Source organism: Helianthus annuus, chromosome 13 (assembly GCF_002127325.2).
Source record: "Helianthus annuus cultivar XRQ/B chromosome 13, HanXRQr2.0-SUNRISE, whole genome shotgun sequence".
NCBI lineage: Eukaryota > Viridiplantae > Streptophyta > Magnoliopsida > Asterales > Asteraceae > Helianthus > Helianthus annuus.
The window spans coordinates 70,891,851-70,963,939 of record NC_035445.2 but is presented as its reverse complement, the minus strand read 5'-3'; the positions used below and the strand labels follow the sequence as shown (position 1 = coordinate 70,963,939).

General features: G+C 38.2%; 5 protein-coding genes across 5 annotated transcripts; 2 read left to right on the top strand and 3 right to left on the bottom strand.

The window, feature by feature from the left end:
- Positions 1–17,558: 17,558 nt before the first annotated feature.
- On the bottom strand, positions 17,559–24,327 carry LOC110898094 (elongation factor Ts, mitochondrial). The gene is made up of 9 exons (XM_022144826.2): positions 24,176–24,327; positions 21,639–21,924; positions 21,384–21,556; positions 21,195–21,281; positions 19,183–19,357; positions 18,910–19,094; positions 18,691–18,816; positions 18,505–18,593; positions 17,559–18,230 (listed from the first exon to the last, which is right to left on the bottom strand). The coding sequence occupies exons 2-9, from the start codon at positions 21,913–21,915 to the stop codon at positions 18,194–18,196; spliced, it is 1,149 nt and encodes a 382-aa protein (XP_022000518.1). The 5' UTR covers positions 21,916–21,924; positions 24,176–24,327; the 3' UTR covers positions 17,559–18,193.
- A 5,880-nt stretch (positions 24,328–30,207) lies between these two features.
- LOC110901022 lies at positions 30,208–30,894 on the top strand. The gene has a single exon (XM_022147877.1). The coding sequence runs from the start codon at positions 30,208–30,210 to the stop codon at positions 30,892–30,894; it is 687 nt and encodes a 228-aa protein (XP_022003569.1).
- A 5,052-nt stretch (positions 30,895–35,946) lies between these two features.
- On the bottom strand, positions 35,947–36,718 carry LOC110901023 (germin-like protein 9-3). The gene has a single exon (XM_022147878.2). The coding sequence runs from the start codon at positions 36,716–36,718 to the stop codon at positions 36,104–36,106; it is 615 nt and encodes a 204-aa protein (XP_022003570.1). The 3' UTR covers positions 35,947–36,103.
- Positions 36,719–38,574: 1,856 nt separating this feature from the next.
- On the bottom strand, positions 38,575–45,919 carry LOC110901024 (peroxidase 60). The gene is made up of 4 exons (XM_022147879.1): positions 45,698–45,919; positions 45,410–45,589; positions 45,167–45,329; positions 38,575–38,987 (listed from the first exon to the last, which is right to left on the bottom strand). The coding sequence occupies exons 1-4, from the start codon at positions 45,917–45,919 to the stop codon at positions 38,575–38,577; spliced, it is 978 nt and encodes a 325-aa protein (XP_022003571.1).
- A 1,819-nt stretch (positions 45,920–47,738) lies between these two features.
- LOC110901025 (keratin, type I cytoskeletal 9-like) lies at positions 47,739–50,701 on the top strand. The gene is made up of 5 exons (XM_022147880.2): positions 47,739–48,332; positions 48,565–48,758; positions 49,412–49,467; positions 49,586–49,753; positions 50,676–50,701. The coding sequence occupies exons 1-5, from the start codon at positions 47,739–47,741 to the stop codon at positions 50,699–50,701; spliced, it is 1,038 nt and encodes a 345-aa protein (XP_022003572.2).
- The last annotated feature ends 21,388 nt before the right edge of the window (positions 50,702–72,089 follow it).

Sequence of the window (72,089 nt, the reverse complement as noted above, 5' to 3'; positions counted from 1 at the left end):
TTTCAAAATCACATGCATTGCCAATTATTTGGAAGCGGTTTGTTGAGGTTGAATCATCAACAGAATGGAAATGGTGGATGGGTTGATCTTTCCATTTTTACACCTGGTTAGAGGTTCCGTTAAAACTTTAGTTTTTAAGTGTGTTATATTATTATTATATATTTTAAATTGTAGCAATACAATTTATTACTACTTGGTAGTTAAATGATTTAACTTAAATCATATAAGGTTGTGACACTTGTTGTTTAATGGTTGATTTTGATGATCAAGAAATGAAATTAGTTATGGTGTTTGGGTTGAGGGATATATCATTTTCATCCGTCTCGTCCAATGTTGTAAGCGTTAGTTGGTCGGTGGGGTATGGGGTACTGACTAACTATTAATCTACATCAACAACTGATTGAGATTTTTATATGTAATTTTTAGTTATATCTAGGGGTGGCAACAAAAACTCAACTATGATATTTTGAGTTATTTTAGGCCTCTTTAATATCAAAATAAAACAGAATGGGCTGGTTTTTGTCATGTCGATAGTTATAACCTTAAAAATCAACAAGTGGTGGTTCATTTCATGTTTCTTTGTTAGTAGACAAAAAAACAAACACAAATTTTATCATGGTTTTGAAAAGTATTTTAATTCTGCCGCAAGTTGTGCAATTCAAAACACACAAGTGTTCACTTTTTGATTTTGACTAAAATTTTACATTAATTTAAAACTAGAAAAATAAAAACATAAACCATAAAACTAAAAACTAGAAAATTGCATGGCAAATTATAATTTTTTTTCGATCTCATGCTTTAGACCTAGAGTGAATGACAACATCTCCGGTGAAAAATTGTCGTGTGGCTAGTAAACGTCTCCATACCCCGATCATACATAAGTTGTCTCATCGGCTCGAGTTGTTCCGCAACTAACGCTATAGTGTCTTCTTCTCGTTTCTTTTTTTATCCACCAACTCCAGTGCTTTTACTTGTTTTGCTTCTTTCATATGGGTGTACTATTCGAGCTTCTCGGACCACTCGAACCGCCTCACCTCGTTTGCGAGACGCGTCTCCTCAGGTTTGAACCCGATCCTCGACTAGCTGAACCTTTTTGTCTAGCATCACCCTTATTTTGTTTATCCATGGTGTGTAAATGTTTTTGAGTTGTGAGAAAATGAAATGTGAAAGTGGTATTTAAATAAAGAAAACAAATTAATTTTTTTAAGTAAACGGCTATATAGTCGCCGGATATTTATAACAGTCGAAAAAAGCATGCATTTTCCATCGATGACTACTTCCCGATTCAACAACTTCACCGTGTGTGTATAGGGGACAGTGTTCTCGAGCGATGAAAGGGTCACCGCACACCATCCCCGACTGCACACGGTTCACCCTTAGCAGGGGGCAAGCGTTGATGTGGTTCCAACAATTTATTTTAATCATTGGCCAAAGAAACAATGAGAAGAAATCATAATAACTCTAGATAGAAAATTTATAAACTCCGGCTATACAGCTAAAAATAGACTTACAAACAAAGAAAATAAAATAAACTAACTATCAAAGGAAATGGAAAGAAGGTAAAAATAATTGTGTTATGGAGTTTCATTAAATGGAAAGAAAAACTAATATAAGGTTTTAGCATTTATCATATTATAAAATCTAACAAAGTATAATTATAAAACTAGGGTGGAGATAAATAGGAAGTTTATTTGGCTAGGAAGGCTAGGAAGTGATCTTGACTATCCATTAAGTTAATCAAGGGCTAAGATTAAATCAGGGAAATTGAAAGGAAGAAAAGAGGCGCGTGAGTTTGTCAAGGGCATTCTAGTCAATCCAAGCCAATAGTTTCTCTCTCCTCCAATTCCCCCCCCCCTAACTCTTTCATACGACATTATTTTTTTATAAAAATTGCACCAAAAAAAACGAGCGTTTTTTTATCTTTAAAACGAGTATACTATTGCTATATTTTTTTAAAAAAAAATTTAAACCCAGTTGCGTAAAACGCAATAGAAAAACCACTAGTTACGTAAAACGCAATGAAAAAAAAAACCTAAAAATGACATTTTTCTAAAACGCAATGCACAAAAAACACAAAGAAATGACTTATTTGTAAAACGCAATGGCCAGAAAACACATAAAAATGTGTTTTACCTAAAACGCAATGCACCAAAAACACATAAAAAGATGTTTTACCTAAAATGCAATGCACCAAAAACACAAAAAAATGTCTTATTTGTAAAACGCAATGGCCAGAAAACACTTAAAAATGACTCATTCTAAAACGCAATGGACTGAAAACACCTAAAAAATGTGTTTTATCTAAAACGCAATGACTAAAAACACTTAAAAATGTGTTTTTTTCTAAAACGCAATAGCCAGAAACCACATAAAACTCTCTTATTTCTATAACGCAATGGACACATAAAACTGTCTGTCACTGTGAACTGTCTGAATTGTCTACAAATTATTGTCTTCGAAATGAGCCAATTTCTGGAAAATTAATTTTTCTAATGCATTTTTAGTACAGCAATTTAATGAACTGTCTGAATTGTCTACGAATTACTGTTTTCAACCTCAGCCAGGGGCTCTGCCCCTTGGACCCCACCAGGGGCTGCCGCCCCTGGGACCCCGCTACCAGGGGCTGCCGCCCTCGGACCCCCGCAAAGATCGTAAAACGCAATGACTAAATCAAAAACCCAGATCGTGAAAATGAAATTAAAGAATTTCTTACATGGATCGAAGCCGATTTCTTCATCAATTGACGAAATTTGAATGATAGAAACACTTATCAACGCTCGAATCGAACGAGTCGAGTGATTATCTTCAAAATCACCGGAAAAGACGAGATTTTTTAATGAAATTAAACTGGGTTTTCTTCAAAAAAAAAAAGCTGAAGAACACGTTGATCAGGTTTTGAATCATTGATTGGTGATGAAAATCGCACTATAATGTAGTGATTATTGAGATAGAAAGTGAAGAAATAGTTGAAGATGGTGGGTTTTGAAAATGGTGGGTTTTGAAGTTACTGGGTTTTGAAAAAGGAAGAAGAAGGAGTTGGATTGACTAAAATACTCTCTCTTTATTTTAAAATTTGCCACATGTCATAATCCTATGGCTTCCTATCATTCCTAGCGAAAATTAACTTCCTATTTGATCTTTTCCCTATAAAACTATACCTTTCTTTTCTCTTTCTTTAACTCAGGAACACATAAAATCTTTACTTTCTTTTTCTTTCTTTCGAACTTGGAAACACGAAATCAAATTATATATTTTCCTTTCACTTCCTTTTATTTCTCTCCTAAATTCCTTTTCTTTTCTTCCCTTTAGTAAACTCGGGAACACAACGCAAAATACAGAGGAAATGCGGAATATGGTAACTACCCATTATCCTCTTCTTTGACCCACCTAAATGCAGTAAACACTTAAAAAATTAAAATCTATTATATATAATAAATGTGTTAATTTTTGCTGATGTGTCAAGCTAGGAGGCCTCTAAATTTTGCTTTTTTTTTTGGGGGGGGGGGGAAATCCCGTCCACTTTTCTTTGGACGCGGGATCCGGATTAATTCGGGTCGGAATATGGGTCAACCATGATGGATAATGGATCATTTATATTTCCTTTTTCCTCATTCTTCTTTCACAACCCTAAAGAAACATTGTTGAAGAAACCCTAGATCGGTCGCACAAGTTGTTCCTCTCCTAATCAAGGCGATTCTCCATCTTCACTTCGTCTGCTCTCTGGCGCTTACAAACCCTAATTCCTTCGCCGTCTTTGATTTGCCTCATTTCACGCTTACAAACCCTAATTCCTTCGTTCTGCTCTCTGGCGCTCCTCTCCTCAGTCGTCATTGATTTGATTGAGTCTCCCAAACCCTAACCATTCAAATGCACCGTTTCATATCTCTGCATCTTCCATCGTTTCATCTCTTTCCACTTGAAAGAACCCTAGATATGTTTACTCTACGATTGAGAAAGAAACCTGGTAAGTTGGTTTTCGTTCTTTAATATAATGTAACGGTGCATAAAACAAGGCTAGGGTTTACATTCAATCCAGTGTTCTTCTATAATCTTCAGATTCTATTCTAATTGTTTTACTATTTGTTTCATTTATCTGAAAATAATTTGCTTCAAATCTTGGAATCTTCAACTTTGGGAAAATAAATCAACTATTGGCCAGACCCAGTTCACCAAGAAGTATTTTGATGATACGTTTGAGGACAGGTGATGGTTTTTCACTTTTTATTTTGCTTAATATTACTTCGATTTTGGTTGTTTTGTCTATAATCGGTTAGCTTAGTTATTAAGATTCTGAATAATTTGTGATAATTGCTTTTGATTTGTGATTCATAGTCATGTTGTTCTTCCTCGTCAAGTTGTGAAGGAATTTCTAAAGAATCAGCTTCTGTCCCAGGTGATCAGCCAACGTTTTTCGGCGAAAGGTGAGATCAGCGTGTTCAAAGTGACTATGGTGATGGTTCCGGGTGATCAGCCAACATTTCAGTCAAAAATGATTTAACTCGGGCCAGCAAACGGTCATCAGGAAGGTATAAATGTACACTCGAGCCATTTAGATAATTGAATATAATTATCATAAACCTCTGATCAACGAGGTGCGTTAAGGTTGTACATTGTTGAAGACGAGAGAAAAGGAAAAAGGGAAAGACTATAGCTGATAATGGGTGTTATTCGGGAACAAGGCTGAAATAAGGGCACAAGGCTAATCAGTGATCTTTGGTTGGTTCATTCCATTTGGTCACATCAAGTACTCATTTCATATGCTAAATATGATGTTATTAGAGTGCACATTAGTTGCTCGATAAAATGCTTGAATGACGTTTGATCCTAACCGTAAACATGTTATGCAGCTTGAATGACATATAGTGATACATAATATATATGCAGTTTTCAGATAAATGGTCAACAATCTATATATATACCTCTGTATTTCTAAAGATGTATTTGGGTTAAAGCTGATGTAATCTCATTAAATAGGTACATGAGATGAGAATATTTCTTGGTGTTATCATCTCTTTGTAATACTGAATTGGTGAGAATATTTCCACAGATTTTGAGGTTTGCTTCTACTTCCACTTTTCTTGTGATTTAAAAATTATATACCAATAGTTTGATTATTTTGAGTCTTATAGGTTGTAAGAAGCAGTCTCATGGCTGGAATACTGAACACAGTCGCCCACAATAAAGATCATCCGAAACCTATCAAGGTAAATTGGGCTTTGTCATTGATTTGCTTAAAATTTAGCTCCAGTGTTATTTTTACTTACTTTTTTCATTCGAACTCCAGATATTTCAAGTAGTAGGTGATGTAACTGTATTTGATGAGTTGAAAGATGTTGGGGCCACAAATCATCGCCAACTGGTAGCTCTTTACTGTGGTGCTACTTCCAGTTTCGAGGTAAAATTATGTTTTCTGAATATAATATTTCCAAACATGAAGATCTGAGCCCAAAAAAAAAACGATTTGTTGTCAAGTTTTATTCTCTTTTTGTGATGATTTTGTCAAGATGTTCTGCATATAATGACAAATGACTGTTTAATAACTGTTTATTAAAACTTATTATGGTTCAATGATAATTCGTGTCTTATCTCATTAACAAGATCCCCTTAAATAGGGATACCATATACAATATACAAGGAAGGAATTAATCACATTAATTTGTACATAATCAACTCCTATAATATGTGCATGATTTCCGGTTATACTAATAGTCCCCCGCAGTTGGAGCGTCGTAGGAACGGACACTCAAACTGGATCTGAAATCTTAAAACAACGTTCTCGGAAGACCTTTAGTAAAAATGTCTGCGTATTGAGATGAGGACGGCACGTGAAGGACTTTTACGTGGCCGATTTGTACTTTTTCTCGGACAAAATGAATGTCTAACTCCACATGTTTTGTTCGTTGATGTTGGACCGGGTTTTCGGATAAGTAGATGGCGGAGACATTGTCACAATACACGACAGTGGCTTTGATGATGGGAACGTGAAGCTCTAAAAGTAGGTTGCGTAGCCAACTTGCTTCAGCAACGGCATTTGCAACCCCATGGTACTCAGCCTCAGCACTTGATCTGGATATAGTGGGTTGTCGTTTGGATGACCATGAGATTAGGTTGTTGCCCAAAAAAACACAATACCCTGAAGTGGAGCGACGAGAGTCAGGGCAGCCGCCCCAGTCGGCATCTGAATAAGTAGTCAATGCCGTAGAGGATGAGGCTAAAAGTCGTAACCCATGAGTAATTGTACCCTGAAGATACCGAAGAATGCGTTTGAGAAACGCCAAATGTGGTTCCCTTGGTGCATGCATAAACGGGCAGACTTGCTGAACAGCATACGTTATGTCTAGTCTGGTAAATGTTAGGTATTGTAGAGCACCGGCGAGGCTTCGGTATAAGGTGGCATCCTCAATTAGATCTCCATCAGTGGCTGAAAGTTTGAAGTTAGTGTCGCATGGGGTAGCACACGGTTTACATCCAGTCATATTTGCACGGTGTAGAATGTCACGCGTGTATTGGGATTGTGATAAAAATAAACCCGATGAGTCCCTTATTGCAGTAATGCCGAGGAAATGATGAAGGTTTCCTAGATCCGTCATGGCAAATTCCCTAGAGAGCATGGAGATGATGGAGCTCAATAGTGTGGAATCTGATGCTGTTAATATAATGTCATCCACGTAGAGAAGAAGGTAGGCAATGCTAGTCCCTCTTCGATAAATAAATAGTGACGAGTCACATGTGATGCTCCGAAAACCACGAGTTAGAAGAAAAGTGGAGAATCTGTTGTACCATGCCCAAGGGGCCTGCTTGAGGCCGAATAAAGATTTACGCAAGCGACAGACAAAATCAGGAAATTGTTTGTCCACAAAACCCGGAGGTTGATGCATGTAGACGGTTTCCTCCAAGTTTCCATGAAGGAATGCATTCTTGACATCCAATTGATGAATAAGCCAGTTTTGAGAAACTGCAAGACTTAAAACCGTGCGTATAGAGGCCGGTTTAACAACCGGACTGAAAGTGTCATGACAATCGATCCCCACTGTCTGAGATTTTCCGTTCACCACTAAACGGGCCTTATATCTTTCCAAAGACCCATCAGACTTGAACTTGTACCTGAACAACCACATGCAACGAATAATAGGTGGCCCGACCGGTTTCGGTACCAATTCCCAAGTCTTGTTTTCCTGCAAAGCACTAAATTCATTGGTCATTGCCTTGTGCCAATTTGGATCCAAATAGGCTTTGGCGTAGGATGTGGGAATGGGTGAGATGTGTGTGGGGGTGGAGGTATTAAGATTAAATTTTGGGTTTGGTTTGGAGATGCCGGACTTAGCACGGGTGACCATGGGGTGTTGGTTATTGGTGGGGGGTGGTGATGAGTCAGGAGAAGGTGTAGGTGTGGTAGCGGCCGAGGACAAGGGTGGTGTCGGGTTGTGGTTTGTTTGGGCCGAAGGGGGTGGGGTGGGAGTGGATTGGATTGGGCCGTGAGAGGTAGTGTCTAGTGGGCCGAAAGGGTAGTTTTTGGTTTCCAGGAAGTCATAAGAGGGCTGTTGGGAGGTGGACGAGTAGGGGAAGTCAACTTCGTCGAAAACTACGTGCCGGGAGATATGGACTCGACCGGTTTGTGGGTCAAGGCATCAGTAACCCCGAAAATTTGAAGGGTGACCTAGAAAGATGCATTTGGTGGAACGGGGAAGAAGTTTGTGTGGTTGAGTGGCGGACGCATTTGGGTAGCAAGTGCACCCAAAAACGCGTAAGTGGTCATAGGTGGGATGACGTTGGTAAAGGGCATAAGCGGGTGTAAGGTGGTTAAGTTTGGTGGTGGGTAGAATGTTGTGGAGGTAAGCGGAAAGATGAAGGGCTTCCACCCAAAAAGTTGGTGGTAAGTGGGCGTGGACAAGGAGAGCCCGAATGATGTTGTTGAGACGACGTAGCATCCTTTCGGCTTTGCCGTTTTGTGGTGACGTTTGAGGGCATGAGAAACGAAGAACCATGCCTGTGTCGGAGGCGAAATTCTTGAACTGATGATTGTCAAACTCTCCACCCAGGTCACATTGAAAAGTTTTAATTAGGCAATTAAATTGTGTGTGGATGTGTTTATGAAATTTGGTAAAGGTAGCAAATTTTTCGTATTTAAACTTGAGAGGGTAAACCCAAACATATTGTGTGAAATTATCTATGAGAACCATGTAATATTTATAACCAGATTTGCTATAGACAGGGGAAGTCCGCAGGTCACAGTGTATTATATCAAATGGAGCAAATGTAACAGAAACAGAATTATTAAAAGGCAAACGTTGACTGTTGGCAATTTGACATGAAGAGCAAACAAAAGAACCATGAGTCTTATTACAAGAAATAAACTTATTGTTTGAAAGAAAATTTAAAATAGTGGCTCCTGGATGGCCTAGCCGATTATGCCAAGGAGCTTGTTGAGAAGCAGCGACAAGAGTAAAGGAAGGTGGTGTAAATGGATAAAGGTCCCCCGTGCTATCATGGCGTGAAAGGGAGGTGCCCGTCTTGAGATCATTCAAAGAAAAGCCAAAAGGATCAAATTCAACGCTAACCTGATTATCACGAGTAAATTTACGAACAGATAAAAGGTCTTTTATGACTGTGGGTGAGTGAAGGACATAATTTAAATGGTAGGTTTTGGTTGAAACGGTATGAGTGGTATTGCCGGATCCGTTAATTGGCAGTTTTTGGCCATTACCGACGAGAATAGTACTAGAGGAATTAGACAAGGGAGTAGATATCTTACCAGCGTGAGCCGTGATGTGAGAAGATGCCCCTGTATCCATGTTCCAAGTCTGATCCGGAAATTCTTGTACCTGCATTAGTGAAAGAGCAGTGCCTAGGTCGGTTGGGCTGAGTGCGTTAAGGGCATTTGGGTCAGGAAAGGTGGCGGGCTGTTGAGCCGAAGGGAAGGGGTTTGGTTGCGGTTGGGCTGAGGCAGGATATTGGGCTTGCTGGTAGGCTAAATGGGCTTGGTTGTATTGTTGCTGTAATGGGTTAGGAGGTTGAGTAGGAGCCCAAGCTTGGGATGGGTAAGGAGTCGGAGGGGGGGTCCAGGTGTTGTAATGGGCCGGGGTAGTGGGCTGGTTGTAGGCAGGCTGATTCGGATAGGGGGAGCCGCAGGGGTTGGGTTGGGTGTTGTACCAGTATTGTTGAGATGGGTTACGGGATGAGCGACCGCGTCCTCGGCCACGATAGCCTCGGCCACGACCACGATAACGGGTGTTGTCATAAGGTTGAGCGGGGTAGCGGTTATTGTCCGTGGGAGGGTTATTGGGTGGATTTGGTTGGTTGGTTACAGTTTGGGCGGATGATGGGTTCTGGGAAACAAGAACGGATTGGCTTTGGTTTAGGTGGGCCTGTTGCCTTTGTTGCTCTTTCTGCAGACTAGTACACGCATCATCCCATGTGGGGTTTGTTTGGTTGATGATGGCCGCGGTGACGTCGTATTCAGTAGGAAGACCACGGACCAACTGCATCACCAACCACGCCTCACTAACTGGGAAACCAACATCACCCAACTGGTCCGCGATTTCTTTCAATTTTTGACAGTATTCTTCCAAGGAAGAACATGACCCGAGGGTCAAAGTAGTGAACTCGTGTTCAAGAGTGGTGGCACGCGACCCCTTGTTATTAAGAAACTGATTTTCAAGCTTCACCCACGCCGAACGAGCAGTACCATCATTGTCGAGAATACGAACAACTAGTTTATTCGAGACAGTCACAAATATCCATTGAAGGACAAGCGCATCAATCTCGAACCAGGTGTCATGGTTATCATCGGTTTTCGCGGGAGGATCCGAACCATCAATATGATCCAGAACTTTGTATGCCTTGGCATGAAGTTTGAATAACTTGACCCACGAGGCATACGAGACCGTCGTGCCATCAAGTATTCGAGCTTTGGTCTGGATATTTGTTAAAGTGTAGGCCGGATGTTGGGGCTGTGGTTTATCGGGGGTAGGGGGTGGAGGAGGAGGTTGGTTGCCGGTCATGGCCGTCGAAACAGAAGGTTAACCGGAAAAAAAAGGAATACGACGGCTAGGGTTTTTCAGAGCTTAGCTCTGATACCATAAAACTTATTATGGTTCAATGATAATTCGTGCCTCATCTCATTAACAAGATCCCCTTAAATAGGGATACCATATACAATATACAAGGAAGGAATTAATCACATTAATTTGTACATAATCAACTCCTATAATATGTGCATGATTTTCGGTTATACTAATATTTATATGACAGAATATTAGGATTTTAACCTTTTGTACATGAATGGCATTTACAGGGAACTCATCATCGTCTTCAAGTGCCTACCCTACTAGGATGACTGTTTACTCTGTTCTAATATGCAGCCTACCCTGCTTCATGGCTTCATGCCACTAAGTTCTGGCCAACCACGTCTGTTCCTCACTCTGTTATCTTTTTGAGAAAAAAGTTCATTTGATTTTTGTATTTTGGCGTTATTAAAAACGGGTTTTGGTTGTTTTTTGTGACAGGCCGTGTAGATAATGTGTATGGCGATAGATTGTCCTTGGTTAATGACAGGGGTAGTGGCGATCGACTGTTGTGACTGTAGTATAAGTGAACCTCTTCAAATCATATCAAAACCCTAAAAAGACTTTACTCCAATTTTTAGATCAATCTCTTCAAAGTGATCAGGTATCTTTGATATTATTCAGCTTGTCCGTATACTTTACTGTATGTGTTTTTATTATAATTTGTCCGTAAGGTTCTTTCATGTCGGGTCTTATGTTGTATGCAGCTATTGAGTGTCTGCTTCATTTGAATTTAAGCAGATGTAACATGACTGGTGATGGGTGCGATAAATTTTCAATTAAATTTTCTATCTTTACTGCACTCTTCATGCTAAATAAGTTAAATTTGATTCCCCTGAAAATGTTTGGTTTTTATTTTTATTTTTGGTGCTTTCAGGGCTAAAGGGTTTAAAAGCTCTCAATTTAGGATTCAATGATATTTCAGATGATGTTTTGGTACATCTGAAAGGTGCCTCTTATCCTTTCATCATATTTTTACTTTTATCAACTAAATATAAAACTAAAGTTTTTCTCTTATAATAATGAAAGGGTCATGCTCATATAGGTGTATATGATGCTTTTGTACTACACACTGCAGGTTTGATAAATTTGGAGAGCTGAAATCTGGATTCATGTATAATTCGTGATAATGGACTGGTTAACTTAGCAGGTGGTCTATATTTCTGTTCTCTTTATAAATTTTGTAAATAATTAATATGTTAAACCGTCAATCGCTTATTGAGTTGTTTAAGTTCTTTATATTAAAATTAAGCTGATGTGCATATTTTTTATTGGTGCATGAACTACAGGCCTTCATCAATTAAAATGTTGGAGTTGTCCGATACAATAGTTGGAAGCAACGGTCTTCATCATCTCTCAGGTTGCACTTTTTTTTGTTTGTAATCGACGCAATTAATCAACTGTAAGAAAAGTTTATTATCATACATATATATTGGATGGTTATTTAACTGTTGCTTCAGGGTTGATGAATCTTGAAAGCTTAAATCTCTCATTCACTGTTATTACTGATGGAGGTTTAAAATATTTGTGTGGATTATCAACTCTTAAATTGCATAATTTGGATGTTTGCCATATTACAGATACTGGACTTGAAGCTCTTACAAGTAAAAGGAAGGGAAATGTCACCAGCAGTGAGGTATCATACAATTTATTTCCAAAGTTTTTTCATCTGAGATCACAATCATATAGTTGCTATTGATTATGAGATTTAGATTGGATCAGGAACTGATTAATTATTTATGGTTGAATGAATTATAGAAACCGAACATATCAGGATTATGAATTTGACTTATGAGTACAATGTGTTTTGTAATGAGTAGATGGATAGATTATTTTTTAGCATGGTATTCATATAGACGATTTCGTTTTCAGATTACTCAACAATAGTTCATAGAGATGGCATAGCAAGCAGTTGTGTCGTCTCCCGAAGTTGCAAGGGAGAACGAGCATCAGATTGTGGAGACCGAGCATTTGATGAAAGCTCTACACGAGCAGAAAAAACGGGTTGGCTCGCCGGATATTCTCCAAGGCTGGTGTGATCTGTTCTATGTACCTTTTGACAGTATCGATGTTGAATCATTGTTGATAATAGTATTTTCTTCATGTTTCTTGTGGGTTTTGAAACCAAATTGTTTTTTTTTTTTTGTTTTTTTTTTAAATTCTGAAGTTGCTCAAAGACTTCAATTGTATATTAGCATTCATCAAAGAAACCTGGAAATTTACATCAGTGACCTTTTTACCTTCTTTTTTCTCTTCTCTAAAGGGAAATTGGATTTTAATACTAGAGGTGTTTGGCCAATATTGATCCCGCTTTAAAATATTGTCATTGGCAGTTTCATCTTTTAAATATTTTTTTTCTCACTAGACCTCCATTACGTTTTTTTTTTAAATTTCAAATAACCTCCGTTACGTTTTTTTTTCAAATTTCAATATTTGAAATTTGAAAAAAAAAACGTAACAGAGGTCCAGTGAGAAAAAAAATATTTAAAAGATGAAACTGCCAATGACAATATTTTAAAGCGGGATCAATATTGGCCAAACACCTCTAGTATTAAAATCCAATTTCCCTTTAGAGAAGAGAAAAAAGAAGGTAAAAAGGTCACTGATGTAAATTTCTAGGTTTCTTTGATGAATGCTAATATACAATTGAAGTCTTTGAGCAACTTCAGAATTTAAAAAAAACAAAAAAAAAAAAAAACAATTTGGTTTCAAAACCCACAAGAAACATGAAGAAAATACTATTATCAACAATGATTCAACATCGATACTGTCAAAGTTTTTTCATCTGAGATCACAATCATATAGTTGCTATTGATTATGAGATTTAGATTGGATCAGGAACTGATTAATTATTTATGGTTGAATGAATTATAGAAACCGAACATATCAGGATTATGAATTTGACTTATGAGTACAATGTGTTTTGTAATGAGTAGATGGATAGATTATTTTTTAGCATGGTATTCATATAGACGATTTCGTTTTCAGATTACTCAACAAGAGTTCATAGAGATGGCATGGCAAGCAATTGTGTCGTCTCCCGAAGTTGCAAGGGAGAACGAGCATCAGATTGTGGAGACCGAGCATTTGATGAAAGCTCTACACGAGCAGAAAAAACGGGTTGGCTCGCCGGATATTCTCCAAGGCTGGTGTGATTTGTTGTATATACCTTTTGACGTTGAATCATTGTTGATAATAGTATTTTCTTCATGTTTCTTGTGGGTTTTGAAACCAAATTGTTTTTTTTTTTTTTTTGTTTTTTTTTATTCTGAAGTTGCTCAAAGACTTCAATTGTATATTAGCATTCATCAAAGAAACCTAGAAATTGACATTAGTGACTTTTTTACCTTCTTTTTTCTCTTCTCTAAAGGGAAATTGGATTTTAATACCAGAGGTGTTTGGCCAATATTGATCCCGCTTTAAAATATTGTCATTGGCAGTTTCATCTTTTAAATATTTTTTTTTCTCACTGGACCTCCGTTACATTTTTTTTTCAAATTTCAAATATTGTCATTGGCAGTCCCATCTTTTAGCTTAGTTGTAGTCAAGGTGTTTGATGAAATTACTATATGACACACAGTTTGCTATATAGTTACGTTTTATGGCACACATGTTGCTTTTAGGTTACGTCAACTTGGTTAATATATGTCACCTCCTAATGTCACACTTGTGGCCTTAACTTTTTGATTAAAAGCAACCTGTGTGCCATAAAACGTAACTATATAGCAAACTGTGTGTCATAGAGTAATTTCACTAAGATACATCACACAAAATACAAACAAAATTAAAAAGTAAAAAAAAAAACATAAAATTAATTTTGTTTGTATTTTGTGTGATGTATCTTAGTGAAATGGCAAAAAGGATCCAGCATAATATTTCAAATACATGAGAGGTGAAGGCATTTGATGAAAGAACTTTTAATAATGCATATTACTTGTATGTAAAATTCTAATTTGTTAGTATCATGGAGTTGGCCTGACCGTGTCTACTCAAATTTGACATGTTTTAAATCGAGCCCTATTTCTCCCTTTACCCAACTCACTATTTTTGCTCACAATACAAATTAAAGATTTGTTTCTATTTTGCTTATGGTTCTTGAAATTCTGTAATTTTTTGGTTTCTAGAAAGTGACAGCTTTGAATTGTCAAGTAGAATTTGCCACTATTCCAACAACAAAGAAGCCCGGTCTCAAGGCAACATTCTCCACCCTTCAGGTAAGATGATGCAATCTGGTGTTATATTAATGATTAGAAAACTCAAATTATTTTAATTATATTAGTAATATAATATTAATTTAACTGGTGATTAGAAAACTCAAATTATTTCATTTGCATTAATAATATAATATTAATCTAACTGGTTATTTCAGCTGTATGGAGAATGGTTGTGGATTGTGGCGTTTGGAGGATGACGAGTCAAGAAAACCGAGTCAACTCAGTCAACTAAGCCGACTTGGTCAACAAAGTCAATGAGTTAAACACTTGGCAAATATACGGATAGAGTTTTGGGAGAGGTATAGTGCCTTTGTAATACAACTTCAGATATACCTGTTTAAAAATCACCGTGATGTTTTTGCTTGAAAAACGACGACAAATCTGAAGGTGAAAGCATACATTCTTGGTAAACAGAGAAGGCGTAGTCAGTTAGTTGAATTTGGAAAAAGGTATACCTTCTTTTCGTTATTTTCATGCTTTTGAGACTAATTTTACGTTGAATTTTTCCTTTTTTAGCCAAGTAGTTATCTTCACTTTCCTATAAATACTTTGAGCTTGACATGAGTTTGTGGTTCAACATGTGACCTTATATGTTTATACAGTTAGTTGCAATTTTCATATCATTAGATGTCTAGATAACTTTGTTCATTTGTGTTAAAGGGATCTTACTCGAAATAAAGAAAATAAAAATTAAATAAGAGGTGCCAATTTTGTATATAGATGAGACAGAATGATGGATAAATTTATTTGTTTATTGATTAAAGATAATTTATAGTTTGGTTCAACTCAATTGAATGAGATGTGGATTATTTGTTTCATCTGGGCATATTGGATCAATTAAAATTGCGGTTACGAGTTGAAACCAACATCATTTACTGGTGTCATGTATGTGGAACATGAAGAAGTAGTTTAGAAGGTTGTGGCTGCTATTAATTCAATTGTTGTTAGGGCTGACTCTTTAAGGTAAAAATGTGAAAAGTGCCTTCATACATTTTAGAAAAAAAAATTGACAGTAGCTTTTCTTGTAACTTATAATACTTTTAAAAACTAATCAAATTAATGATGTTCTATACAGATGTAAGTGAACTTCATAGAATCATGAAGTTCACTTCATTATTAAACTAATATTAGGTGCTATAGTAAAATCATTAATTTCACACTATTATTGACCTTTTATACTAAGAGGAAAACATATACTTCATTGTATTCCGTGAAGGCATCTATTTACATGGGTATCTATTTACAACATGACGAAGATTAGTGATCGTGAAGGGAAACATGGGTATTTAGAAGTTAACCGTGAAGGCATCTATTTACAACATGACGAAGATTAGTGATCGGGAGTCATTTGTGTTCCTTAGTTACTAATTTTTAGTTCGATCATATCTCTTGCTATCTCTTATAACCATCCTATTCATGATATCGTATGACATTGTAGACTGGGAGACCAATGGTGCATGGGTTGGGCCGCAAAAGGGAGAGTATGGAGTTAGAAGAAATGTTGAAGGATGAACTTAAGCTCAAAATAGCTCTTTCTGGCTGCCCCACTCTCAATTATATATGGATGTCACTTTGTTTATGATTTATAAGCGACTTCAAGGATATCGAATTTTAGGTGTCTGTTAAATCAAAGAGGACTTGCATCTATAATGTTGGATGTGGTAGGGCGTGCTACACCAACTGGACTGAGCTCATGATACTTTTAGTAAATTGTAAATGTAACATTATTTGTCTTTTTCTTGATGTTTTTGTACACGGCTTATAAAGAAAACTTCATACCTAATGATACAATCTACTTTGTTACTAATTTATGCAATGTCACTTTATTTGCATTACTTTTATTGATACACGTATGATTAATCTAATTTAAATTTTCCTACCCGGGTTGCCACCCGGGTGATAACCTAATATTATGTTTGCAATTGACTTATTCATATTTAAATAACTCAAAATATAAAAAATCACATGTTTATATTATTGCTAAGATATAGATGGTTCAACATTTTGAAAAAGTGGAATATTTTCAATAGCTTTGAACAAATATTTCAATGGATTAATTGATTCTATTAAATGGTAATCACCATTTCAATCGATGGATATGGGCTAAATTGAATTTATGTTTCAAGCTCATTTTCATTTTACATTTATAAATTAGATTATTAATCTATTTGTTATACTCAGTAATACATTTATATGTTTCATCCGTTCATACAATGCTTTATATTCCTTTTGAAATGCTACTCTTTGAGATTTTAACCAACCTAAATGCTATATCAATTCATCGCTTCAAATGTGTATCCAGAGAATGGCGAGACGGGCTATCATCCTTTCATCTTGGTCTAAATCATTCTACATACGTAGAAAATTATCTGGTAATATTTTGAAAATTATATGGTAATTGTTACCATTGATAAATTGCATTGTTTGCATATATTATTATATACGATTCACATTAAATCATTGGATAAATATCCTCACAAATTTTATAAAAAAAATTCTTGTAATAAAATTAATAAAATATTAATATCCTTAAAATAGAGCGACCCGTGGGTACCACGAGTTATAACCTAGTTCATGAATAAACATGTAGAAAATTAACATGCTGAGATACGTGCATGCTTCTTCCAAGCCAAAACTAGGTACTTATTATCAGTGAAAAAAAAAATTTGTTCGGGGGGTCATAATAGAATTGTGTTACATTCATAATTCGTCATAGTGCATCAAATTTCTTTTTGATTTTCAAAAAGCCGGGTCACCAATAATTTCGTCTTTGGAAAATTCAACTTCTTCTCATCTTCTTTTATTATTTTTGTTGGTATATAACGGACTTCATGAAGTATGACGGTACTTAGTTTGGATTTTTTTACCAAAGTATATTTCAAACTAAGTGTTCTACGTAATATATAATAGAAAAAACAATGATAAGTAACTAACAATAAATCCTAAAATAAATAAAAAAAACATACAAACTCATACGCATTAAAATTAATTCTAAATCAAAGAGCAAATTCTATATGGTGATAAAAATAAAAAAAAAAAAACTAAACTTACTCATCTAGGAGCATATGGCTGTGAAGTATACTAGCCTACAAAGAAGTCAATAACACACGAAAAGCCCGAGCTCATCTCGCTGAAACCACTCTCTCAGCGAGCCACATGTCGACCCATTCACAAAGCACCGAAGAATTTTACTGGCCGGCATACCCAGGTGGGCCCTTCGTTAACCAACTCAGGTTAAGGAAAGACGAGAAGTAAATTTAAGAGTTAAAGCTAAAGGATATAATAAACTGGACACTGGCTATGTTGGCTGTTTTAGGTGTACTTCAAATAGGGTCTGAACACAATGGTTGGACCGTTATTACAGAACCTTTTGGACAATATGGCTGATCCGACCAACAACGTCTTGACCAGCCTCGCGTTCCACTACACTCTTATTCATACAATAAATAAACTTGAAACAAAACTTATGATGAGTGTTCAGGTTTATCAAAACCTTGTTACAATCCATACGCTACAGATCTAGATCAAGGCCAGGCGGGGCGCTCCATTGTTCTCCGTGGTGGTTGAAGCGCGTGGACGGTGGAACACAGCCGCCACTTAATTCCATCATGCGTTGTAGCCATAACGCGTTATAGCCATCACGCTTGAAAAGTTGCAGAATGTTACCATTGAGAAGGGAAATTGTCGGGTGTGGTGAGTGATGGGCACCCCCACTAAAGTCCATCACTAGTGATGGAACCAAGTTCGATGACGTGGCGGAACATGATTGGGTGTGGCGAGTGATGGAAAGTGGAGCACCCCCACCCACCCCCCTAATCATGTTGATTTTTATATCTAGAAACAAAGATCCGTGCTAAATGTACATGCACATTATAATTAACCGACAAACATATGGAAAACGAGATCACCAAATCATCATGCTGCTTGAGCTATATCTTCAGATGCATCGGCCCTGCAAGTACAAGTAGCAAATTAGAAGTCATTAGCATTTTTTAACATGATATGGGGCAGTTAAATGTTCTAATGTGCAAAAAAAAAAAAAATAAAAAAAATAGAAACAATAAGAAGATTGTAGTTGCCAGGAAATAGAGAAAACAGATTATCATTTAATGGTTAATAATAAAAAAGAGTAAATTACAGGGATAGTCCCTATGGACAGCCCAACCGAACTCAATGAGTTTCGACACGTACTATATACAAAAATGTTTAAATCATACTGCTTTTACCTCTGAAATCCTTCTCCAACTTCCATTCTTAAAAAGTTTCCGATTTTCACAGGGGACCCCACTTCCTTTGATAGTTCACTCAAGACCGTCTACAGGATATATTAGTATTAGAAAATCTAGCCATATTAATTACATGTTTTAAACAAATTTAACATATAAATCCCAGATAACAGCCTGTCCACATACCTTCACATTAATAGTGTCGTTGACAACAAATTTTTGCTCCATTAAAACAACTTCTTCAAAATACTTCCTTAATCGCCCTTCAACCATCTTCTCTATTGCTGCCTGCGGCCTCCCCGAACTTTCAGCCTGGTAAAAAGATCACAAGCAAACATTTAGATTTGAATATGATTATATGATTATTTTAATCATTCAAAATCACAACTACAGCAAGTTTTTCACCTGAGATTTGAGAATTTCACGTTCATTCTGAACTGCGTCAGAAGATGCATGTTCTTTTGTTAAAAACAAAGGCTTCGCAGCCACCACATGCATTGCCAATTCTGAACCAACACGTTGGACAGCATCAAGCGGAGCATTTTCGTCATCAACTTCAAGTGTCAGAATTCCAGCGATACGCCCCAACCCTAAAATAATAATAAGTTCAATATTCGCTATTTTTCTTGAAAAACCTTCATTAATAATTAATTCAAAGTTTAAAAATAATAATCTTACCGGGATGAGGACAAGTATGGAGATATGTAGATATTACACCGTGATTAGACATTGGCATTGCAAAACCCCTTCTAAGTTTTACGTTCTCACCCATCATCGCAGCCACTTCTGTAATTGCATTCCGAACAGTTGTTTCTCCGCTTAGTTTAGGATGGTCGAAAGTGATCTTCAAGTCCTGCATGGGTCACGAACCATAAGTTTTAAAGCCCAATTATTTTAAGACTAATTTAATCTAAAACGTTTGAGATCTATATAAGCTTGAGCGTTGGCTCACTTCATATGTGTATAGTCATATACAATAAACAAAAGAGTTAAATACCATTTTAGTCCCTGTGGTTTGGGCCCTTTTGCCAGTTTAGTCCAAAGGTTTCATTTTTCGCCTATAGGTCCAAAAAGGTTTCACCGTTGCCATTTTAGTCCACTGGGTCAACTTCATCCATTTTTTCTGTTAGCGCAAAGGACAAATCAGTCATTTTATATGTAATTTTGTTAACTAGAAGGGCAGTTCGGCCATATAAAATGACCGAAATGCCCTTTTTGTTAACAAAAAAAATGGATGAAGTTAACCCAGTGGACTAAAATGGCAACAATGAAACCTTTTTGGACCCATAGGAGAAAAATGAAACTTTGGACTAAACTGGCAAAATGACCAAAACCACAGGGACTAAAATGACATTTAACTCTAAACAAAATAAAGTTCTCAGATAGAAGCCCTAACCCAATTAGTTGTTTCTGTTAACTCTTTTAACACGTGGCACTCACATGAGGGCACAATAGTCATTTTCACTAAATATCTTGAATAAATTGCATTTTACGTCCTTTAAATTTCAACCAAAGTTCAGGCGTTGTCCTTTACTTAACGAAATTACAAAGCTAATGTTTTTTCCCTTCTTGATCCTATTATCATGTTTTCGACTACCATAAACCCTTCCAAAAGATTACACCATATAATTAAAAATCCAATTTTATATAAAAAGACTAGCCATTCATCAAAATATTCCTAATTAACTTTAATGGAAATTATAAGTGCTAAAATTTCTAATCTAGCATAAACGGAAGCTCCTTATAAACTTGTATGCAAGCCATGAATTTGATAGTCAGAAAAAAATGGAGGTATAACCTTATAGAATTAGCTCTTATACTCTTTATATCGATAAAAGTTGCAACAATTTTCATCTTGGAATGTCACATGAAAATAATATTTCCTTTTTGGACAAATTTCAAACATACAATTACATATATTTCCATTACGATCATTTGATTGTTTTATACTAATGACATCCACTAAATTATTTACGACCATGATTTGAGGGCAACATAAACATTTGACACATATTTTAACACGTCTATAACTCCCAAGAAATAAAGGTCCCCTCAAATGTTTCATTTTCATGAAATAAGAATCATAAGATGTACGCACACAACATTAGTAAATACACTAGTTAGTAGTTACGGTATATTACATTATTAAGGCAAGCTGATATTAATATATAACCATCGTTGTTAATGGCGAATAGCAACAAATAGTGATAAGTTACCAATATGCGACATAGCGAACAGCGATAAATAGCGGGAGCTATTTTATAAATAGCGTTACACTAGAAAAGGTTTTAAATTTTTTTATATCTATATTATATCAAAAATACCCTGGCATATATGCTATTTTACATGTATATTTAACAAAAACCTAAGATCCAGCTATTTTATAGCTATATTTAATCGCTATTTATATTTAAATAAATAACAAATAACTAAAATCTCACTATTTATGGCTACATACCCTGTAGCGACCTTTGACCTGTATGCTATGCTATTCACTATAGCGACCATAGCGATCGCCATTGACAACTATGTACATAACTAATATGTCTTATTGTCTTTGCCTCACACTCACGTCAACTTGGTTTGAACTACGTTCTGGTGGATTTTCATATAAATAAACCGACAAAAGCTCAGAAAAATCCAATCCCATGATAAACATATCCGAATGACAAGACCCTCAGATCTCTTACCTCTAAACCTTGAAGTCCAATAGGGAAGTGACCAGTTGCTTGTTCTGAACTTTCAGCAGATAGCGCCAGTTTCGCCAAAGATGAAGCCTGCAAAGACAATCATTTCAAATCATACCCAAACACATAGTCACTTCCAAAACACGCACCCAAACACGACACTGACTCAAAAACTAATTCAGGAAGACTAACCAGGTATTGAAATATTTCATTTCTTGCAACAAAATCGGTTTCACAGTTAAGCTCAATAACAACAGCCTTTTTATCATTCTGTGACAGCGCAAGTAAACCTTCAGCCGCAGCGCGAGATGCCTTTTTTGACGCAAGAGCAACTCCCCTTTTCCTCAGTTCCTTTTGAGCCTCCTCTGTAACATAATCATCATCTTATTTTAACACAAAAATAACCAACAAAAAACAATGAAAAGATTAAAAACAAATCCTTTTTACCCAAATCCCAATTGCAATCAATAAGAGCAGCCTTGACCTCTTTGATAGGAGCACTAGTTCTTTCTCTTAGTTTCTTTATCAGACTCGTATGATCTGACGGTGAAACCTCGCTTGAATACGTTCTCAAAATCTTGCTTTGTGTTTCATTTCTTTTGGGTTCAGAAATGAAGTTTTCCCCATATGATCGTGTAGAGTAACCATATTTGGAGTGTATAGGAGTGCTTACTCGCCCACAAAGAATCTCAATCGACCGTTTTGCACCTCTAGATAACATCATTTTGGAAAACTACATATCATAATATACAGCTTTCAACAACAAGAAATGGTATATAAACATTGTATTTCATCTACAAACATCATTTCAATTTTCAAGTCATGTGTAACTTAATTAGCACAGTAAGAAGCAGCATCATCGATCCGTTACATAACATTCAGTTTTCTGAAAAAATATCACCAATAAATACCTAAAAGCTAAAGAGTTGATTAATATAATAATTATATAATTGTAAAAAAAAATTATTGTCAGTGGTCAATGATAACTAGATTTGTTGACGTCACGCGTTGCGGCCTGGGTTTTAAAAAGCGCGCCTAGGCGCGAGGCACACTAAGGCGCAGGTGTCAGCGCCTCAGGGTACCTAAGGCGCGCTTTTTCCACAAAGCGCAAGAAAAGCACATTTTTTTGGGTTTTTTGAGGTCTGAGGCACACGCCTTATGTATTTTGGGTGTTTTTATGCATGAAAGTGTTGGACAATAGGTTTTTTGGCTTGTACATGTAGATCAAATCATATATAAACCTTAGCTATAACTATATTTTGAATAAGGGATGCTAAAAACCAATGGGATATATATAAAAATTTATATAATCTTCTAGCGCCTCGGGTACGAAAAGCCCACCGCTTTTGCGCTTTGCGTTCCGCGCCTCATTTTTAGACCTCGTCGCTTTTGTGCGCCTCTCGCTTTTTAAAACCAAGGTTGCGGCGGAACGGAGCAAATGATAAGGTAAAACAAACGTTATTTGAAAAAGAAGCATGTTGCTTAGAAAGCCAAACCGTCAGAATCGGTTTAGTTTATCATCGTACCATTTTATGATACCAAATAAATACTCTATTTTAAATAAATGTTTGTTTTTAACAAAACTTATACGGAAATGTCAAGGGAAAATTATTAACGAACATAAGTTATTATAAAAAAATTCAAATTAACTAAAAAATATATGACTTAAAAAGGAAAAAATAATTATTAAAAATATATAAAAAAATGATAGAGAAAATATGGTTTAAGAAAAGAAAAAAATGAATATATGTTAAAAAGTTAAAAACAAATATAACAATTAAGTATTACAATATTAAAATAATAAATAATTAAAAAGCTATATATTATTATAAATTTAAAATTATTATTCATGGTTGTTCGTCAACAATATATATAATATAATATAATTTGTAATTATTTGATTAGGAAATAGGGTTTACTAAAAATTTCAAGTTTCTTGATCCGACCTAACCCGACCCGACCACAGCGTTCCGACTCGAACCAAACAGAGGAAAATTATTAATTAGCGATAGACGAAGAGCCCTATTAATTTCCGCCCACATAAAAAAAAAAGATTCTGGATTTGGCACCGATCTGGTGGGTATAGGTCCTCAGGTATAAATAGGCCAAAACTCTAATGGGCTTCTTTGGTTTGAATGGACTAAGCCGAAAGTAGGTATATGCTAATTTCTACACCTTCAATTATAGGGAATGAATAAAAAGCATTCGAGTCTAGGCAAAGTTTTATATGGTATCTAAAGCTGATTTACTCCACCGAGTTTGATGCTTATTCTAGTTTTTCCCTATCGTCACTTTGTGGAGCACATATAGCCACCACAAAGAGTGCATATGATATAATCAAACGATCTCAATTTAACGAGGCTAGGCTATGAATAATCAAACGATAGCATTTTAACAGTTTAACGGAATACATATAGACACTTGCAATAGCATTTTAACAGTTTAACGAGGCTAGGCTATGAATAATCAAACGATCTCAATTCTTAAGGTATTATTTTTCTTGTAGTATTTGACGTGGTAAATCATTTAAAGTTTTTAAGGAGTACGTACATTACTTATTTTTACATCAACACAACCCTAAGATTTAGATTTATAAAGACCGTAAACAAAATAATTCATTCATTTTTTCTTTTCTGAAAAGGCCTCCTTTTTAAAGCTCGCTTTGGCCCTGGATATAATCAACATAAAATCACCGTGTACAAACAGTTTATAACGAGATAATCAACATGAATTACCGAACAAACAACTTGGAACGAGAAAATCAAAATTATATCACGGAACAAACAGCTTATAACGAGAAAATCAAGATAAATCACGGAACAAACAGCTTAAAACGAGATAATCACAACAAATCACGGAATTACAACGAAAAATCAAAATAATTCACTGAAGAAACAGCTTAATAGCTTAGAAATTAGAATGATATAAATGACCATACAAACCAGCATGAGATGAGACAATCAATGAACGAAAGAGAAACCTACCTCGATGCTCGACGATCGGGACTCGCCGATGAGTGTTGAATCACAGAACGGATTCGTATCGCGACTGCTGAGAAACAGGGAAATGGAGAAGCTAGGGCAAATGCTAATTAAAGGGTATGTTTGGATAAGTTTTTGAACCAACTTAGGTCATGTGTATAGTCATAAAGCCCTTTTGTGGGCGTTATGCGATACGTGTCGTGCCACATCACACAGGGGCTTTATAAGGCGTTATGTCACTAGAGCCCGTAGTCATAAAGCCCCTACCTCATCATAACCAAAGTGTAAAATGCAGAGACCAAAGTGTAAAATGCAGGGACCAAAGTGTTTTAATGCAGGGACCAAAGTGTAAAATGCAGGGACCAAAGTGGAAAATGCAGAACAATCCTTCCTCCTTCTCGCGCCGCGATATATTTCACGCCATTAATTTTTTTTTGGTCATGGCGCCCCGGGGGGGCGGTGTTCTTGGCGCCATAGCGGCGCTATGTCCCTTTCTCGCGCCCCATTACACATAACCTTATTGAGTTAAGCTTTTTCAAGAAGCTAATAAGGAGGAGATTTTATGTTTGTCAAATATAAAACGACTTTTCAAAATGACTTTTTGTAAAGGAGAAAAAGTCGTTTTTTAGAAGTTAGGATGGTGTGACTTTTTGAGCTTTTTTAGTCATTTTACATCAACAAGCTAAGTCAAACACTTTTTATAAAACAACTTATTGACCTATTGGTTTTTCCCACCCTATAAGCTAATCCAAACATTTTTTTAAAACTTCTTTTCAAAAAATTATAAGTCAATAAGTTCTTTTTACAAAAAGTCATTTTTAAGTTAAATAAGCTTAGCCAAACATGCCCAAAAAGTATATATAGTAATTTTGAATGTTTACAAAACAAATTAAAAAGTAAATATAGTAGTCATATCGTATACGTATTTACTTTTTCGAATTAATCAAAACGATAATAAGATTTCTTTTGTTTGTAATAAAAAAATTTAGTTACGTGGATTATAAAATTACATAATTTGTATACTCATATCCGTGTAATACACATGTCTATAACCTAGTATTATGTATGATTGGAGTCGAACTTAACTAGTTTCGAGTTTTATATTTATAACTTGACTCCAACCTATGAGTAATATTATAAGCTCAACAGCTCATACTCAAATTCGTGTTTTTATCTAAGTATTTTCAATTTTATTTGTAATTGTTTCTTTATACAATTATAACTTTAACTGTATATATTACATATATAATATAATCCTTTAGTTATCGGTAATTATATAATACTAGTTATCTTACGATTGTGTATATTATTATTTATAAATATTAAATTATAATATTTATACAAATAATAGACTGTCATTCGGTAAAAATCAATGTTAAACTCGTTTACTAAACAAGCTCTAATTTAGTAGGCGAACTTGTTTAAATTTTGCTTGATTCAGTGAGCCGATATCAAATGTCACGTAGAACTACGAGTACGAATGCAAATCTGGGCCTTTATGTCGCGTGGCTCTTGGGCCACAGTCATCTGATAATCGGCCCCATCCACTATTTAAAATTTGTTCATCTATAAATAGAGGTGTACAAAACCCAACTTGGGCCTAAACCGGTTCAAGTTGTGAATTGATTTTAGGGTTGAAAACACAATCCATTCAAATTGATTCGGATCTGGTTCAAAACCAGTTTGGAGTATTAAACTGTTTTTTTTTTTTTGAACAAACCCAAATCGGGCAAGACAAAAACTCCAAACCTTGCCAAATTGCCTGGTTCGGTCTTTTTGGGCTATCGTATTGGGCTATGAACTAATTCATCGGACCAGGAGCGGTTGACCGGGAGGTAAGCATATGATGGAGTCTGTTATACTCAACCTAATTGAATGTGTAAGCGCGACCAGTCTTGGTCTTTTCATCTCTTATTGCAATAGACAAATTTAGGAAAGGCAATGGTTTCTTGAAGAGAAATAAGACAACAAATGGTGGTTTTGGAACAGAAAATTGGTGGGTCGTACTGGTCGCAACAACCATACTGGAAGAGTAGGCGGTGACAACAACAGTTTTGGGAGAGAAAACTAGGGGCCTTGGTGGTGCAGGGTCAGGGAACAATGGCGATGATAATTATAGTACATAAACTAGGAGCGCTAGTCTCGAAACATAAGCTGCTTGGTAGGGGTAGTGGTGGAATTATGATGTAGAGCGAAAGCAAATAAAGTACTAAAATACACTAGGTACTTTTTTATAGGGAGCTTTCTAATTTTGGTAGGTTCACTAGATTTTGAAAATTACATATTGATGGACAATTATGAAAATTAAATACTAAAATAGACACATAAACTTATTCAATCAAGGATTCACGAGTTTTAGCCTAGAAAAGGGAAGTATCAAAATTGGGGGAAATCATTATTGATTAAATAAGAGCCTTTAGTCAAGGAATTTGGGTTCTAATTGTTGGGTTAAACCACCTTTGGCTGTTGTCACTTGATCTAGCTTGTTGAGACCATTTCATCCATTGGTCATGAGCATGTAACTCCAATTATAGCCCAAGTTATGCTCGTTTAAAGTGCGAGGCCTTTCTACCCCGTTTTTCCTTGTCCAACTGGTCCAAATTATAAGATTCTGCCAACTCTTGGATCAGCTCCTCATTGAAGTAGGTCTAGAAAGAAACCATGAGATAAGGCTAACTAAAATAGAGTCGATTGGGTGGCTTTATGGCGGAATGGTAACAACTATTCTGGAAGGGTGAATAACAACAATGTGTTTGGGGCAGGAAATATGATTTGCAATTTGAAACTATGATTTGCAATTCTGAAACTATTCACATGTGGCTACGGTCGGAACAATGTATCATGAGATGTTTTTGAGCAGGAACACGAGGGTTTGTGTCATTCTAAGAGACCTAACTCTCATACCATGTAAAGCGAACAAAGACGAACTAACTACGATGGAGAATTTATTTTCTCAAATTGGGAAAAACATGCATGCATGAATGGTTTTTAAGGAGAAAGGTCAAATGGTTTTGGTTTCTGGGTGATCCGTCATTCGAAATGGCCAGATCCTCTAATTGCGTTAGACCATGCTAGTGGTTGCCTGATGATTTAGGTGTTGTTTGTTTTTTCAGAGGTAAAATGTCTTCAGTCTATGGACCACATCTGCAGACATCTGTAGCTGAAGATGTGGACCAAACCTCTTCAGTCTGTAAGAAGAAATTTCTGCAAACTATCAACAAATTTCTGAAATTTAACACCAAAAATCAGCAAACTACTAACAAATTTATGAAAGTTAACACCAAAAATCTCAAAAATAACACCAAAATTCAGCAACAAACCACCAAATTTCTGAAATTTATCACCAAAAAAAAATAAAAAATAACACCATAATTCAATAACAAACCACAAATTTCTTAGATTGAACACCCAAAAAACTGAAAATTAACATAACACATACCTTAGGGAGGGGAGGAGAAGAGAGGAGTGGACTGTAACAGTTGCTGCTGCTTGTTGTTGAGGGAGGAGGGTTAGTCGACGGTTATGTTGAGGGAGGAGGGGTAGTTGACGACAGCGCTTGAGGAGAGGAGTGGGCTGTGGAGATTGGCGGAGGTGACAATGGCTGTGGAGAGTGGGGGAGGTGACGGTGGCTGTGGAGAGTGGGGGAGGTGACGGTGGCTGTGGAGAGTGGCGGAGGTGACAATGGCTGTGGAAAGTGGGGGAGGTGACGACGGTTGTGGAGAGTGGGGGAGGTAGCGACGCTGTGGAGGTAACGGAGCTGTGGAAGTGGCGGAGATGTGGAGCTGGCGGCTGGGAGGAGGAAGGGGTGGAGGAGAAGGTGCTAGGGTTTGTGTGGAAGGAGAAGCATCTGTGTTTTGAAAATAGGGCAGTGGAGGAAAATAGGGCAGTGGAGAAGAGTCCAAATCTGCACCAAAAAGAGGATGCGCAAACCTTTTTTAATGAAAGGTCTTCGAGAAAACAAACAGTCTTTAGACCCAAAGGTCTGCGCGTGGTCTACGCGACGCAGACATAAGAGGCCAGGTAGCTCTTCTTGGAAAAGACAAACAACCCCTTAGAATTGTCATGCATGATATACCACTTGAAATGAAGGATTTGTGATTAAAGACACTAGATTCACCATTCCAAATGACTCAACGAACCAGACTAGTACACTTACGGGGTCTGACACTTTGACTCGCGGATCCAGTATCAAAGTAGCTTACCTTGTCAGGAATTGAAACATTAAAGACGCCATTTCAAATGACGAACCAATTATTTTAGGGTACTACGATGATTTGATGTCTCCGTGGGTAAATGGGGACCCCCCATTTGAAATGGTGGACTGTGAATGACATGGACACAACTACCAGAGGATTCGCAAACCCTCTGCTTAGCCAAATTTTAGACTAAAATATAATGCCAGACGTGTAAGTGTTCCTTACAGGGGTATGCTAGTTTGGTACTTGATTTGTGAGTTAACGTGACAGACCTGTAAGTGTTCAGGTCTGGTTGGTTCCGTCGTTTGGAATGTGGATTGTGTGTCTTCCACAAAAAAATCCTCCATTTCAAGTAGCGGATCATGCATGGTGAGTCCGAGTCACTAGACGGTTTGGGGCGATTAAACGATCTACCATTTCGAATAGTGGATCACCTAGAAAACCCAAAATCGTCTAACCACTCTCCTAAAAACCATTCACGCATGCATGTTTATCTCATTTTGAAAAAAAAAAAATCCTAGGATGAATGAGGCCCCTTAACGTTTACAAGATGTAAGGGGGTGGCATCACTACCATAAGATACCCTAATCCCCTGCAATCATGCAGTGCCATATCATTCACTCATCCACTACCCTAAACTATCCTCTTCTTTTTTGTTTTTTTTAAATAATTTAAGTTTTTAAAAATAAATTAAGTTTTTTTGTTTTATAAAAAACATTTAAAATATATAAAGTGTTATGAATATATAAAAGTTTACCATGAAGATCAAGATTTACCTCTAAGATTTTACCCAAGCAAGTGGATGAACTCTTTGTCAAACTTATGGATAACCCTTGTCTACTAAATAGTTAATCTTGTCTACCAAATAGTTAACCTTGTCCACCAAATAGTTAATCTTTTTGTAGTATAAATACTAGCTCAAGGTAGAAGGAAAAATGCACCTCATGTATACACTTTTATAAGTTATACAACTCTCTTCTTCTTTCTCTTATAACATTTCTAAAGTTTTTAAAGTTTTAGCACTAATCTTGTGTTAATCCTTGTTATATTATAATACGTTATCAGCACGAGGCTCTAGTCAAGGAAACGTTCAAGCAATTATAATCAAAGTAAGCATTTGATTAATATATAAACTATAATTGTTATGATAAACTAATACCAGTGCAGATGTATCTTACGATGGATATACGATCGTTGTTGGACTACAAAAACGTAACATATCTTTTTATGTATCGTGGGATTGTTTTCCTTTAGGAGACCCTGTTATCCAGACACTCATATCATAAAAACAATTAAGTCCCATACTTAAAAAAAATGAAAAATAAAATAAAGAGACTGAAAGACTTGATAGCACTTGTATTTATTTATGCATCTAACTTTTATTTATACGCACATACTAACATTTAATTTAGAGTTTACATTCATGTATACTAACATTTTTTTCTTATTACACATCCTAATTTTATATCTTATAAAATAACATTTCCTTAATACATCATTTGTTATATATACATATACATATATATAACCGTTGTACAACGACTATAAAACGGTTATAATTTACCACTATAAATAACCAATTATCAATCTCATTTTTCCACAGCAAACACTCTTCTTCTTAAAGTTATTCAAGAAAAAATTTCGAAGATGATTCACCCGGTTTTAATATTGGCCGGCATAATATTAATATTGTTGCCGACCTTAATATATGAGCTTCCACCTCATCTTTTCAGTACTTATGTATTCATTTATTTGTTTATAGCTGTAGCTTTATATGTTTTCTCATTTTTAATGAGTATTTAGATTTTAATATTTATCTTATTTATGTTTAGCAACAAAATGGCAAACATCGCAAAAATTGAATTCCCGGCTCTTAATATCACCGGAGAAAATTATATGCCGTGGACGGCACATGTTAAGCGACATCTCAAGTCAATGGGTGTTTTGGAAACGATAACGGAGTGGAACGAATGTAGCGATCAAGACAAGGCAAAAGCCGATGTCTTCTTCCATAAACACATTGATGAGATGTTGCAATTTGAATATTCAAATTTTGAGGATCCATACGTTTTGTGGGAAGATTTAAAAAGCAGATTTGATAATCAAAGGGAAGTTTTACTTCCCACTGCTAGAGATGAATGGAACAATCTCAGGTTCCAAGATTTTAAAAAGGTGAATGAATACACCTCTGCTTTGTACAGGATATGCTCAACGCTCCGATTCTGTGGGCAAACTGTTACGGAGGAAGATATGTTGGAGAAAACTTTCTCCACATTGCATGCATCAAATATAAACTTGCAACAACAATATCGGTTGCAAAAGTTTCAAAGATATTATGATCTAAATTCATTTCTCCTCGTAGCAGAGAAAAACAATGAGCTACTAATGAAAAATCATCAAGCTCGTCCCACTAGATCATTAGCCATTCCAGAAGCAAATGTTGTTATTAATGATGATACTAAAGACTCTGAAAGAAAATGGGGACGAGGCCGTGGCCGTGGCCATTTTGGTAAAGGTAATGGTTGAAATTATTCCTTCAAAAGAAATAATAATTTCCGAGGTAATTCCCATGGTCGTGGACGTGGTCGCGGTCGTGGTCGTGGTCGAAATCAAAGAACCCCCAATTACCACACTCCACAAAATACCAATCCCAACCAGTATAACAAAAGGAATAAAGTTGGTAGGTCCGAAAACAATGGCACTTCTTGTTTCAGATGTGGAAGTGCAAACCATTGGTCAAAGCTTGTCGTACACCTTCACATTTATGTGAACTTTACCAAGCCTCTCTCAAAAGAAAAGAAAAGGAGATGAACCATGTGGATAATTTTAATGATATCAACGTCGAACTGAATGTCGCCGACTTTAACAATAACATGGAACTCTGAAACGAATGTTGCTAAACCATGATAATTGTATGCAACAATTATGTAATTTCCTTTATTATAAGTATCTTTATTATGTTTCAGTAGTCTTTCTTTTCATGTAACGTTTTCAACTAATAAATAAACTTCTTATTATAAAACAATTCACAATGCCTTCGTTATACACTTATTATTATTTCTCTTTATATTTTCAAGATTAAAATGAATACCAATGGAGCACAAGAGCAGACAAATGATGCAGATATATGTATAGCGGATAGTGGAGCCACACACACTATACTTAAATCTAAGAAATATTTTTATGAGTTGAAACCAACAAAAGGAACCGTTGATACAATATCAGGTCCTACAAACTTGATAGAAGGAGTGGGAAAAGCTAATTTAATATTACCAAATGGTACAAAGCTCTTAATAGAGAATGTTTTATTTTCCCCAAAATCAACAAGAAACTTGTTGAGTTTCAAAAACATATATCATAACGGGTATGATACACAGTCAAGGACTATTGATAATAAGAAATATTTACACATCATGAGCAAAGACCATATATTGGAAAAACTGCCAATGATCCACTCTGGTTTGCATTATACACACATTAATGTGCCTCAAGCACATATGGCAGTAAAGGAAAGTTCTTGTGATCCTGAGACATTTAACTTGTGGCATGACAGACTAGGCCATCCAGGATCTACAATGATGAAAAGAATTATTGAAAACACACATGGACATCCATTGAAATATCAAAAGATCCCCCAATCAGATAAAATGCCTCTATGTACCTCTTGTTCACTTGGAAAACTAATTACAAGGCCTTCATCCTTAAATGTTGACAAGGAATCACCAATGTTTCTTGAAAGAATTCAAGGTGATATATGTGGACCAATTCATCCACCATGTGGACCGTTTAGATATTTCATGGTCTTGATAGACGCATCCAGCAGATGGTCTCATGTCTCTTTATTATCAACTCGTAATGCTGCCTTTGCAAAATTTCTTGCTCAAATTATCAAACTACGAGCACATTTCCCTGATTACACTGTTAAAAGGGTGAGACTTGATAATACTGGTGAATTTACATCACATGCTTTTAATGATTATTGTATGTCTGTGGGAATTGTTGTCGAACACCCTGTTGCTCATGTACACACACAAAATGGCTTAGCTGAATCATTGATCAAACGTTTACAGCTAATCGCTAGACCATTAATAATGAGAACAAAACTTCCTGTGTCGATTTGGGGTCATGCAATTTTACATGCTGGATCACTGATTCGTGTGAGACCAAGTGCAAATCATAAGCACTCCCCACTACAAATTGTTTCTGGCCATGAGCCAGACATTTCCCACCTTAAAATTTTTGGGTGTGCAGTGTATGTTTCTATTGCACCATTACAACACACAAAAATGGGACCTCAAAGAAGGTTAGGAATATATGTTGGATATGAAACAGCCTCCATCATACGATATCTTGAACCTCTAACAGGTGATGTATTTAAAGCACGTTTTGATGACTGCCATTTTAACGAGGCAATGTTCCCAGCATTAGGGGGAGAAAATAAAAAAACGAGAAAATGATGTCTCATGGTGTGTGCCTTCATTGTCTCATCTTGATCCAAGAACAAAACAATGTGAGACAGAAGTTCAAAAGATAATACACTTGCAAGACATTGCAAATCAATTGCCTGATGCTTTTACTGATACAAACAGAGTTACAAAATCTCATATACCAGCTGCTAATGCTCCAGCTCGAGTTGAGATCCCAAGTAAGGCAATAGATAATAAGATAGCTCATGAATCTCAAAAACGTTTAAAACGTGGAAGACCAATCGGTTTAAAGGATAAGAATCCACGAAAAAGAAAAGAACTTGTAAAAGAAATTGACAACAAAGAGAATGATCTTGATAAAACAGTAAATACCGAAACCTCTCATGAGAAAGATGTTGATGATACTAACAAAGAGATATCAATCAACTATGGTCATACACATATCATATGGAACCGATATGAAATGGAAAATATTGATGAGATATTTTCTTATTCTATAGCAAGTGACATCATGGGTGGAGATGATGATCCTGAACCAAAATCTGTCAATGATTGTCAAAATAGACATGATTGGGATAAATGGAAAGGCGCTATGCAAGCTGAATTAGATTCACTCAACAAACGAAAGGTTTTTGGGTCTATTGTTGTTACACCTAAGGCTGTAAAGCCTGTAGGATATAAATGGGTTTTTGTACGAAAACGAAATGAGAAAAATGAGGTTACAAGATATAAAGCAAGACTTGTAGCTCAAGGTTTTTCACAAAGGCCAGGGATCGACTATGAAGAAACATATTCTCCCGTTATGGATGCAATAACCTTTAGATACTTAATCAGCTTAACAGTTTCAAAAAAGTTAGAAATGCGTCTTATGGATGTCGTTACAGCTTACTTGTATGGATCACTTGATAGTGAGATCTATATGAAAGTTCCGGAAGGATTTAAACTCCCTGAAGCATTAAGTTCAAAACCCAAAGAAATGTATTCGATCAAATTACAAAGATCGTTATATGGGTTGAAACAATCTGGAAGGATGTGGTACAATCGTTTGAGCGAGTATTTGACAAGTAAAGGTTATACAAATAATCTTATCTGTCCATGTGTCTTTATTAAGAAGACAACATCAGGATATGTGATCATAGCCGTATATGTTGATGACCTAAATATAATTGGGACGCAAAAAGAAATTCATGAAGCAATTATTCTTTTAAGGAAAGAATTTGAAATGAAAGACCTTGGAAAAACCAAATATTGTCTTGGTTTACAAATTGAACATATGAGCAATGGAATACTTGTGCATCAAACGAATTATACCGAAAAGCTGTTAAAACGTTTCAATATGGACAAGGCAAATCCTTTAAGCACTCCAATGGTCGTTAGGTCACTTAATGTCGAAAATGATCCATTTCGTCCTTGTAAGGACAACGAAGAAGTTCTCGGTCCAGAAGTACCATACCTCAGTGCAATTGGAGCACTTATGTATCTTACGAATTATACGAGACCTGACATTTCTTTTGCAGTGAACTTGTTGGCAAGATTTAGTTCAGCTCCTACTAAAAGGCACTGGAATGGGATTAAACATATTTTTCGATATCTTCGAGGCACTGTTGATTTAGGCTTGTTTTATCCTAACGATTCAAAAGAATGGTTAGTTGGTTATGCAGATGCAGGTTATTTATCTGATCCTCATAAAGCAAAATCTCAATCTGGATATGTATTTATGAACGGAGGAACTGCGATTTCATGGCGTTCTCAGAAACAAACACTTGTCGCAACATCCTTAAATCATGCTGAAGTCATTGCACTATATGAAGCTTCAAGAGAATGTGTATGGCTAAGATCTATGTCACAACACATAGTGACTTCTTGTGGGCTAGAGAAAGATCGAAGTCCAACTCCTATCCACGAAGATAATGCCGCTTGTGTCTCTCAAATGAAAGAAGGGTATTTCAAAAGTGACAGAACAAAACATATACCACCAAGATTCTTTGCATATACTCGGGACCTTATTAAAGACAATCAGGTCGAGATGAGATATGTCCAATCCAGCAACAATTCAGCCGATCTTTTCACAAAAGCACTACCTACAGCAACTTTCAGGAAATATGTTCATGACATTGGCATGCGTCATGTGCGGAGAATGTGATTCCTTACAAATTGCAAACTTGAGGGGGAGCTATAGACTGCACTCTTTTTCCCTTAGCTAAGGTTTTTTTTCCCACTGGGTTTTTCTTTAGTAAGGTTTTTAATGAGGCAGTACTTAAGGACCCCGAAGTTTGCAAAGTGTCATCCAAGGGGGAGTGTTATGAATATATAAAAGTTTACCGTGAAGATCAAGATTTACCTCTAAGATTTTACCCAAGCAAGTGGATGAACTCTTTGTCAAACTTATGGGTAACCCTTGTCTACTAAATAGTTAATCTTGTCTACCAAATAGTTAACCTTGTCCACCAAATAGTTAATCTTTTTGTAGTATAAATACTAGCTCAAGATAGAAGGAAAAATGCACCTCATGTATACACTTTTATAAGTTATACAACTCTCTTCTTCTTTCTCTTATAACATTTCTAAAGTTCTTAAAGTTTTAGCACTAATCTTGTGTTAATCCTTGTTATATTATAACATAAAGACTATTTAAAAGAATAAAAAACTAAGTTAAATCTTCAATCTTCATCTTCATCAACACATACACAAAATTAATATCAGGGTTCGTATGTGCATGTGGTTTTGTACATAAGACTTACAAGCAAACCTGCAAATCGTCTTCAAGTTTGAAAATAGAAAACATTTAAAACCCCAAATTAAATAACACCCGCATCAAGTTCAAACAGTAACAATCACCCGCGTCATATACCCCCGTGCTACCTGCTAGACCGGAGTCAGTGTAGCCGCGCAGGTAGCACCTACCCGAACCCAAATCGGGCTGTGGCCTGAGTCCCGTAATAAAACAACATTATTAACTACAATTAATACCATATCAAAGTGGATTGTGTTACAAAGATCAAATGAAGTAGTACACATAATGCAATTCAATTGGCGGATGTGTTTATGTTGATTAACATGAGATTCCACGCAAAAATAAATAAATAAATAAAATCAAATCAAATAAAATAAAATAACAGAAGTGTCTTTTCCCTATATATGGAATAAAAAGTTTAATAAAATAAAATTTGTATTAATATGCAAACAGTCGACTTTTGTTACAACAACAAACTATAACCAATGAATTAAGACAAATGATCATGAAAATATAAATTTCTAGAAGTTGAACAAAGTAAAGAATGCAAGTAGGTCCATGCAAATCTTCCGGCTTAAATTTTGTTTCCAAGACCAGCCTTGAGCTTCCGAATTGTAGTTACATCTGTTTTAAAAGACTTAGCAAGAACCACATCTTCAATATTTGTATCAAACAAAGATCCCGGGATCGAAACCGAAGAGGCACTTGCACTACCGAATGCAGCCACAGCCACCGCGGGTTCCTTGTCATCAGGGTTATACTGGTAATGAACAAGCCCCTTTGGAAAAATAAACATATCTCCGGTTTCTAGGGTTTGAGTGTAAAGCTTGTTAGTCGAGTCCACAAAACCGACCCCAAATCGACCACTCAACACGAAAAACAGGCCCGTTGCGTGGGGTCGTGTGTGGGGTGCACTCACACCACCCGGGCCTAAGCGTAAAAAGGAAAGAGAAACACTTTGACCGTTTAAAGCCGGGAATTCGGCCATGCTGGCTAGCATAGATTTAGGGTCGGTTAAATTTGACCCGACGAAAAACCCTTGAATTTTGGTGTAAGTGAAGAAATTCCTGTCTAATACGGTCACGTTAGGTGGAACAATGTAGTCGAAGAGTATGTCGGGATCGCTAGCGTGAACGAGCCCCGCTATCGCCAAGACGACACAAATAAAAAATATAACTTGTCTTGCCATATAAATTTTTCAAGTCTTTTTTGTTTGGATTGTTTTGGATGATCAATTTGTTGTAATATTTATAGGAAAGTGGGAAGTTGACAACACTAATAAGCAAGCCTCAAAGTTACCGAATACCGAACAAGAACCGAGTGCGGTCATGGGATACAACGACCACTCTGGCTCTAATGGAAACTACAATCTAATCTTTTTATATTGAAACTGATTTAAATTAAAACAATGTAGTGATCAGTTTGCTTAAAATTGAAACTTTTCACTGAAATTTGATAGATGAACATTCTTACTATCAAAGTAAATATTTTTGAGTGAGATTATTTATAGCGTATTGTTAATATATCATAAAAATATATTGTTAAAGACCAAAATGGTAAAGAAAACTGGCTAATTTATAAAAGTGGATTGGTCAATGGCTAGTTTGGTGATTTTCCCTTAAAGAAAATAGCGTTAACTTTTGAGAAAATTACGAATTTGGCCAATAATAGTGTTAACTTACGAAATTGGCCACCTCATGCGTCCTTGGAGAGGCGCATTACGGATTCAAATGCGCGGGATGCGTCTGAAGTCCACGGGATGCGTCTTTGAAAATAATTCACTGACCGATGCGCCTGAAAGTACACGGGATGCGTCTTGAAAACTTGAAGCGTCTGAAAGTGCACGGGATGCGTCCTTGGAGCGAGGCATCATGCACGGGATGCGTCGGGCAAGTTTCCGCCATTTTTTCCTGCGATTTGCAGGTTTCCGCCATTTTTTCCGACGAGTTGCAGGTTTCCGCCATTTTTTCCGGCGAGTTGCAGGTTTCCGCCATTCCTACCCTTGAAAAATGGGGAGTTGACATTCCGACTGTTAAAGAACGAAAGCAGAGTATTGAGATCTGAACAATCTCTAGGTCGTTTTCTAGAAACATGAAGGCTACAAGTGAGGCCGCTTTCAGGCTTGATCGGAGCAGTATTCGCCGGAAAACTAGAGGTTCTTTCAGGTTCTTGAAATGTGCAAACTTTCATGGCGCTTTCAGGCTTGACCGCTTTCAAGCATATGGGGCGCTTTTAGGTTCTTGATCGGAGCAGGTCACCACTTTCATGGCGGTTGAAGCAGGTCACCACACTCTGAATACACCTGCTTCAACCACCTGTGCGTTTTTAGAGAGAGAAAGTAGAGAGAGAAGGAGAGGATGCATATGTTTGGGAGTGACTTTTAGACGCTTTGCAGACAAGAATCTGAAAAGGCTGCAAGCTTCGATTACTGAAATGCCACTTGTCCATTTTCTATTGGGAGACACATCAAATACTTGATGAGTCTGTATATGGACGCTTCAGATGGCTATTTTCGTAATTGGTATGAGTCAATGGCTATTTTCGTAAATAGCTCTTAACTTTTTCTTTTACTAATATATCTTTTTGACTTTTCTTATTTTCGGTAAATAAGTTGTTTCATCGTACCCCATAATGGGCTCGTGTAAAAGATTTTGACCTGGCGCAATAGATCTCTAGTATCTATCATGTGCATTAGATTTCCATTTTCCACAACATATTTCCATTTGGCATAGGAGAATGCATCTCTTCCGGCAGATGGAAAATATGTTGCGACAAAGGACACTTGTCAAGGTTAATTTAAAATTTTCAAAAATGAAGGTCATTTTATTGGTCATTTGGGTGATTTTCCATATAAAAGCTCTCTATGGTAAAGCTCAAACCTTGCAAAAACTGCAAAAATACTTTTTATTGGATACATATTTAAATACATTATTTGAAATATGGCAACAAGCTGAAATGACACTCCATACCTCATACTAAAATGACATAAGAAAATTAAGAAACTTAAATGACTTTTTTTCAAGAAAATAATTAAAGAAATCAAAGTTAGAGGTTGATTGCTCGGCATGATTTCCTTATCTGTCCTTGTTCTCCTGTGAGAACTTGGATCGCACCCATCTTAACCATGGCTTGACCAAATTTGGTGTTAAAATCATCAGAATGAGCAATGGCTGCAACTGTTGACTGGGTCAATGGGTCCAATGCTAATTCTTGATCAAATTGAAGAACTCCCCTATGCAACATAATCTGAGTGTAGAAAGAGTTGTCCACAGTTGAAGAGGTTGAAGAGTTTTGATCCAAGTTTGCCGTGCTATCAACGGTTGCATTTTGAGGACATACAAGTCTCAGCCATGTTAACAGGCCTAAGTCCATGGTCGGGTCTGGTTCCCCGGTGTTATTGAAGTTGTAAAGACGATCTTTAAATAAAGAACAATGAGCGACTCCAATAGTGTGACCACCTATATAAAAAAACAAACGATCAGCATAAAATTATGCGTTGGCTAGAGGTGAGAGCTTTAATTTGGTTTGTTTATTTATGAATGGGTCGATATTTTGTGTCTCGTTCTAACAAGTAAAAAAAAATATAGTGAGTCAAACGTGTTAAAAGTGACTGTAAATTTCTAATTTTAATTTTAAAACCTACTATATCATGATTCTATTTTATTTTTTGGTGTTTTAGCAAGATGATAAATGTTTTAGAAGGTTTTTGGAAGCGTTTTGGTTTTTAGGGAGTTCCCTACAAAGGGTAACAGACCCTAAAAAAATCTAACACCATCAGATGTTCACGTGGCAAGCGAAGTCATCATATCACAAAACTCAAAAAAATGAGTCTGCTCTTTCAGTAGCAGAATCCCTAAAAACCAAAACAAGTTAAAAAAACTTCTAAAAACGCTGTTGGCCCGAACTTGGATCTTGATCTCTAAATGAGCGTGAATAACTTGAATAACAACAACTTGAATAACTTGATAATAACCGAATGTATACAATATCGATTGAGAGTATATACAATTGATTTCGAATGTAATGAACAAGTACAAATGAATCTAACTATCCCTATTTATAGTTTCCTACGGGTACGAGTGAATAGTTGCGTCTCTTCGTGAAAGGACACGTCTCTTGGATATGTGGTTGAGATTGAATCTTGAAGAGGTGTGTTGAATCTTGTCCACTCGTTCCAACCGTCGCGTCTTCTTCTTCTTTTCCTTGTACCGATTCGAAATGGTGTGTGTGTAGAGACACATCCATTCGGTTATTGAGGTAGTTTTCAACTTCCATTTTGTCACTTCTGGTCCTCGTACTTTGTAACCGCTACTTAATAATAATTCTAACTATCTAACTATGTACATGATGTTAAGAGATTAACCGGTTTTCATTCACCCCCTTAATCTCTAACATCCATGAGTTGCTTTAAATCTTGAATTCCGAGCAGTTCCCTCATTGTAGCAAACTTGATCCTTGCTAGTGCCTTTGTTAGTATATCTGCCCGTTGTAGTTCTCCGCTTATGTGTTCCACAGTGATATCTTCGTTTTCCACGCATTCTCTTATGAAGTGATAGCGTGTGTCAATGTGCTTGCTTCTTCCATGAAAGACTGGGTTTCTCATGAGTGCTATTGCTGAAACATTATCTACTCTGAGTGTTATCTTCTCTTCCTTCCAGCCTGTGATTTCACTTAACAATCTTTTAAGCCATAGTGCTTGACATGCTGCTGCAGTGGCTGCCATGAATTCTGATTCGCATGATGATAGTGCCACTGTCTGTTGCTTCTGTGTACACCAGGTTATAGGTGATTCTCCAAAGTAGAATACCAGACCAGTTGTTCCTTTTCCTTTGTCTGTATCAACTCCAAAACTACTGTCACTATAACCTGTGATCTTACATCCTCCTTGTCTTCTGTAGATGATTCCATGCTCTTTAGTTCCTTTGATGTAACGTAGTATTTGCTTTACTGCTTTCAGGTGTTGTTCTTTTGGTTCTTGCATGAATCTACTGAGTAAACTGACTGGGTAACATAGATCTGGTCTTGTATGCAATAAGTACCTGAGAGATCCTATCAGGCTTCTGTAATGTGTTGCATCTACTAGATCTCCTTCTTCAGTCTTTGTTAATTGAGTTCCTGGAGTCATGGGTGTCTTTGTGTCATTGCAGGATAACATATCAGCGTCTTTGAGTATCTTGTTGATATATCCTGTCTGCTTGATGCCTATCTCACCCCCTGCTTGAATCACTTCTATTCCCAGATAGTATGCTAGCAATCCTAGATCGCTCATATCAAATTTGTTCTTCATCTGAGATTTGAAGATGTCTATCTCCTTCTTTGATGTTCCAGTGACTATCAAGTCATCAACATAGACTCCAACTATTAGTGTAGAGGCTTCCCTTGTTCTTGTATAGATTGCATTCTCTAAAGTACATTTCTTGAAGTTAAGTGACTTTAGGGTTTGATCTAACTTCGTATTCCAAGCTCTTGGTGCTTGTCTCAATCCATACAGTGCTTTTGATAGTCTGTAAATCTTTCCTTCATTTCCTGGCTTTATAAATCCTTCTGGTTGTGATACATAGACTTCCTCCTTGAGATCTCCGTGTAAGAATGCAGATTTCACATCTAGATGATGTACCTCCCAACCTTGATATGCTGCTAAAGCCAACATTAGTCGTACTGTTTCCATACGTGCTACTGGTGCAAAGACTTCGTCAAAGTCTATTCCGTGTTGCTGAACATATCCTTTTGCAACTAGCTTGCTTTATGTCTGACAATATTCCCGTTTGCATCTTTCTTAGTCTTGAATACCCACTTTAAACCTATTGCTTTGTGATCTCTTGGCAACTCCGTCAAATTCCAAGTGTTATTCTTGTTTATTGAGTCTAATTCAGCCTTCATTGCTTCAATCCACTTTCTGTCACTAGATGCTTCCTTGTAATTCCTTGGTTCTTCTTTAGCGAGTAATAATTCATGTGGATCTAGTTGAATTTCTTCTGTCTCTTCATACAGGTCTTCGAGACTTCTTAATCTTACTGGAGTGTCACTGATACTCTCCGTTATACTTTCAGAAGTGGATGGACCTCCACTTGATAGATTGCTTGTATTTCCTGCTGAGTTCTGATTGTACGAATGTGCTGGCGGGGTTACATAGGAGTCTGGTTCCTCTGTCTGATCTACTCCTGAATCGTCATGATGTGGCCCGCTACTACCTGGACTACTTGGCTCATTTTCTTCTAATTCTGGTGGTACGTCATCTTCTTGAATGACAAAGTTTGTCCATTCGGGATTCCCTGAATCTACCGTCTCCATATAACTATTCCAGTTCCATGGTTGACCTTCCATGAACTTTACATCTCTACTGACACATATCTTGTTCTTTGCTGGATCATATAATCTGTATGCTTTTGATCCTTCTTCTATTCCAAGGTAAACCATAGGTGCACTTCTATCATCTAACTTCTTTTGTTGAAGTGGTAGTACCTTAGCGTAAGCAGTGCAGCCAAAAATCTTCAAGTGTTCTAAATTTGGCTTCCTTCCTTTTAGTGCTTCATATGGTGTCTTGTTCACCAGGGCTTTTGTCGGAACCCTGTTTAGTACGTATATCGCGTGTCGTATTGCTTCACCCCAAAAGTTCTGTGGCATGTTCATTGCCTTTAGCATACTGCGAGTAGTTGACAACATCGTCCTGTTTCTTCTTTCCACTACTCCATTTTGCTGTGGGGAATATGGTGCTGTAAGCTGTCTTGCTATGCCGTTGGTTTTGCAATACTTGTTGAATTCAGCCGATGTGAATTCACCTCCTCTATCCGTTCTTAGCATTTTTAACTTGGTCTGCGCTTCCTTTTCCACCTTTTCTTTGAACTCCTTAAATGTTTCGAATGCTTGATCCTTGGAAATTAGTAAATATGCCCACATGTAGCGAGTACAGTCGTCTACAAGTAAGAATATATACTTCTTCCCAGCATGTGTTGGTGGAGTTATAGGACCACACAAATCTCCATAGACTAAGTCCAGAGGTTTTAAAGATCTGAACTTTGCCTGATTTGGAAATGGTGCCCTACTATGCTTTCCTAATAAGCATGCGTCACAGACTTGACTAGCATGACTTATTTGGGGAACTCCATGTACCAAGTTCTTACGAGTCATTTCCTTAATAGCGTCGAAGTGTAAGTGGCCTAACCTTGCGTGCCATAACCATGCTGTGTCTTCGGTCTTTGATAGTAAGCAGATTGGTTTTCCCGTTTTCAGTTTGACTTTGTACAGCCTGTTCTTCATTCTCTTGACTCGCATTAGTAGCTTTCTATTTCGATCTCGGATAGTAAGTAAATCTCCGTCCATAACCACTTTGCAACCGATTTCTGTAAGTTGTCCGAGGCTCAATATATTGGTTTTCAGACTTGGAATGTAGTATACTTGTGAAACAATCTTTTGTTCTTGGTTCAGACATTCCAGTACTATTGAACCTTTGCCTTTAATTTCTACGTGTGACCCATCACCGAATCGTACTTGCCCTGTCACAGTTTCATCTAATTCCTTGAAGTGACTTCGCACTCCTGTCATGTGGTTGCTGGCCCCGTTGTCTAAGTACCATAGATTTTCATTGTCTGAGGCATAACTTGTCGGTTTTATATGTTCCTCGTTTAGCAGAGCCCTTTCTTGAACATTTTCTTCTTGTATTGTCATTAATAATACGGGTGCTTCGTCTTCCTCGACGAGGTTTGAATGTTCTTGTACATCGTCTTTCTCTGAACAGTCCTTCTTGTAGTGTCCAAACTTTTGACACTTAAAACATTGGATTTTACTTAGGTCGGTTCTTGCAAACTTCCTCCAATTTCTAGAATTCTCATTTCTAGGTCTTGATGTAGATCCTTCGTTTCTGGGACTTTGCCTATTTCCGTTGTTACGCCAATTGCCACGCGTCTGGTTAAATCTACCACGACCGCGGTTTCCAGATTGCCTTCCTCTGGTGTTATCCTGATGTGTAAACATAAGCCTATCTTGGCTTTCTCCTTGACTTCCTTTCTTTAACTTGAGACGTTCTTCATACGTCTTTAGTCTTCCGACCGCTTCCTGTAGCGTCATGGTTTCTAGATCGGAGTATTGTTCCATAGAGGCAACGATTTGAGTAAACTTATCTGGTACGCCATTTAAGAGTTTGCGTACTAGAGTCGGTTGACTCATTGTCGTTCCTACTTCAGTTGCTCGGGTAACGATACTATTAATCTTTGCGGTAAACGAATCAATAGTGTCGTCATCCCTCATTTGCAACAATTCAAATTCTGACATTAGCGTGTGCATACGCGCTTTTGTACCCGATCAACGCCAACGTGTCTAATCTTTAGATTTTCCCAAATCTCCTTTGCAGTTTTACAACTTGCGACTTGCAATACAACGTCTTCTGGTATTGCTTGAAACAGATATGCAATGGCAGACTTATCTTTCTTAGTGTCTACCGTTGCATTTTCTGCCGGTTCAATCGTTTCCCACAAACCATTCGCTTCAAGAATCGTCTTGATACGAATAGCCCAAACCGTATAGTTTGTTGGTTTCAGAATCGGACACTGAAACTGGGAAAGAGAATTTCCATTTATCGGACTTTGCCCGGATGATCCTGCCATATCTTCCTGCCGAATAATCTTCACTTCTAATAAACTTTCTTTTGGTTTCAATATATCTCAACAACCCCGATTACCCGAATCGTGTAATAACCAAATAACCAAAATCAAACTAATTCGCACTATAACCCCGGAATCAAAAACAAACGAACCCTAGATTCCTAACCGTTCGGTTCGACCGACTTTCCTAGAACCGAAAATAAAATTCTGAAATGAAACTTTTGCGAATTTAAACGAAATTGAAACCTGATCGCGAATTCCCTGCGATGCCTTGCGATTCCCACGCCTAGAGCCTGATGCTCTGATACCAATTTGTTGGCCCGAACTTGGATCTTGATCTCTAAATGAGCGTGAATAACTTGAATAACAACAACTTGAATAACTTGATAATAACCGAATGTATACAATATCGATTGAGAGTATATACAATTGATTTCGAATGTAATGAACAAGTACAAATGAATCTAACTATCCCTATTTATAGTTTCCTACGGGTACGAGTGAATAGTTGCGTCTCTTCGTGAAAGGACACGTCTCTTGGATATGTGGTTGAGATTGAATCTTGAAGAGGTGTGTTGAATCTTGTCCACTCGTTCCAACCGTCGCGTCTTCTTCTTCTTTTCCTTGTACCGATTCGAAATGGTGTGTGTGTGTAGAGACACATCCATTCGGTTATTGAGGTAGTTTTCAACTTCCATTTTGTCACTTCTGGTCCTCGTACTTTGTAACCGCTACTTAATAATAATTCTAACTATCTAACTATGTACATGATGTTAAGAGATTAACCGGTTTTCAAACGCTTATAATTTTTCTAGACTACCTAGAAGTATAAAAAATAGTATACCATATAAAAAAATAAAATTTTAGGTCAACGAATCGGACCCAGCCCATTTTGACACATCCAGTGTATAATATGTTTCGATCTGACCCCATTTTGGCTAACTACTCAACTCATACAACATGCCCATCTTGCCACCTCTAGTGGTAACTATTGATGGAAATTTATAATACATGAGATAAGAACTCAGTAAAACAATTACCAGAAAGATAGACCATGTCGGTGGCGGTGAGTCCTTTGCTCGCAAAAGTATGAATCGCGCTTGACACGGACGCATTAGGAGCAGGGAGTACTATAGTATTTTCGGCAAGAGACACAAGTCCATCCCTTCTTCCTGTTTGGACAGTATATCTACCTCCACCACTCTACATTAACATAATTTTCATAGTTAATATATAATTAAACTGACAAAATTAACTATAATAAGATGCATTGTTATACTTACCAAGGCAACAACGTCTCTTGTAGCTATAGCAATTATATCAGCACAAGAAACCACCCCTGGGCACACCCCCTCAACCGCGGCTTTTGCAGCATCAATCACATCAAAACCTCTAACGCTTAAATTTGGCGGTGCAGTTTTTTCGGCGTTGTGTCCGTCAAGTAGAATCGATGCATCACAACCCTTTTAAATTTAAATTATTTAATCCATACAAATTTAAAATGATTAGTTAGGGTTTTATGAAACTTTTTTGCATGCATGCATGCATGCATGATATTGGAAAATACTTACATTAACAAAGCAATCATGGAAGTGCATGCGAATCAGCGCAGGAGCGATTGTTTGATCCACGAGGAACTCGGAGAAGACCGTGTTTCTAACGATGGCTTCAACATCTGAAGTTTCACACTTGCCATCATAGAACCCATACTGAAGACCACCAAGAACACAAGTAAGGTTCAAGAAGATGAACCCAACTGCTAGTGCAGCTGCTTTAGTGTTTGTCATGGCCATATTGTTAATGAATTGGAGTGAAGAAGAAGAAGAAGAAATGATAGTTTGGTATTTATAAGGATTGGGGAAGAATATTATTATAATTTGAATATGGCTTTCAGAGTTTCAAGGATCGAGACATGTGGACAACCAGACAATCTCATAGAATAATAGAGTTCAACTGAATAACAATATTATTTTTTGTTTCAGTCATATGTTACATCTAATCTTACTGGCTGCGCTCTCTCTTCATGTTAATTATATCTAATCTTACCGGCTGCGCTCTCTCTTCATGTCAAATAAACTTTAGCAATACGAGTTCTGATACACTGGCGGAACTAGAAGAAATATTAAGGGGTATCCCAATTTTTTTTACTGTGCATTTATAGAACGGAATTTTTTTACCTACATTGCGGGGCAGGGCCGATACTGAAAATTCAAGTGCTCTGGACGAGCCAAAAAAGACCCTTAGGCCTTACTGAATTAAATTTTATAAACTAGTTTTTTTTTTTTCATCTTATTAGTATTTAGGTTAACGAATCAATATTGAGCATTTCACATTTGGGCTAAGCTTTATAAATTAATATTGGCAATAAGCTTTTAGGTTTTAGATTGGGCTAGGTTTATTTTTAATTTTTTGATCGGACTTGCATCAATATTATCATTATCAACATTCGGAGTTGTTTCATTCGGATTTGTATCATTCAGACTTGTATCAACCCGATTTTCATCAAGTTCCTCAAATTTTCTTCTGAAAAAGTTCCTAATAAGAGCTAGTTTGTTAGATTGTGGTTTCATCTTCCCTACTCCCTAGTTTAACAACAAAAATAAACTCTTAAAACCTAGTAACAAATGACAAATATACAAATTAAATTACAAACTACCTACTAGTTATTACTGAACGTCTAAACTAGAATTCTATAACATTATCATACAATCCATAATACATTCATACAATCATACAAGAAGTCAAGAAATCAAATTATCAAAATCAAATAGACATATATTGAACATTCAGATATCGAACGTTCAAAAAATCAATCACACAGGTATCAAAAATCAGATATAGAGGATAATAAAACTCACATACTTCGTCTGTGTGCGACGATTGTGCGAAGATCCGTTAGGCTGCTCCAAGCCACTGTAGGTGCATATGTGCGATTGTTTGGCAGTTCAGGTTCAGGCGTTCAGTTTCTGTGCGTGTGACATTTGGGAATCAAGATCCCTTCTTCGACAATCTGCGTCTGCGACCTCCTGGCCTCCTGCGACGTTTGGTTTTCATATCCTTAATCAATGGGTAATTGAATTACACTGTGCTTTATTATAATTTGGGCCTAATGATTATGAAACTTATTATTTGGGCTAACTACTAATTTCAGGTCTTATATTTTTAGGGGTATCCTCATATATCTTTAGGGGTATCCTAATATATAAAATCGAAAAAAATACACTGCGAATATGGGGTTGAGCCGTAGCCCGTGCTCTGGCCGGGTGTCCATTAGTTCCGACCCTGTTGTGACATATATAAAAATATGATTTTGAATGGGTGAGGGTATTGATAAATCCCCCAAAATTAGGTGCACATCCCCCCAGAAGCAGCGTATAGGGCTATTAGGGGAGTATAAGGTTCGAAAGCATTAAATGCGTTAGAAAAAGTGAATATATACGCCTTTCATTGCCCTATGAGTGGCGTATAAGAAGGTGATAGTTGTAGCATTAAACCATGTACGCCTCTCATTGCCCTATGAGCGACGTACAGGTACGATGTGCGAGGAATTTAAGGTGTAAATACTGACATACAGCGAGTTCAGACTGAAAAGTCTGAAAAGGTGACTCCTATATGCGCTCATTGACCTACACGCGAGTTATCGTCCGAGAATATTTTATTAATCCGGGCATACGGGAACTATTTCATTCAAATGTTGAAAACTCACAAAATAATGATGAAAATTCACAAATAAAAACGTCCGATCAAACCGTGAAGCATAAAGATGTCGTCTTGGACATTGGTTATGTTTTTGGGGAAGATTCGAATCAGACATACGTCTCCGAAAGCGTTTGGTTATCCGACGTTGATCGAGGTGAGGAGGAGGTTGTGTTCCTGCTTTGTTGTGATGACGTGGGTGTGCGTCCCGTGTTGCCTGATTTGAACCAGTTGTTAGTAGATGAGGTGGAACCATATTACGTCGCTCAAAGTTATCCGCAACACGAATACGGGACTTACCATTCGTATAAGGAAAACCAACAGAAGTTAGAGTACAAGGAAGGTGCTAAGGACTTTAAGGAAAATGATAACGAAGTCGAGGAAGGCGTAATATACTTCGAGAAATGTGATCACGACAAGGAGGAAGGTGTTGACGACGACAAAGGTGCTAAAGAGGAAGTGCTAATGACCAGAAAACAAAAGAAAAGGCATGACTTAACCGTCACTTACGTTTATTAGGTATGAAAAAACTAGAAAATGTATGACCCGACCCAAACCCGGACCCGACCCGAAATTTCATACATACCCAAAAATTGTGTCATACATATTAACCCGAGCCCGATGTTCAACCCGAGTTTTTTTTTTTATTTTTTTTTTCCACAAATTAATATATCAATTTGATTTATGTGAATTTCTATTTAATTCAACCAACATACATAATTCTAGTGTACCGTTGTTTTAGGTATTTGGGTCTCTTGAAGAGTTGAAGAATTGGGTTTGCAAAAGAGAAGTTGCGAAAGGTTACGTCATTGTGACCCAACGAACGATACAAAAGACGAAGGTTCATCAGCAAGGACAACGAAGATATGGTTGCAATGCGATCGTGGAGGCGAACCCAAAATTAAAGCAACAGTTCGGCGTTCTTGTAGCAAAAAGGTTGGCTGTCCTTTTAGTCTGATAGGGAAATTAGACGCAAGTAGTGGCAATTGGAGCATAGCGGAGAAGAAAAACAATTATAACCATGAGCCTGCAGAATTTTTCAAGGATCACGCGTTTGCGAGAAGGCTGACCCCGGATGAAGAATGACTGGTGCAGAGACTTTATTTACAAAACATGGAGCCTACCAATATACATTTAACCATAAGAAAACAAAACCCACACAGCGTGTGCATTCTACAAGACATAGCCCGAGGTAACGATAATAGCGCTATTGGTTGACACCAGCCAAAAGGTATTTAGGTATCGAAACCAAATTCAATCTAAAACTTAACATGAGTTTTTAGATGATGGCTAAAATTGGTTGGCTAAATTTTAGTTGTCAGCTAAATTTAGCTCACGTTTTACACGTAGATTATCTTTATTGTTTTTTTGTGAACACCATTGTACTTTTCAAGGTCTTTTGTGGGGCCTAATTGTTTTGGATATGTCTATTTCAATATCTTTTGTACCGTCTTAGCCAGCGTGCTTATTTGTTCTCTTGATTAATTTTTTTTTGGATATGTTTGTTTACGTAAAGGCTAAAATTCAATGTTTATTTTGATAACTTTTTCTACCGATATGTTTATTTTGTTGATTTTCTCCTTTTTTAGAAGATCTGGACACAAAAACTTTATAGGTGAAAGTGGAGTGAATCCTGTTGTTAGACGTGGGGGAATAGGACTGTAGGAGGTCATGGTGGCATTGGGTGAGGTGGTGGTCATGGTGGTGGTGGTGGTGGTGGTGGTTATGATGGTGCAATAACGGTGAAGGCCATGGTGGTGAAGGTGGCGGTCATGGTGGCATTGGTGATGGTGAAAGTGGCGGACACGGTGGTGGTCATGGTGGCATTGATGGTGGTGACAGTGGTCGTCATGGTGGCAGTGATGATTATGGTGGTGGCAGTGGCAGTGATGATTATGGTGGTGAAAGTGGTGGTCATGGTGGCGGTGGTGGTAAGATATGTCCAAGAAAGAGATAAAATGGATGTGATATTGATGTTTAAAGTAGTGAATTTGATAAAAACAAAAACTAAAGGAAGAAAATGGATCAAACTTGTACCAGGTGTTGGTAAACAACTCATTGAGTGGTTTATAAGTATATTGCATTTTATAGTGTTAGGCTCCATCTAAAGAATCGGGTTAAGTGTAATAAGGCCTTTGGGTATACTTTAACCTATTTTAACTCCATCTAAGTGCCATATCAACCTTTTTTCCCCGTTTCACTTTGCCTAACTCCAAGGAAATGGTTTAATTCCATTAACTTCATCTAATCCTATCTTTTAGTGGTTTTTGGTCTAAAAAAGAAAAGAATAATTAATTCAATCTCTTAACATTGGGTTAACATGTTAACACACAACCCATTTAATGTCCTTTAACACAAGAAAGGAGTTGTTTGCAATGTTAGTTAACATGCCATGTCATTGTTAACACTCTAGATGTTAAAATACACCCTATGGCCAAATGTCAGATTTTTCCCAACAATATTCAGGTTATATTACTTAAGGGACCGCGTCGTAAAACTGGGCTATGTTAGTTTTTGTTGAACCGCTAGCTCACAAACTCTCTTGACCTGCTTATAAATACACATCGATGTCTACCATGGACTAGAATCCTCAATCGGTTTGAAGGAGTGCTTTGTTGCAAACAGGGCCGGCCCATGGGTCATTTAAGTAAAGCGAGGGCTTTGGGCCTCCATTTAAAAAATATATATATACGAATTCAATATGGATATTAATAATAAATTTGATGAAATACGCAACAAATGCTATTGTAGTGTAGTGTAGTGGTAATGATCCCAACGTGACATTGTTAAGACACAGGTTCGATTCTTGAGTATGGTTTTTTAATTTTGATATTTTTTTTGGGTTTTTTGAAGGGGACAAGCCTCTTGAAGAGATATAACTGTAAGGTCACTTGGGGTGGCATAGTGGAGTTTCGTTTGAAACTATTTTTTCAAAGTTGAAATTCATCTTTCAAACACAACACAATAACTATTAATGTTGGTTTGTTCCGTGATTATTAACAGTGAATCAAAGAGAAGGGAAATCATAGGTACAAACTACAATTATGTTCCTCCTTTTTTATGTTTTGTTAATTGCTTCTTACATTTCTATGTCAAATCAAAATCTAACTTACAAAGTTCTTTGTTTAAAAATGTTTAAATTATTCGAAAAGGGCCTCAAGTTTTATTTCGCTTTGGGCCTCAAAATAGGTTGAGTCGGCCCTGATTGCAAACCTCGATGGCATAACCCTTTGTTGGCTTATATTAGTTAAGCGACCCGATTGTAAAACCCGGTTACATTATATGTGAAATTAATCTCCCTGCAATATATATCAAATGAATTTTGGAGTTATATATTAGGTATTTTATCTGTATTATATAAGTAAGAATTAGAAATTGATCGTTTGATCAAGAGGACAACTGGAACCAATATTGCTAGTTCAAAAGTACCGTTCAAAAGAATAGTTGGACATTTTGGAATTTGTAGCTAGCTTAAGATAATTTGTTAATTGTTATGTTGTAACTATTTTGGTTTTAGATCGTGTTTGGCATTTGTATGTTTTTGGCTCTAGGCAATTGGTTTTAGACCATGATAACAAATTGTGTTGTCTGAACACGTTGCTGATGCCCGAAACATAAAATGAAAACGAGACTAGTTTTTTTCTTTTCTTTTTTGTTAAATTTGGTATTTCGATTGAAAACCCAAGTTTTTAGGCCACAAGGAATGTTTGCATCACATGTCGCACTTGTCACAATATTACCTTTTTCCTCCATTTTAGCGGCACATCATATTTCACCATTGCTTGCCTCTTACTTGCTACAACTTGTCAAATCATAGGAAATGCATATGTTTCTCATACCACAACCAATAAAAAAAAACCTAACTAAATATGTGATTGGCCAATGTTGAAATGAGCCCCACCACCAAAGGCTTCATCTTCTCGGCAATGGAAGCAAACGCTTACCTTTACCTACCGCATTGTCGAGTGGGTTTCCCAAACCCACACCTTGTGGTCGTATAGGCTTTTACACTTATATGAAGAGATGAGGAAATCAAGCAGAGCGCTTGGAGTACAAACTTTGGCCTTTTATTTAAATGTTATAAAGGCTCAGATCATGTATAGTGGTAATGCCCTTGAACGTTTTGCGTCATGTGGCAGCCCAGTCAGCAATGGGGCATTATGGGCGTTTTCTAAAATGAGTGTAGTGGGGGTGTGGGGCATTATGTTAAAAGATGTGTAATAAAATTAAATAAAAAAACATCAAAAACTCTTATTGGATAAACAAAAGGAAGATGAAGGATGATTGGCCAAACCTAATGAACCAAGGTGTGGAATAAAGCACGCTCCAACTGAATTTGGGTACAAAAACGCCCACAGGGGCGTCAACAGGGGCGTGGTGGGGCGTTTTGTTAAAAAAAAGCCCAAAAAGTAACGAATATAGATGGTCTCATGTGTTATATAATTTTTTTTTAAATGGTTAAACTTACACACCATTAGAATTCAACCTATAATCTTCTACTATCGTAAACTCTATCCAACTTATCAACATCACTGGTTTATTTCTGTTTGAAATACATGTGTGCCATGGAAGTGTTTTCTTTTTGAAAATAAGGCAAGTCAAAGTCATTGTCATTTGTCAAGGGTGGCATGACCTCCATAAAAATTTTAATTGTGTTTTTCTTTTTCTTTCTAAACTCTCAAAATTTTAATTGTGTTTTTCTTTTTCTTTCTAAACTCTCAAAATTTTAATTGTGTTTTTCTTTTTCTTTCTAAACTCTCATTTAGCATCTATTTCAGTTCTTTTTTTTTTCTAATTAGATGTAATATCTAATATTTAAAAAAAAGTATAAATACACGGTTTTGTTTTATTTTATTTTACTTTTTTTCTATGTTTGTTATAAATTTTACCAATAATTGAGGTAATTATATATCCAAGGGTAAATTACACTTTTCGTCCTTTATGTTTGTATAAGATTGCAATGGATGACTTTTAACTTCAATAATTACAGTCGCAGTCCTTTATTTAGAAAACCTATTACACCATAGGTCCTTTGACCTTAACCTGGTTAAATTTTTAGTTAAGTCAGGCATGTGTCTTGCACATGTGGGTTTACCATTATATTTTAAATATATTTAAACAAAAAAACACAAACTAGTCTCTCAATCATATTTCTCTCTCAACATACAAAACATTTTTAATTACAAATCCGAAATCACTATCATCACTGTTAGGGCAGGATTTTTAATGACCTATGATCCTTACTTGTTATCCTAACAATGATCCTTACTTCTGTGACAGGTAATGATCCTCAGAAGAGCTTCAGGATCATGGATCAGCTTAAGGATTCTCATACTAACGATTGTTTGTTTAAATTTCGTATTGTTTTGCAGGAGTAACAAGCTTAACCTGGTCTTGGCAACGTTGCTATGGAATATTCCACGGGTATTTCGCACACGTTTGACTGGAAATGGACGTTGTGGAGAACGTGGGAGCATGGCACAAAAGTCGGATAGTTTGTTAGCATAGTTAACTTCTATTTTTAAAAGGGGTAACAAGCTAGTAATTAGAAACTTAGCCATTTTCAGCTACACCCACTCTCGTACAACTACACTCTTGAAGCATTCGACAAACACTTAACAGTTTTCACACACTTTTACACACTTTACCATAGTGATCCTTGTACCTAGCTCGTTACTATCCGAAGTTGTAAACATTTATTGATTAATTTGAGCTTGGTGATCGGTAGTTTCCATCACCCGAGGTTTTTTATGCCGGAGATCATTCATTGATCAAGGGCTTTTTCCTCGTATAAATCCTTGTGTCGTTTGTGCAATTTACATTGAAGTGATCCTTATCATTGTTCCTCATTTCAAGCATCATTCCCCATAACTAAGAGTTTGGTTGCATTATCCTCATCAGATTTTTGACCAAAACAGTTTGGCGCCCACCGTGGGGCAATTGGTGCTTCATTCCTAAGAAGTTTTTCTGTTGGTGATCATTCTGGTTCATTGCATACAAGTACATGGCTTCATCATTGAAGAATACCTCTACTGCAATATCTGCGGTCAATTCATCTCAGGGCATTCCACCTTTGCCTCCACCACCTGCTGGATCTCAGAAAAATGCTGAGAAGAAACCAACTCCCATTTTCTCCAAACCTCCAACTTCTTTTGCTTCTTACACTCCTACTACTAGTGACATGTTTACTTTGATTTTGCAGATGAAGGATCATACACAGCAGCAGGATAAGACCAACGAAAGGATTCTCAAGGAAATCGGAGATCTCAAGAAACAAAAGAGAACGGCAGAGGATCATTCCCCGTTGGTGCCCAGATCCTTGAATTTTGATACTCCGGTGATTACTTCTCAGCCATCAGTGGTTCCAGATGTAAAATATGTGGATGGACCAAAAGGAGTGCACTACGGATCAACAACAGTGACTCAGGCATCAGGCTCATATTTCCAGCCAACAGGATCCTATCCTCAGCATATGGGATCCTTCACGAGTTCGGGAGGACACTCAGGAGCGCAGCAGATTGAGGGGTTCTGGCCGTTTCCAGGATCATCCCAGGTTCAAGGATCCTCCTTTGTTCCAGGATCATCCCAGGTTCAAGGATCTTCCTTTGTTCCAAGATCATCCCAGGTTCAAGGATCCTCCTTTGTTCCAGGATCATCCCAGGTTCAAGGATCCTCCTTCGTTCCAGGATCATCCCAGGTTCAAGGATCCTCCTTTGTCCCAGGATCATCCCAGTTTCAAGGATCCTCCCAGATGCCAGGATCCTTAAGGAGTTTGCAAACAGGAAGTTCAGATGTCCATCAGGGAGATTTTATTCCGATGCAGACCATTGCTTCTACTGGTCCTTCGATCATTCCAGAGTCTCAACAATATGGATTCACATCCGGTGTTCCTAATTTGAACCCGGTGGGAGGTAACACTCTTAATAATTCTCTTACCACTAACCATGGATTCATGCAGGATACAGGTATCAACCATGCCATGGCCAAAGAGTTGCAAAAGTTGAAGGATATGATATCAAGTGTTCCAGGAGTGGTCAAACCCATCCCAGAGATCGCAGATGGAAGCCATAAGATATCTCGTTTTGCACCACCGATCTGTGATGCTGAGATACCCAAAAGGTTCCATGTGCCAACCATGAAGCTGTATGATGGTTCGACGGATCCTGAAGAACACATAGCACAATACAAGGAGAGGATGGAGATCAATCCAATCCCAGAAAGGTTAAAGGAAGCATTCCTATGCAAAGGATTCGGATCCACTCTCACAGGATCGGCTCTTAAATGGCTGCTAAGTCTTCTTCCCTACTCTATTACCTCATTTGCTAATCTAGTTAACCTGTTTAATAATCAGCTTTCTTGTAGTAGAAAATTTGAACGTTTAACTAGTGATTTATACAGGATAACCCAGGGTCATAATGAATCATTAAGGGATTACATTACCAAATTTAGTAAAGAATCCTTAGACATTCCCAACCTGGATATAGCCACGGCTGTTGAGGCCTTCAAAATGGGATTGCTTAGGGATTCATTGTTCTATGATGACCTTGTTATGACACCATGCAGGAACCTAGATGAGGTAAGAACCCAGACACTCAAGTTCATCCGGCTAGAGGATGATAAGAGGATCCAGGAGAGATTAGCAGGATCCTCAAAGCAAGAGAAGCAAGGATCCTTGTTCAGGAACAACAAGTTCAGATCCTATAACAGATCTGATAACCAGAACGTGCATGCTGTTGATCAAGAAGAGGATGATGAGGATTATCCTCCAATTTCTGAATATTGTTTTTCTGTTGATAACAATGAACTAATCCTTGCGATGCAGAACCTAGGTGATAAAGCTAGATGGCCCAGGAAGAATGACAGGCCAGCTGCAACCAAAGATAAATCAAAGTGGTGTGCATACCATGAAGATTTTGGGCATCTCACAGAAGAATGCATTACACTAAGAAAGGAAATTGGATACTTGTTGAGCAAGGGGCATTTGAAAGAATTATTGGGGAGAAAAAAGTCAAGGACTCAGGATCCTGAAAGGATCCCCGAGAAAGCTCCGGCCCCTCCAGCAGATGCACAAGTAGTTAACTTTATTTCTGGAGGATCGGACATTTATGGCACATCCTTCTCAGCAGCTAAAAGGCATGCAAAGGAAACCAAAATGGATAATGGAGAAAGACCCATTCGAACATCAAGTGTCTCCGAAGGAAAAGTCATAACCTTTGATGAGGATGATCGTGTTGATATCCAGGATCCTCATCACGATGGTTTAGTTATTACTCTTTTCATTTCTAACCATTTTGTCCGCGGGATCCTTATTGACGGAGGAAGTTCAGTGAACATTATCCAGCTTGATATTCTAAAGAAGATGGGTATCCCTGAATCAGATACATACCAAGATCCTCCGTGCTCGTGGGATTCAGTGGCGAAACTAAGAATACCCTGGGGGACATTAAACTCCCAATATACATCGAAGGCCTACATTCTTATCAAAAATTTTGTGTTATTGACTGTTTATCTTGTTGTAATGTTATCCTTGGCAGGCCCTAGATACACGATATGAAGGCAGTCCCATCTACCTACCATCAATGTGTGAAGCTCCCTAGTCCTTGGGGAATAGTCAAGATTGATAGTGATCAGCAGGAGGCTAAGAACTGTTACACTTCATCGCTGAAACCAGCCCCGAAGTCAAAGGAGCAATAGCAATCAAAGTATCCTCCAAGGGATGTCTTGGAGGCAAGAGAGCAGGATGTGGTAGAAATCCTCATGGATCCTGATGATCCTGAATCCAAGATCTATATCGGATCAGGGATCCTTGGCAAAATGAAAGAAGACCTCGTATCCTTCCTCAAAAGGTGGAAAACTACCTTTGCATGGAAGCATGAGGATATGACAGGTATATCTAAGGATATTATCACTCATAAACTTGGCATTGACAGGTCATTTAAACCAATCCATCAAAAAAGGAGGAAGTATGCACCGGAAAGAAATGCCATTATCCAGGAAGAGGTAGAGAAATTGCTCCGGGCATGTATGATTAGAGAGGTCAAGTATCCAAGATGGTTGGCCAATGTGACAACCCTCACAAAACCAGGTATCCGTACGACTTAATTAACCCAAAAATGATGCCTAATTACTTAACTGAGATTTATGATAAACTGCTACTTGATTTTTGATACTTGTACATATCTGCATCATACTTTGATTTTTCCGTCACTACATTACTTATTTACTGAACTTTAGTGACAAACATGATGCACAAAAGCACAGTAGCATTTGAACGGATAACCTATTTGACATGCTGATATAGCCAGCATCAGGCAGACACTGCCTCTAAAGGCCTGTATGAGCCAGAAATATTTCACTACACCCAAAGTGTGTGTAAGGATACAAGGGTTGTATAATTACGTCTCTAGGAATAAGATACAGAGATTGGATGTGCCTAAAACGTACTCTAAGCACAAAACACAGCACTTCTGTCAACATACTAGCTTCTAGCTAATTAATAAAGTGCCAAAGCATGAGGAAAATATTCCTGACACTTTGCAGAATAAATTGTGTCGCTAAAAATATTATTTACGACGCTTAAAGGATTACTTAAGCACTTTAACGGATTACTATCCAACTGAACAACCGGACTATACCCGGAACATAAAAATATTGCCAGAAATATTATTAGTATTTTTCTGAGCCAGTTAGGGTCCCTGATTACCCTAACACCCGCTTTATAACGCAACACTTAACTAACGGAGTTAAACTCTAAACTAACTTGGTGAACGTAACTAAACACTAACTGTTTAGTTGGAATTGAACCGGGTACCCCCCCCCCATTACAATCGGCCACCTAAAGGGGAGACAAGGCCCGAATTCTTTTTAATATTTTATTGCTTTTGCCTAATATCTAGAAAGCATGAAATCCGTTGGACGATAATCCTAATTTTGTCTATAAAACCCTCACAATGCACACAAGAGATTACACACTCAAAACACCAACACACTATCCTCCCTCTTGCTCCCCCACCTTCGGCCGAACACCCCCTTAGCACCCACCATATTTTCGAGCTTCCATCTTGCAATTCCAAGTCCATACAAGTCTTAAGGGTCACCTACAACGGAGCTTGGAGCAAACGGAAGTGGAAGGACCTCGCTACGTTGCTTTTATCCACGCCATTTTCGACTAGATTCTTCCCTAGCCCCGAGCTAGAGGTATATTGTTTAAAACTCACTCTTGAACGTATCTAAAGTGGTTAAAAGGATTTTTAACGGTTAAAAGTCGGTAACCCACCTTTTGAATCTAAAAAGTCTACTAAAACATGAAAATCGTTGGATAAAAGGTCATGTCTTGTGTAAATGTCGTAGTATTTGAATATGTTGATTGTTGAGGCCCGATCTACGATGTGGTGGCTCTTATCATCGTTTAACCCGACTTTGTTAAGATCCCGAATCTTGACATACACTTGTTTCTTTTGTAAAAGGGTTAAAAGGTGAAACTCCACCACACAGGAAACATGAACTTGTGTAAAAGTGTTTTGACATGTAAAATAGTATTTAAAACAAGCCGATCTACGTATGTACAAGTGGTACATTCGTAGAACCAAGTGTCGAGAAAATCATGTTTTTATATAAGTTGGATAACATGTTTACAAAGGTGATTTTTATAAACTACAAGTGTATGAACACTTGTGAAACGAAAGATCCGACAAAATAACAATTTTTACAAAAATTGTCGGGAAGTTGTAAAGAGTGATTTGTTCTAAAAACGGGGTTTTTACAAGACTAAACTATTATATATATAGATCCACTAAATATAACGAGATCTACACAATAGTTTTAGAAAAACTACAAGTTCATGTAATAATGTGATTTTACATACTAGTCTACGAGTTAATGTGTTGAAACTAGTTTAATGTGTTGGAAATTGATTGGTTGATTTGAAGAAATTGTTGGAATGATTTTGTAAAAGAAAATGATACGCTTGAAAGCGTGGCCACCTCCAGTTACAGGGGAAACTCTGGCGAAATTTTTCTAAAAATCTAACACTTAGAATTATTTACAAGTGTTAGAGTTATTTTTGAAATGTTTACAAAATATATTTCGCCATGACTTTATTTACAAATATTCGGAGGTGGGGTTTTCACAAAAACTAAACGTGATAAATATTTATTCGATAAATATATCTTTCACAACACTGTTTATGATTATTTTGTGAGAATGTATAAATATTATTTTTAGAGTAAAAATAATATTTACGAACTTTGTCGAACCCAAAATAATACCAACGCCTATACGACAAACATATAAGTTACAACGGTAATTACTATTACCACCTAATCGCCAAAACGTAACTTACGCCTTATTCGGAAAAATTCATAAATGCGGATATTGTCAACGTATTATTTTGGAAAGTGTTGTGTAAAAGAAAATATATTATTTTTGAGAAAAATAATTATATTTTGGAATGAGAAATAAAATATATTAAGTGAGACTTAATATTATAAACACACATGTATTAATTCCCCCATCCTTGGGAAGGAAATTAACTACCAAGTATATACACGGAACGGTTGTCTAACTGTTTCCCGAAAATGTAAACTATAAAGCTAAGGCACGGCCATCCGTCTAATAGAATTAGCACATGTAGGTCGTTGCGCAACAGTTGGATATTTGGATTACTTGGTATTGTGACGCACTCACTGTGAGTTCATGTCCCCCTTTTCTCTTAACTGTTTTCAGTTTTATAAACTGCGGGGGTGAAATACATGTTACTATGATTATGAATATGTTTATACATGGTATGGTTAGCGTAAGGAGGTTTGTTACTCAGATCATGTGAGTGGGTAGGCACAACTTGAGGCCATTAATCCTCGTAGTAGGACCGAGGGACAGGAGCGGTAGATCTATCTGGGTGTAGCGAGCCCAGCCCCAGGTCCAGCATAACGGACCTCGGGGTGACTTAGTGCCCGACGCATAAATTCGCTAGGTTTGAGTCATCCCTACTTGCACTTCACACATATCAATGGCCTTGCAAACCATTGGTGATCTCTTTTTCCTTATTTGCTACATACCAGGTTTTTGATAAAGATAAAGGTTTGTTTACTCACTATTCGCATGAACTCGCTCAACATTATTGTTGATTTTTCAACTTACATGTATTTCAGGAAACTAATGATCTGGCGCGGTATGGCTTGTTTTCCGCTGCATTAGGCCCGAGGTCATCCAGGGTTCGAGACTTGTGACTCTTTCCTGGACAAGTCACAGTCCTTGAACCATGTTTATTTTAAGTTTGCATTTGTAATGTTTAGACAAGTTATGGTTGTTGGGTGATAACCCGTTAAGACAATGATTTACTATTTTATTTTTTAATGGATGATCTTGCATATTTTAATACATATAGCCTTGTTATGATTAAGCTATGGTATTAAGAAGTCACACCAAATTAACCACGCTTCCGCAAAGCCAGGGTGTGACAGCTTGGTATCAGAGCTCTGATCATAGCGAACTAGGATTCCTTCTCGAGTCTAGACTATGATCACTAGGGCTCTCACGAAAACATTTTTCTGCATACCACTTAAGTCCAGATCCAAAACGTTTTTATAAACAAATGTTGAGCATATTTTATTTATTATTTTTAGGCTCAGTCTGGGAGGCTGAGGCTCGGTCTGAGAGACTGAGGCTCGGTCTGGGAGGCCGAGGCTCGATCTAATGGATCGAGGTAGTTGGCTAGTGGGACTAGGGAGTCAGTCTGGGAGGCTGGGAGAATTTGCTAGTGGGACTAGGGAGTCAGTCTGGAAGGCTGGGAGAATTTGCTAGTGGGACTAGGGAGTCAGTCTGGGAGGCTGGGAAAGTTTGCTAGTGGGACTAGGGAGTCAGTCTGGGAGGCTGGGAAAGTTGGCTAGTGGGACTAGGAAGGACAGTCTGGGAGGCTGGGAGGCTAGTGGGACTAGGAGAATTATGTGACTATTATTTGGTAACTTATGTGATTATCTGATTTACTGATTATTTGTGCATACTTGTGATTGTGTTACAGACACATGGATACATCAGACACCGGAGACTCAGATACCACTGGACCTCTACCCATAGTGTCGGATGACATTGTGTCATCGGAGCGTGAGGTGCATACCTCAGACTACACGAGCACGGATGATGATGACTTCCAGCCGTTCGCTCTACTCGACGACGCTGATGAGCATACTGATGACTCCTTGCCCTTCGCTTTACCCGAGGGTGCCTATGAGCCTATTGATGGCGATCCTGCTGAGTATCTTCCCCTTGTTGTGATTCCAGCTCCGATTCCTCTTGCTTCTTACCCAGCACACGAGCTATTACTAGACGCCGAGGCTGACGACGACATTGATCTCTACGAGGACGAGCCTTTTGAGGACGAGGATCCTGATGCAGCCCCTTTACCCGCTGGCGGTCTCTTGATGATTGCTGATGCCCCAGCTGGAGACTCGCCCGTCCACTCACCAGTCCCAGACTCTTTTGAGTCTGTGGCATCTGCTCCGTCTCACGAGGTGAGCACACAGCATTTTGTTCATGACTCGGACCCTGATCAGGCATCTTCTGCCGCCCCCATTCCGAGCCTTGTATTTGAGCACGACGATATTGAGGACTCCGATCCCGTTTTTCCTCCAGGATTTGATCCTGACCGCGACATTGAGTATATTCCTATGGACCATCATATGGAGGACCCTGTTGATCCCGTCGATCCTATTGATCCCTTTGATCCAGAGTTTGATTTTGACATGGCTTTTGACGACCCGGAGCCTGCCGTAGCCCCAGAGCAGGCAGCTGCTCTCGATCCTGTACATGAGCATGACTTGGTACATGCTGACGTTCCTATTGAGCCCGTTTTGGCTGACCCGCCTGTTAGCGATCTTCCTGTTGATGATGTCCCTTTGTTAGTTGCTGATCATGCTGTTGATCCTTTTGTTGACCCACCTTTGATTGCTGACGTCCCTGTTGACCACCATGTTGATCATGTTGATCCTGTCATTGCTCCTTTTGATCCTGTACCCATTGAGCCTGAGCACGCTCTATTTGCAGAGCATATGGATCCACCTGATGAGGAGGCTCAGCACGGTTGGATACCGGCTGACGAGGATGTTCCACCGCTTCCACCACACCACACTGAGGCACATCATACTGATTTTTCGTTTCAGATCCCACCGTTTGTACCTCCAGCAGGGCCTGGAGAGGGCTCTTCAGCCCACCCCTTTGGGCGCATCCCGATGCCTATGCCCTTCATGCCTCAGATGACACCTGTTCCATCTTCTGTTCATATAGCACCATTCGATCCCACCAGCATGCCACTGCTTTGGTCATCTTCCTCACCGATGCCACCCACTGATCCATATCATCCATTCCATATGGGACATACCATTGAGGACGTCTTGATGTCCTTTGTCCATCAGCATGATTCCCATACGCAGCGACTCCAGGAGCTCGAGAGAGCTCAGTTATCACTAGGTCCATATCTTGGTCAGACATCTTCATCTTTTCAGCCTTTTCGATCATTACCTCCTGACTATGCTGCCCGACTGGCGACCTTGGAGCAGCAGATTGCATCTGCCATTCGCACTCAGCAGGCGATGGAGGAGGATTGGCTTCATTTACGCCGCTTACTTTACGCTCACTTTCCCCCTCCTCCACCCCCATCCGCATAGGGCTCATTGGTGCCATAGTGGTAGGCGATGGTGAGACGACCGCGATTGTGACTGCACAGCCTTTTGAAGACCATCTGACGATACTGATTTTTGTTGATATTTGTTGATGTACTGGATGTATGTGACACTGATGTGATATTGTTTTTGACAGGGGTGATGTAGCCCCTATTTGATTGTGATTGTATGATACAGTGACGTACTGATACCCTTACCACATTATGGTCTCGATATATATAACAATCGCCGTATTCTCACCATATCTGATTCACTTGATTGCTTATTTATGTTTTGTGACATGGGATGTTGGGACATGGGATGTTGTATGATATTTGCAACATGGGATGTTGGGACATGGGATGTTGTATGTATGATATTTGCAACATGGGATGTTGGGACATGGGATGTTGTATGTGTGATATTTGCAACATGGGATGTTGGGACATGGGATGTTGTATGTATGATATTTGCAACATGGGATGTTGGGACATGGGATGTTGTATGTATGATATTTGCAACATGGGATGTTGGGACATGGGATGTTGTGTGTATGATATTTGTGACATGGGATGTTGGGACATGGGATGTTGTGTGTGATATATAGATAACATGAGATGTTATATGCTACTATTATTACTATATACGTATGTTTATTATGGCCTAATCGACGTACGCATCTTTAGAAGATGGCACCAAGACGACAACCTCAGCCGATGCCCACTACTCCTGAAGAACTACAGCAAGTTATTGCTACCGCCATTGCTCAATATGCTGCCTCGCAAGGAGGACCAAGCGGAAGTAGCTCGAACATCAACGGCAACCAAAATCCTCCTCATGGTAACCCTAAGTCATTAAGACATACCATGGCCTAAATGGATTCCCTTAGCAGATGCTAATGCCGTTCCTATGATGTAATGTATGTGCAGGGTGCACCTACAAACAATTTTTGGACTGTAAGCCCATAAACTTCGACGGCACAGGTGGTGCTGTTGCTTTCGTCCGCTGGGCAGAGAAGACAGAGTCCGTACTTCGCATGAGCAAGTGCGCTGTGGATCAGCAAGTCACTTACATCTCAGGGCTATTTGTGGATGGAGCCCTATCATGGTGGAATCTACAGGTCCAGACCCTTGGCGAAGCTGCAGCTTACGCACTGACCTGGACAGAGTTGAAAGAGCTTATGCGCAAGAAGTACTGTTCTCGTGCTGAAATTCAGAGGTTAGAGACCGAATTCTGGCACCTAAAGATGGAAGGTTCCAAGATAGCTGAGTATGTCCAGAGGTTCCACGATTTGTCACACGTGGTACCCTACATGGTTACACCCGAGTTCAAGAGGATTGAACGCTTCATCTGGGGATTGGCTCCTCAGATAATCAACATGGTGACTTCTTCCAAACCTGCAACCATCACAGAAGCCATTGATCTGAGTGTGGCTCTCACCGAAGAGGCGATTCGGTTGAACAAGTTTGATGGGGTTGAGCCCAAGAAGAAGGAGACTCATGTGGAGTCATCTGGTGGTAATAAGCGAAAGTTTTCGAGTTTCAAGCAGAGCACCGGGATGGTGGTTAAAAAGGGAGAATCGAATGCGCCAGCTCAAGATTCAGCTGGTGGTAGAAAGAAAGGGAAGGGATACATGGGTGCACACCCCAAGTGCAACTCATGCCAAAAACATCACTCTGGTCGTTGCAGCCTGAGAGTTTGTGAATCATGTGGGAAGACTGGTCATACGAAGGATTTCTGTTGGGCTAATGCTGGCCGGGGAGGCCAAGGAGGAAATGGGAATAGGAACAACCGTGGTGGCGCTGGGAACCGCCCACAAGGAAACCTGGGAGGTGATGGAAACCGTGCCAACAATGCTAACCAAGCAGGCGCCATGAATCGGAACCAGGGAAACCATCAAGCTGGAAACAATGGTGGAAACGGGCAGAGGCCCGGATGTTTTAATTGTGGAGATCAAGGGCATATCAAGAGGAATTGCCCAGAATTAAACCAGGCACGCGGAAGAGTATTTAACATGGAAGCCAGGGAAGCGCGCCAGGATCCCAATGTTGTCACTGGTACGTTCCCTGTAAACCAACGCTATGCATCCGTTTTGTTTGATACTGGTGCCGATTATAGCTTCGTATCATTAGAATTTAGAAACATGTTTGGTTTAGCCGCTAGTAAGTTAGATATTCCTTACTCGATCGAATTAGCGAATGGGAAGTTAGTAGAAGCTAACGAGGTGATTCGAGGTTGTGTAATCGAGCTGGGAGAGCGTGAGTTTGCTCTCGATCTATTACCAGTCCAGTTGGGAAGCTTCGACGTGGTAGTAGGGATGGATTGGTTATCAAGTAATAAAGCGGAGATAGTTTGTCACGAGAAGATTATTCGTATCCCGACCGATGATGGTGAGACCATTGTTGTTCATGGGGAGAAGCGTGAGACGCCGTTAAGGATGATTAGCTGTCTGAAGGCAAGAAAGTGTTTGAGGAAAGGATGTGTTGCTTTTCTAGCACACATTGTGGATAAGAAGGCTGCTGAGCCGAAGATCGAAGACATCCCTGTCGTGAGGGATTACCCAGAAGTCTTTCCAAAAGACTTGCCTGGCTTGCCGCCTCAGAGGCAAGTGGAGTTTCGCATCGACTTAGTTCCGGGCGCCGCGCCTGTGGCTAAGGCACCTTACAGACTCGCTCCGTCTGAGATGCAAGAACTGTCGACACAACTTCAAGAGTTGTTAGACAAGGGTTTTATCCGACCAAGCTTCTCGCCTTGGGGAGCTCCAGTTTTGTTTGTGAAGAAGAAGGACGGTAGTTTCCGCATGTGTATCGACTACAGAGAGTTGAACAAGCCGACGATCAAGAATAGGTATCCTTTGCCAAGAATCGATGATCTGTTCGACCAACTTCAAGGTTCAAGCTTCTATTCAAAGATCGATCTTCGATCTGGATACCATCAGCTACGGATACAGGAGGAAAGTATCCCGAAGACAGCCTTCAGAACTCGATATGGACACTACGAGTTTCTGGTTATGCCGTTTGGTTTGACAAACGCACCTGCAGTGTTCATGGATTTGATGAACCGAGTTTGTAAGCCGTACTTGGATAAGTTCGTGATTGTATTCATCGACTACATCTTGATTTATTCGAAGACAAAGGCTGAACACGAGCAGCATCTTAGAGCCATTCTGGAGCTACTAAAGAAAGAACAATTGTACGCCAAGTTCTCTAAGTGCGAGTTTTGGCTAAGAGAAGTCCAATTTCTTGGACATGTGGTAAATGAAGGTGGGATTCATGTGGACCCAACCAAGATCGAGGCGATCAAAGACTGGGAAACGCCAAAGACGCCAACCGAGATTCGGCAATTCTTGGGTTTGGCTGGCTATTATCGAAGGTTCATCGAGAACTTTTCAAAGATCGCTCAACCGTTGACACTCCTCACGCAGAAAGATAAGAAGTTTGATTGGGGAATCAAACAGGATGAGGCATTTCAGACATTGAAGGATAAGCTTTGCAACGCGCCGATCTTAGCTCTACCGGAAGGTACCGACGATTTTGTGGTATACTGTGACGCATCGCGTCAAGGATTGGGTTGTGTATTGATGCAACGTCAAAAAGTTATCGCCTACGCATCACGCCAACTAAAGGTGCACGAAAAGAACTATACCACTCATGATTTGGAGCTAGGCGCAGTGGTTTTTGCTTTGAAGATCTGGAGACACTACCTTTACGGTACGAAGTGTACAATCTTCACAGATCACAAGAGCCTGCAGCATATATTCAACCAGAAGGAGTTGAACATGAGGCAAAGACGATGGGTCGAGTTGTTGAATGATTACGACTGCGAGATCAAGTATCATCCAGGGAAGGCGAATGTGGTCGCTGATGCCCTGAGTCGTAAAGAGAGAATCAAGCCCATAAGGGTTAGGGCTATGGAAATGATAATCCAGACCGACCTTTCCTCACGCGTTCGTGCAGCACAGAAGGAAGCTCTCAAGGAGGGAAACCTTGAGGAAGAATATCTCCGTGGGATGGAGAAGATTTTGGTGCCAAACAGGGAAGGAACGTTATGTTTTGAGAAAAGGATTTGGGTTCCTCTGTTTGGTGGTTTAAGAGAGGTTATCTTTGATGAAGCTCACAGGTCGCGGTACTCTATCCACCCTGGAGCGGATAAGTTGTACCAGGATCTTAAGGATTATTACTTGTGGCCCAGGATGAAGGGCAATGTTGCTATTTACGTGAGCAAATGTTTAACTTGCGCCAAAGTTAAGGCGGAATACAAGAAGCCTTCAGGACTTCTGTAGCAACCGAAAATTCCCCAGTGGAAGTGGGAAGAAATCTCCATGGATTTTATTACGAAGTTGCCAAGGACGCCAAGAGGCCATGACACTATCTGGGTGATAGTGGATCTCTTAACAAAGTCAGCGCACTTCTTACCTATCCGTGAGAAGGATAATACAAGCAAATTGGCTGAAATCTACATGAGAGAGATTGTTACACGCCATGGAGTACCTCTCTCGATTATTTCTGATAGAGACGGGAGGTTCATATCGAGGATATGGCAATCCTTCCAGGAAGCTTTTGGCTCAAAGCTGAATATGAGCACTGCCTTTCACCCGCAGACCGACGGCCAAAGTGAGCGGACGATTCAGACGTTGGAGGACATGCTGAGAGCATGTGTTATGGATTTAGGCGGTAGCTGGGATAAGCATTTACCCCTGGTTGAATTTTCATACAACAACAGCTACCACACCAGTATTGGTGCCGCGCCATTCGAAGCGTTATATGGGCGCAAGTGCAGGTCGCCGCTCTGTTGGTCTGACGCAGGTGATAGACAATTAGTAGGTCCCGATGTAGTTCAGGAAACTACAGATAAGATCGCGCAAATCCGAGATCGCATTAGTGCGGCTCGTGACCGTCAGAAGACCTACGCAGATCTGAAAAGGAAACCTCAGGAGTTTGAGGTTGGGGATATGGTTTTGTTAAAGGTATCACCCTGGAAGGGTGTGGCACGATTTGGGAAACGTGGGAAGTTGAATCCGCGCTACATTGGTCCTTTCAAGGTTTTGGAAAGAATTGGGACCGTAGCATACAAGTTGGATCTACCTGCCGAACTGAATAATGTTCACGATACATTTCATGTATCCAATTTGAAGAGAAGTCCAACTCAAGTTACCGTTGCCATTCCTACCGACGAAATTCATGTTGATGACACGCTCCACTTCGTTGAAGAACCTGTCGAGGTCACGGATTGGAAAGTTAACAAGACCCGCCGGAGCAGTGTCAAGCTCGTCAAAGTACGCTGGAATGCTAGACATGGTCCTGAGTTCACCTGGGAGCGTGAAGACCGAATGAAGGAGAAATACCCCCACTTATTTCCTGAGAACCCTGCTTCTACAAGCAGAATTTAAAATTTCGGGACGAAATTTATTTAACGGGGGGAGAATGTGACAACCCTCACAAAACCAGGTATCCGTACGACTTAATTAACTATTAATTGATGCCTAATTACTGTGCTTAACTGAGATTTATGATAAACTTGCTACTTGATTTTTGATACTTGTACATATCTGCATCATACTTTGATTTTTCCGTCACTACATTACTTATTTACTGAACTTTAGTGACAAACATGATGCACAAAAGCACAGTAGCATTTGAACGGATAACCTATTTGACATGCTGATATAGCCAGCATCAGGCAGACACTGCCTCTAAAGGCCTGTATGAGCCAGAAATATTTCACTACACCCAAAGTGTGTGTAAGGATACAAGGGTTGTATAATTACGTCTCTAGGAATAAGATACAGAGATTGGATGTGCCTAAAACGTACTCTAAGCACAAAACACAGCACTTCTGTCAACATACTAGCTTCTAGCTAATTAATAAAGTGCCAAAGCATGAGGAAAATATTCCTGACACTTTGCAGAAAAAATTGTGTCGCTAAAAATATTATTTACGACGCTTAAAGGATTACTTAAGCACTTTAACGGATTACTATCCAACTGAACAACCGGACTATACCCGGAACATAAAAATATTGCCAGAAATATTATTAGTATTTTTCTGAGCCAGTTAGGGTCCCTGATTACCCTAACACTCGCTTTATAACGCAACACTTAACTAACGGAGTTAAACTCTAAACTAACTTGGTGAACGTAACTAAACACTAACTGTTTAGTTGGAATTGAACCGGGTACCCCCCCCATTACAATCGGCCACCTAAAGGGGAGACAAGGCCCGAATTCTTTTTAATATTTTATTGCTTTTGCCTAATATCTAGAAAGCATGAAATCCGTTGGACGATAATCCTAATTTTGTCTATAAAACCCTCACAATGCACACAAGAGATTACACACTCAAAACACCAACACACTATCCTCCCTCTTGCTCCCCCACCTTCGGCCGAACACCCCCTTAGCACCCACCATATTTTCGAGCTTCCATCTTGCAATTCCAAGTCCATACAAGTCTTAAGGGTCACCTACAACGGAGCTTGGAGCAAACGGAAGTGGAAGGACCTCGCTACGTTGCTTTTATCCACGCCATTTTCGACTAGATTCTTCCCTAGCCCCGAGCTAGAGGTATATTGTTTAAAACTCACTCTTGAACGTATCTAAAGTGGTTAAAAGGATTTTTAACGGTTAAAAGTCGGTAACCCACCTTTTGAATCTAAAAAGTCTACTAAAACATGAAAATCGTTGGATAAAAGGTCATGTCTTGTGTAAATGTCGTAGTATTTGAATATGTTGATTGTTGAGGCCCGATCTACGATGTGGTGGCTCTTATCATCGTTTAACCCGACTTTGTTAAGATCCCGAATCTTGACATACACTTGTTTCTTTTGTAAAAGGGTTAAAAGGTGAAACTCCACCACACAGGAAACATGAACTTGTGTAAAAGTGTTTTGACATGTAAAATAGTATTTAAAACAAGCCGATCTACGTATGTACAAGTGGTACATTCGTAGAACCAAGTGTCGAGAAAATCATGTTTTTATATAAGTTGGATAACATGTTTACAAAGGTGATTTTTATAAACTACAAGTGTATGAACACTTGTGAAACGAAAGATCCGACAAAATAACAATTTTTACAAAAATTGTCGGGAAGTTGTAAAGAGTGATTTGTTCTAAAAACGGGGTTTTTACAAGACTAAACTATTATATATATAGATCCACTAAATATAACGAGATCTACACAATAGTTTTAGAAAAACTACAAGTTCATGTAATAATGTGATTTTACATACTAGTCTACGAGTTAATGTGTTGAAACTAGTTTAATGTGTTGGAAATTGATTGGTTGATTTGAAGAAATTGTTGGAATGATTTTGTAAAAGAAAATGATACGCTTGAAAGCGTGGCCACCTCCAGTTACAGGGGAAACTCTGGCGAAATTTTTCTAAAAATCTAACACTTAGAATTATTTACAAGTGTTAGAGTTATTTTTGAAATGTTTACAAAATATATTTCGCCATGACTTTATTTACAAATATTCGGAGGTGGGGTTTTCACAAAAACTAAACGTGATAAATATTTATTCGATAAATATATCTTTCACAACACTGTTTATGATTATTTTGTGAGAATGTATAAATATTATTTTTAGAGTAAAAATAATATTTACGAACTTTGTCGAACCCAAAATAATACCAACGCCTATACGACAAACATATAAGTTACAACGGTAATTACTATTACCACCTAATCGCCAAAACGTAACTTACGCCTTATTCGGAAATATTCATAAATGCGGATATTGTCAACGTATTATTTTGGAAAGTGTTGTGTAAAAGAAAATATATTATTTTTGAGAAAAATAATTATATTTTGGAATGAGAAATAAAATATATTAAGTGAGACTTAATATTATAAACACACATGTATTAATTCCCCCATCCTTGGGAAGGAAATTAACTACCAAGTATATACACGGAACGGTTGTCTAACTGTTTCCCGAAAATGTAAACTATAAAGCTAAGGCACGGCCATCCGTCTAATAGAATTAGCACATGTAGGTCGTTGCGCAGCAGTTGGATATTTGGATTACTTGGTATTGTGACGCACTCACTGTGAGTTCATGTCCCCTTTTTCTCTTAACTGTTTTCAGTTTTATAAACTACGGGGGTGAAATACATGTTACTATGATTATGAATATGTTTATACATGGTATGGTTAGCGTAAGGAGGTTTGTTACTCAGATCATGTGAGTGGGTAGGCACAACTTGAGGCCATTAATCCTCGTAGTAGGACCGAGGGACAGGAGCGGTAGATCTATCTGGGTGTAGCGAGCCCAGCCCCAGGTCCAGCATAACGGACCTCGGGGTGACTTAGTGCCCGACGCATAAATTCGCTAGGTTTGAGTCATCCCTACTTGCACTTCACACATATCAATGGCCTTGCAAACCATTGGTGATCTCTTTTTCCTTATTTGCTACATACCAGGTTTTTGATAAAGATAAAGGTTTGTTTACTCACTATTCGCATAAACTCGCTCAACATTATTGTTGATTTTTCAACTTACATGTATTTCAGGAAACTAATGATCTGGCGCGGTATGGCTTGTTTTCCGCTGCATTAGGCCCGAGGTCATCCAGGGTTCGAGACTTGTGACTCTTTCCTGGACAAGTCACAGTCCTTGAACCATGTTTATTTTAAGTTTGCATTTGTAATGTTTAGACAAGTTATGGTTGTTGGGTGATAACCCGTTAAGACAATGATTTACTATTTTATTTTTTAATGGATGATCTTGCATATTTTAATACATATAGCCTTGTTATGATTAAGCTATGGTATTAAGAAGTCACACCAAATTAACCACGCTTCCGCAAAGCCAGGGTGTGACAGCCAATGTGGTTGTTGTTCAAAAGAAAAATGGAAAGTGGAGGGTATGTGTCGATTTCACAGATTTAAATAAGGCATGTCTCAAGGATCCTTTCCCATTACCCCACATTGACTCCATGGTGGATGCAACGGCGGGTCATGAACTGTTGACTTTTATGGATGCTTCATCTGGATTTCAACAAATTCAGATGGAACCATCTGATCAAGAGGATACGGCCTTTATGACTCCAACTGGTATATATTGTTATATTGCTATGCCGTTTGGATTAAGGAATGCAGGTGCAACATATCAAAGGCTGGTGAATATGATGTTCAAGGATCAGATTGGACAAACTATGGAGGTTTACATAGATGATATGGTGGTAAAATCCGTAAAAGCTGAGGATCACCTAAGGGACCTGGAGGAAGCATTCGATATCCTTAACAAATATAACATGAAACTTAATCCTTCAAAATGTCACTTTGGTGTTAAAGCAGGTAAATTCTTAGGATACATGGTGACCAAGAGAGGCATTGAAGCTAGCCCGGAACAAATCAAATCCTTAGTGAATATCAAATCTCCTGCCAATGCTAAGGATATCCAGAGGCTAACAGGCGGGATAGCAGCTTTGAACAGATTTATATCCAAATCCTCAGAGATGTGCAAAGAATTCTATGATATCTTAAGGAAGAACAAGAAATTTGAGTGGACTGAGAAGCACGAAAATGCCTTAAGAGCTCTCAAAGATTACCTATCCTCAGCCCCGACCTTGATGAAACCAGAAAAAGGCGATGTGCTATCCTTATATC

Bases quoted from the DNA above. Each gene is read 5' to 3' on its own strand.
- LOC110898094 (XM_022144826.2), bottom strand. From the start codon at position 21,915: ATGATGTTATCTAGAGGTGCAAAACGGTCGATTGAGATTCTTTGTGGG. The intron at 21,557-21,638 runs GTAAAAAGGATT...ATTATGTTACAG, and splicing joins TGATTGCAATTGGGATTTGG to AGGAGGCTCAAAAGGAACTG. The intron at 18,594-18,690 runs GTATGTGGACAG...TATATCCTGTAG, and splicing joins ACGACACTATTAATGTGAAG to ACGGTCTTGAGTGAACTATC.
- LOC110901022 (XM_022147877.1), top strand. From the start codon at position 30,208: ATGGCAAACATCGCAAAAATTGAATTCCCGGCTCTTAATATCACCGGA.
- LOC110901023 (XM_022147878.2), bottom strand. From the start codon at position 36,718: ATGGCAAGACAAGTTATATTTTTTATTTGTGTCGTCTTGGCGATAGCG.
- LOC110901024 (XM_022147879.1), bottom strand. From the start codon at position 45,919: ATGGCCATGACAAACACTAAAGCAGCTGCACTAGCAGTTGGGTTCATC. The intron at 45,590-45,697 runs GTAAGTATTTTC...TAAATTTAAAAG, and splicing joins TCCATGATTGCTTTGTTAAT to GGTTGTGATGCATCGATTCT. The intron at 45,330-45,409 runs GTAAGTATAACA...ATGTTAATGTAG, and splicing joins CAAGAGACGTTGTTGCCTTG to AGTGGTGGAGGTAGATATAC.
- LOC110901025 (XM_022147880.2), top strand. From the start codon at position 47,739: ATGCGCTCATTGACCTACACGCGAGTTATCGTCCGAGAATATTTTATT. The intron at 48,759-49,411 runs GTTGGCTGTCCT...CTCCTTTTTTAG, and splicing joins GGCGTTCTTGTAGCAAAAAG to AAGATCTGGACACAAAAACT. The intron at 49,754-50,675 runs GTAAGATATGTC...GGTTTTTTGAAG, and splicing joins TGGTCATGGTGGCGGTGGTG to GGGACAAGCCTCTTGAAGAG.